The sequence below is a fragment of the Trachurus japonicus genome, chromosome 20, assembly GCF_045865225.1.
Source record: "Trachurus japonicus isolate A0001 chromosome 20, Traja_1.0".
In the NCBI taxonomy this organism is placed as follows: domain Eukaryota; kingdom Metazoa; phylum Chordata; class Actinopteri; order Carangiformes; family Carangidae; genus Trachurus; species Trachurus japonicus.
In genome coordinates this window covers 5,709,238-5,781,326 of record NC_140926.1, presented here as the reverse complement: position 1 = coordinate 5,781,326, position 72,089 = coordinate 5,709,238, and the positions used below count along the sequence as shown (strand labels likewise).

At 39.9% G+C, this 72,089-nt stretch overlaps 3 protein-coding genes and 3 long non-coding RNA genes across 6 annotated transcripts in view; 5 read left to right on the top strand and 1 right to left on the bottom strand.

The window, feature by feature from the left end:
- The window catches only part of LOC146966272 (WW domain-containing adapter protein with coiled-coil-like), a 33,932-nt gene extending 33,546 nt beyond the window's left edge, over positions 1-386 (top strand). The window contains exons 13-14 of the mRNA XM_085762654.1: positions 59-186; positions 273-386. Of these exons, the coding sequence (XP_085618780.1) occupies positions 59-186; positions 273-342 (198 nt within the window). The 3' untranslated portion in view covers positions 343-386. The remainder of the gene's footprint in view (positions 1-58; positions 187-272) is intronic.
- Positions 387-5,267: 4,881 nt separating this feature from the next.
- LOC146966271 (uncharacterized) lies at positions 5,268-6,797 on the bottom strand. Its single transcript, XR_015034519.1, has 3 exons — positions 6,705-6,797; positions 6,079-6,147; positions 5,268-5,485 (listed from the first exon to the last, which is right to left on the bottom strand). It is a non-coding gene; the product is annotated as an uncharacterized LOC146966271 (long non-coding RNA).
- An 18,792-nt stretch (positions 6,798-25,589) lies between these two features.
- On the top strand, positions 25,590-34,403 carry LOC146966270 (WW domain-containing adapter protein with coiled-coil-like). Its single transcript, XM_085763993.1, has 9 exons — positions 25,590-25,614; positions 27,682-27,951; positions 30,641-30,763; positions 31,101-31,249; positions 32,505-32,629; positions 33,460-33,655; positions 33,979-34,106; positions 34,212-34,325; positions 34,379-34,403. The coding sequence occupies exons 1-8, from the start codon at positions 25,590-25,592 to the stop codon at positions 34,279-34,281; spliced, it is 1,086 nt and encodes a 361-aa protein (XP_085620119.1). The 3' UTR covers positions 34,282-34,325; positions 34,379-34,403.
- A 13,017-nt stretch (positions 34,404-47,420) lies between these two features.
- LOC146966269 (uncharacterized) lies at positions 47,421-48,525 on the top strand. The gene is made up of 3 exons (XR_015034522.1): positions 47,421-47,556; positions 47,660-47,773; positions 47,829-48,525. It is a non-coding gene; the product is annotated as an uncharacterized LOC146966269 (long non-coding RNA).
- Positions 48,526-58,424: 9,899 nt separating this feature from the next.
- LOC146966268 (WW domain-containing adapter protein with coiled-coil-like) lies at positions 58,425-67,744 on the top strand. Its single transcript, XM_085763992.1, has 6 exons — positions 58,425-58,497; positions 61,120-61,389; positions 64,676-64,798; positions 65,138-65,286; positions 66,544-66,668; positions 67,504-67,744. The coding sequence occupies exons 1-6, from the start codon at positions 58,425-58,427 to the stop codon at positions 67,727-67,729; spliced, it is 966 nt and encodes a 321-aa protein (XP_085620118.1). The 3' UTR covers positions 67,730-67,744.
- Positions 67,745-69,415: 1,671 nt separating this feature from the next.
- Positions 69,416-69,905, top strand: LOC146966267 (uncharacterized). The gene is made up of 3 exons (XR_015034505.1): positions 69,416-69,598; positions 69,703-69,816; positions 69,873-69,905. It is a non-coding gene; the product is annotated as an uncharacterized LOC146966267 (long non-coding RNA).
- The last annotated feature ends 2,184 nt before the right edge of the window (positions 69,906-72,089 follow it).

Genomic DNA, 72,089 nt, shown 5'->3' with positions numbered 1-72,089 from the left:
CTGGTCCTGGTTGTGCACATTAAAGCTCATTGTTGTTTCTTCTGAATTGACCTTGAAGGCGTCGAGGCTACGTGAAGAGGCTCACACCATGGGCAGCATCTGTATGTCGGAGAACTGCACCGAGCTCAAAAACCTCCGGTCTTTGGTCAGAGTCTGTGAAATACAAGCCACGTTGCGTGAGCAGAGGTAACAACACTGCTGCTGTTTGTTCATGTATCGTTGACTTGTTTGTATGGATGTGAACTAACGCCTGTCCTCTCTCCCGTCCACAGGATACTGTTTCTGAGACAGCAAATCAAAGAACTTGAAAAGTTGAAGAATCAGAATTCCTTCATGGTCTGAGAACTTCTGGTTTGTGCGAGTTGAGAGCGTTTTTCTGGTTGGGGGTGGGAGGGGGAGGGAGGGAGGGAGAGAGAAAGAAGGGGTGAGGGGGTTGAGAAGAAAAGACCCATTGCACATAGTTGGAAGCTGCAGTTGTTCAGTTCCTCTTGAGCCCAGTCTTAACACACACACAAACACAGACAGACACACAAACACACACACACACACAGGAGCGGCAGTCGGGGTTTTGCCTTTGGACCGTTGGGCTGGGTTAAAAACCAAGAGGTGGGGAAACACGGAAGAGCTGTCGTTGTTGTGGGAGTGGGAGAAAGAAAGAGAGACAGAGAATAAAAAAACACGGGGAGGGAGGGATGGAGGGGGAGGGGGCGGGGCGATTTACAGGTTTTGTAAAAAACCCTCAACGGAGAAAAAAAATGTAGATTTCTTGTAGATGTTATTATCTATGTTGTAAATATGTTTTGTAGATTGAAGCCATGGAAAGCCATGCCTATCAAAAGCTTTTGACATCCAAACTAATCAACGCCTAGGCGGCTACGTTCATTAGCCTAGCCTCTCCTTCATGTTAACTCGTCTGCAGACTTAAAGCTTCATTTTGTCCGTTCGTGGATCTGAGAACCAGAGAGTGAGCGAGCGAACGGCGTGCGATGGCGGCTGCAGCGAAGCCATTTTATTCACATTAAAACATAAACACACTGGTGTCAAAGTGGTTCCTCCTCCTCCTCTTCCTCCTTCTCTTCTTCATAATAATCTTGGTTAAAGCAACGACCGTATGGATCCCGAGCTGTTCATGCCATCGCCTCACCCCCTGGTTCACTGATCTATTTCTTTCTTTTTCTGTTTTTTTTTTTCCTTTTTCCTTTTCTTTTTTGTTTTTTTGCAGCTTCTGGTGGCCCTGCGTTTCCCAGTCTGAAAAAGCGAAAACATAACAAAAACAAAAAACAGTGCCTGGTGGTGTGGTGGAGTGAGTGATTTAAAGAAAAAGACGAGAAAAAGAAACAAAAAAATATATATAAATGAATAAATAAATTAGAGATGTGATGATGACGTGCTGCTTTGGACCATTCCCACTTTTATTATTACTACTACTACTTCTTCTTCCCCCTCCCCCTCTTCCTCCTCCTCCTCTTCCTCCTTGAGTCTTGAGTCACTTCACACACACACACCCTCCACATCGGTTCTTCTTATTAGGGCCGCGGGCAATCGCACCGGGCACTGGTCCCAACAGCTATGAAATAGCTGCAGGGACCAGTGCCCGGGCGAAGCCCGGGCACTACTGTTATTGTGTGGATTTTTTCTTCTTATTATTAGGGTGAATGCTGAAAGCATTCACACTATTGTTATTCAAATCTTTATTATTAGTGTGACTGCTGAAGCAGTCACACTATTGTTCTTCTGTTTGGCCATTTTCTTCCGCCTTTTTACGGTCTTCTTCTAGTCCTTCATACTTTGTGCTATTTCAACAATTCATATATCAAAATGTGCAGCTTTTTTTGAACTTTATCGGCATTACTTTTCTCTTTTTAACTATTTATACTTTTTAAAATATTTAACTTTTTCACAAAAAATCTCACATTCATCAAAGTCTCAACCTCTCTTCTTTACAACTTCACTGTAGTGTAGGGGTTAGGGTAACTGCTTGCCAACCCTAAGGTCACTGGTTCGAATCCAAGGGAAGACTTCTTATTATGTTATGTTGAATTCTGCTCTCCTCCCCCGCCTTCAATTGGTTACAGGTGTTTGTTATCTCCTTGATTACTCGTACCAGTTTGCAGCACATCATCACATTACAATGAATGACAACAGTCTTGAAAGCAGTGTGCTCTCTGTAGCCGAGTGGCAGAGTAAAGGTTTAGTGATCATATGGTCATGGGTTCGATTCCTGCCTCAGTCATTTCACATCATTGCTTGACTTTTGATTCCAATTATTCAGCTGTCATTGGACAGTCTTTGATTCCTCATAGTATAAAGCTCATTGTAACTCAGGTTCTCTGTGGCCATATGGTTAGTGTGTTAGGTGTTGTGCTATTTCAACAATTCATATATCAAAACGTGCAGCTTTTTTTCAACTTTATCGGCATTTACTTTTCTCTTTTTAACTATTTATACTTTTTAAAATATTTAACTTTTTCTGCAAATTAAACTCTAGACAAATTATTTTCTCCAGTTTTGTAGCCACACTTGTCTTCTGGCTAAAATTCTGGTCAAAAATGCAAAGAGACTTAGATAATAATTTAAAATATTTTTTAAATGCAGCCAGGGAGCTCTCTGCTCTCATTCAGCCCATGCTGAGAGTTCTCCACAACTCTGTCTGTAGTCCAGTTGGTTACAGGTGTTTGTTAAGAGACGCATTAATTGCTTCTGCCACCGTTTGCAGCACATCATCACATTACAATGGCAACATGCTTATGTCTGTGCTCTCTGTGGCGAAATGGCAGAGTAAAGGTTTATTGATCATGAGGTCATGGGTTCGATTTCTTACTTTTTTTTTTTAAGCAGAAGCCAGTGATCCTCTTATCAAAGGTTTTCTTTACCCCTCACATACTGTCTCTGTCTGTAGCCTAGTGGTTAGCTTGCTGGTCTGGAGACCTGAAGGTTGCTGGTTCAAATCTTGCCTCAACAACAATTATAGTGAATTATTTTCCCAGTCGTCCTCTGTTGACTTCTGATAACTTGCTTCATGTTGAAACTGCTGCTCTCAGCCTGAAATTCACAGAAATTTTCATTCTAAGTCATTCAAGCTTGACTCTCAAGCTTTCTTGATGTTGACAGTGTGCAGATCATTAACAGACAACAGTCTCTGCAACTGTGTGTGCACCGTGGCCTAGAGGCAGAGTGGAAGTCTAATGACCATGAGGTTGTGGGTTCGATTCCGACCTTGGTCAAACATTTGTATGGTGATCACTGCTTGCACTATTTGCTAATTCTGCAACAGCGTTCAGTTGCTATCAGCAGTCACACCATTTCCATTCTTGGAAATGCTTTTTCTAGTTATTAATATTATTATTATTCTTACTTCTTCCCTTTTTTGGCCCTTAACTACTTCTTCATACTTTCTACTATTCAAACAATTCATATATCAAAACGTGCGGCTTCTTCAGGAGATCATGGGATGTATTCAACTTTTTCATATCATTCATACTTTTCAAAATATTCAAACTTTATTGAAAAATTTTTCCCCATAGGAATACATTGAATCGGTCTTCAAACTGTTCAAATCCTCTCCTTCTTTGAACTTCAACTGCTTCAACATACTTTCACCTACAGACTTCATTCCACTTTTAAAACGTTCACAAAACTTTCAAGTATTCACGGTATATTCAACTTTTTCATATCTTCTACCATTATTGATCAGTACCCTTCAACTGTTCATGATCATTTTTTGACAAAATTCAAATTTAACATGCAAGTCAATGGCACGGAATTTTCAGAGCTAGAGTGGTGATGACATCAGCTAGAGTGACAGAGAGTCTAAAAATCCTCTGACACTTTGCTCTCTATCCTGTCACCACGGCCACAAATTTCTTTCTAGACACATAATTTTCCCCCACTTTGGTAGACAAACTTGTGCTGTGTCTCACAGTGTGCTCGAAAACGCAGAGAGGCTAACAGAATTTAAACTGGGAGCCTCTAAGTGCAGCCAGTTCCCTCTCTTCCTCTCATTGACTCACATTGTAAAGTAGGAGCAGATTTTCTGAGAAAAGCAGAAATGACCTCCTTATATTTCTTGCGACGGTGAGAAAAGTTTTTGCCCTACAAACATTTAATGCACATTGGCTCGCTCAGGAAGGTCTCCTTGCCCCGATAGTCATGACCACATTCTGGTAAGAGGTACGGTTCTCTTTTCAGAGGCTGTTGTTCGGAGCTGCACAGAGCTCAAATCTCACTGCTCTGCTCTGTGTGGTGCAGACAGAGAGAGAGAGACACACACACACACACACAGACAGATAGACACACAGACACAGAGACACACTGGCTTACAGCTCATAATCAGCCTCTAAATGAGTTCATATCTTTGAGGGGAATTTTTAAACATCTCTAATAATTTATTTCTCTTACATACATTTCAGTTTATTCTTGTAATGGAGATTTCAGGATTTGGAGCTTCTTCATGTCCTGACTTTCCTCTTTAACCCTTTACTTTGAAGGACTTGAACGTTTTCTCATTAATTCCAACAATTCAGACCATTTCTCAACCATTTAAGGACTTTCACATTTTTCATTTATGAATGTATATCTTCACACTCTTTTTTTTACACGTATCTTAAACAATTCTGGCATTTGCATCCATTCCACATCATTCAGTCTCTTTCTTTCTTTCTACTCCCTTTCTCTTTCTTTTTACTTCATTCCTTGTTTCCTTGTTTCTACCCCATTTCTATATATACCCCAGTTCTCATAATGGATATTTCAGGATTTGGAGCTTCTTCATGTCCTGACTTTAGACTTTTCCACCTTCAATCCTTACATTTTACTTTGAAGGACTTTGACTTTTTCCTCATTAATTCCAACAATTCAGGCCATTTCTCAACCATGTACACACTAAAAACTGTTGGGTTGAAAAATAACCCAACCTTAACCCAACTGCTGATCAACATAGGGACAGAACACGCGCTGGGTTGTTTCGACCCAAGTGCTGGGTTCCCCCGTTTAACCCAGAAAGTTGGGTTGTTCATTTGACCCAACTAGTGAGTTAAATTAACTCTATTGCTGGGTTAAAATGACCCATGTGCTGGGTTATATCCTGCCCCATTGCCCTGCTACTTTTACTTTTTTAATTGATAATATTAATAATAAATATTATAAATAATTGATAATCAGATTCTATTATATGACTATCTAATATTAATACAAAATATATTATAATCATTATTGTTGCTGTTGTAATTTCCCATAATCATACAAACACACACCATACACACATAGGCCACTGTTAACTTAAATTTATTGGCAGTTTAACAAATTTTACACCAGCACAGGTGCACAGGCTGAATGAACACAAATAGGTAACAATGCTCAGTTTGCAGGTTCTCTCTCACACACACAGATCTTGCAGTAGTGGGTCTGAAGACTTGTCCTCCTCTCCTGTAGATGGATGGAGGAAGCAGAGCTGGCAGGACCTTCAGCACCCTCTCACCTTTAACAACTAAACAAAAGACAAAAGAAAATGCACAAGTTCAATTAACATGAAATAGTTTCTATAACAATTGATATTTCTCAAACAGTAGTTGTTTGACTGGAATACCTGGTAAAAGGAAAATACACACTCCACTCGCTTTTTACACAGCTTGTGCAGCAACACAGCTACGCTGCACGCATTGTCGCTCCCGAGTCAAATTGTTAAGACTAAAAAATTCAGTGATTGTTTCTCTAACGTAATTTGATATCAGGGCGTTCAGGATGTTTTACTCCGTGAGCCGAATTATCTGTAGCCGTATCCCCCTCTCCCACACCCGATGCTTAAAAGCAGTAAAAGCACGACTAAAGCAGTTTCGTGTTAAAAACCAGTGTTTACTTGACGCTGTTTGGCGGACACAGACAGGCCGTCTGCAGGGCTGGAGCCGAGCTGCTGCTAACCACTGCTCAGCTTGTTTCTCTGATAGCCTCAGAGCCACACGCTCGAGGGGTTTCAACGTGAGCCGAATTATCCGCAGAGGTCTCCTCTTCTCCACAACACACAGACCCGGTGATTAACACCCGATAAAACGGGAAATAACGCAGTTTGAAGTGAAAACTCACCGTTTCTCCAACGCCGTTCGGCAGACAGCTGGGCTTCACGGAGGGGCTGCGAGTCTCCTGTTTGTCCCTCTGGTAAAAAAAAAAAAAAAGAAGAAGAAGAAGAAGAAAAAACACTGATTAAAATATAAATAATAATGATAACAATACAGTAATGTTGATAAAGTACAGTCGGTTTAAAACGTTGTGTCCTCCCTCTTAAAGTAATGTTAACGTTACCTTGATTGATCACCCTCAGTTAACCGTTACTCCTGGGTTTAACGGCTCTGCTGGAGCTCGTCAGCTCGTTAACTGTGGCTAGCCTTAGCTACTGCTAACGACAGCTAGCTGCCAGCTACTGTTACACAAATATGAAGATATAAAATGTCCAATGGCACATTACAGCCAGATGAACAATAAACCCGGAGACTACTGCATATTAAATTGCAAAATTCAAAAAGGCTAATGTTATAGAATTGTAAGTTGGCTAACGTTGGCTAGCATCTAGGAAAATCTAGCCTAACTTCCCAGAAAACAACAACAACATTAACCCCCCTTTTGATCCAAGAGTGTGAAATGATATTGAGATCATCATGCTATTACCACAACCGATCAAGACTATAGGAAAATTATTATTTATATTAACCTACCAGAAAATCCTGATGTGTCTGGTCCAACTGCTCACAGAAAGATCCAGAAAGTTCGACAAAGGATGAGCGGGAAAATGAAGAATGACCCAGCAGTTGGGTTAAAGTAACCCAACCGGGTGTTCAGATAGAAATTAACCCTCACAACCCATTTACCCAGCATAAAACAACCCAACTGTGTGTTTACAGTACCCAAAACAACCCAGAATTTTGACCCAGCATGAATAACCCAGCAATGTGTTTACAGAAACAACCCAGCATTTTTTTGTGTGTAAGGAGTTTCATATTTTTCATTTATAAATTTATATTTTCACACTATTTTTTACACTTAAACAATTCTGGGATTTGCATCCATTCCCTATCATTCAGTCTCTTGCTTACAAGTTATACACTTCAGGTACTGCTTCATTTTTATACATATTTGTTCAACAAATACTTTCAAGCTCTTAATATATTTATTCATTTGAGTAGACCTATTTTTTCCACACCAATCTTCAAAAATTCAAGCAATTTTCCAACATCCTTCTTATAAGTTCTTCTTTTTAATTTTTTTCTCACCTATTTCAGATTTCAACCATTCAACTGTTAAACTATAAAGATGCAGGATTTCTACATTTTCCTCAAACTTTTTATTAACATGTTTAACTTTTACCCTTCAGATATGTTGTAGTTATTCTGCCCTTTAACGGATTGTAACTACTTCTATATTATTCTACTTTTACACTTCAGATATTGTTTCATCTATATTAGTAATGGTTCAAAAAAAAATTCTAACTGTTTTAAATAACAACAAATGCATCCATTCCATATCATTCAGCCTCCTGCTTACAAGTTATACTCTTCAGGTATTGCTTCATCTTTATTTATATTTGTTCAACAAATGCTTTCAAGCTGTTAATATATTTATTCATTTGAGTAGACTGAAATGTTAATTTTTTCACACCAATCTTCAAAAATTCAAGCAATTTTCCAAACATTTCATACAAATTCAACGTCCTTCTTATAAGTTTTACTTTTTAATCTTTTCTCACGTATTTCAGATTTCAACCCTTCTACTCTTACATGCTCGACTTTTAGCCTTCAGATATGATGTAGTTATTCTAACTTATCCTTACCTTTAAAGGATTGTAACAACTTCTATATTATTTTACTTTTATTCCTCAGATATTCTTTCATATATTAGTGATGGTTCAACAATGTTTTCAAGCCGCCAGTTTTAAACTTGTTTGAGTAGACTCAAGCTTTTCTATTCATTCATACTATTCTTCATTAATTCAAGTAATTAGCACCCATTTCATACATCCTCCATCTTTCATCTTCTACTTTTACTATTCAGATATTGTTTAATCTACATTAGTAATGGTTCAAAAATGTTTTCAAACTGTCAGTTTTAAGTAAATCCGAGTAGACTTCAGACTTTCAATTTCTTCATACTGATCTTCAACAATTCAAGTAATTTCAAACCATTTCATACTCTTCATATATTGTTTCATCTCTTCAAGATTTCTTCAGCAGTTTCTTAACTTAATTCAGCATAGTTTCAACAATTTATTCAGCTCATTCAGCTTCCAGCTTCCAGCATTCACCCGTATTTCCTTCAGGAAATGCATTTTCTAGTTATTATTAGTGTGAATGCTGGAAGCATTCACAGTATTGTTATTCTGTTCGGCCATTTTGTTTCTTTAAACTTATTATTATTATTATTCTGAGTCTTCTTCCCTTTTTCTGCGTTTAACTCCTTCTTCATACTTTGTGCTATTTCAACAATTCATATATCAAAACGTGCAGCTTTTTCAGGACATTTATGCTATTATTTTTCTCTTTCATACTATTTATACTTTTAAAAATATTTAACTTTTTGTGCAATTTTTTTCCCATAGGAATACATTGAAACAGTCTTCAAACTCTTCAAATCTTCTGCTTCATTCAGCCTCTAATAGCTTCAGCATACTTTCAGCTACAGACTTCATTCAACTTTTAAACTGTTCACAAACCTTTCAACTATTCAGCTATATCTCAGCTTATTGATATCTTCAACAGTTTCAGATATATGTATAGTTTTAAAATCATTAAAATTTCTGACAAAATTCAGATTTGAACATGAAAGTCAATGGGACGGAATGTTCGGACGTTGGCAGTTGGTAGAGTGACAGAGGGTCTAAAAATCCTCTCAACATTTTTCTCTCTATCCTGCCAGCACGGCCACAGATTACACTCTACACACATAATTTCGGGCATGCTTGTAGACAAGCTCATCCTTGATCTCTTCATGTGCTCAGAAAACCAGAGAGACGAACACAATTTAAACTAAGAGCCTCCGAGTGCAGCCAGTTCCCTCTCTCCTCCCATTGACTCCCATTCAAAAGTAGGCGCTGATTTTCTAAACGTCCCAAAGTTTCCAACCTGCGACACAATCAACAATTTTTACTCTAGAAACACCAAAGTGACACGGACGCGTTCAGCAAGGTCTTATGGTTCGGAAAATGTAAACCTTTTGCTCGTACTAAGTACAGATTTGTCGTACATTAGATCTGTTTGAGGGTGTCACAGAGCAGTTAAAGCCTATGGTTAAAGCTGCCACCATACCTTAAAGCCACCAGCCAACAGTTACATGGTAACCTCAACATGGTAACCTCACCATGGCAACCTCACCATGGTAACCTCACCATGGCAACGTCACCATGGCAACGCACACATTCTCTCTGTCTGACTGTCTGTCGGTCATACACACACACACACACAAATGGACACACACTAACTACCACACACACACACACACACACACACACAAATGGACACACACACACACACAAATGGACACACACTCACCATACACACACATCCAACACACACACACACACACACACACACACAAATGGACACACACTCACCATGCATACACATCCAACACACACACACAAATGGACACACACTAACTACTACACACACACACACACACACACACCATACACACACATCCAACACACACGCACACAAATGGACACACACTCACCATACACACACATCCAACACACACACACACACACACACACAAATGGACACACACTAACTACCACACACACACACACACAAACACACACACACACACTCACCATACACACACATCCAACACACACACACACACACACAAATGGACACACACTAACTACCACACACACACACACATACACACACACACGCACACACCCAACAAACATACAACCACTTACCAAACACATACACAATTTACACAATTACACACAAACAGACACACATGCACACACAACAAACACACACACAAATGGACACACACTAACCATACACAAACAGACACACACGTCCAACACACACACATTTCATACAGTTTCATACAGGCCAGAACTTTTTGTATATCTTCCTCACTCACACACACACACACACACACACACACACACACTTTTGTATATCTTCCTCACTCTCTCTCACACACACACACACACACACACACACACACACACACACACACACACACACACACACTTTTCCTACAGTTGTCTGACTGTTTTGTATGTACCTCTCTATCTTCCTGTTGTAGTTAATGGACTCGTTGCTGTTAATTTTGTTCTTTAGCTATTTAAACTGAAAATACACATTTCCCCATTTTGGTCATGTTGAACACATTGTTTTACACGTATCCTAAACTACTGAGGCTCTTCTCAACCATTTCACACCATTAAACCCGCTGTTTACATGTTCTACTCCTCAGCTAATGCTCCATCTATATTCTTCAACAATGTTCTTCTGCTGTCAGTTTACAATGTATTTCAGTAGGCATTAACTTTTTTCCTAATTCAGGAATTTTTCAAACTCTTCTTTGACAATTCAAGTAATTTCCAGCCATTTCATACAAAGTCTCACATCTTCTACTTTTAAATATATTCTCAGCCATTGCTTCAGCTATGTTAGTGCTGGTTCATCAGTTGTCCTTCCTGTCAGGTTAGCTACAGATTTCAACTATTTAACCATTACATTTAAACATGCAGAATTTCAATGTTTTCTTCTCCCTTTAGCATTTCTACTGCTTTTTACCTTTAAAAAGGCATTCATCTCACACTACAAGTTATATGTTTCAGCTTTTTCCCTCCTAGGGATGAATAAAGTATTCCTCTACTCTCTACTCTACTCTACTCTACTCTACTCTACTCTAGCATTAGTCTTTTCAACATTGCTTTAGCAGTTTCGTCAACTAATTTAGCATTGATTCAACAATTTCTTCAGCTCATTCAGCATTGCTTCAGCAACAGCGTTCAGCTGCTTTCAGCATTCACACGCATTTTCTGCAGGAAATGCTATCTTTTTCTAGTTATTATTATTAGTGTGAATGCTGGAAGCATTCACAGTATTGTTATTCTGTTCGGCCATTTTGTTTCTTTAAACTTATTATTATTATTATTCTGAGTCTTCTTCCCTTTTTCTGCGTTTAACTCGTTCTTCATACTTTGTGCTATTTCAACAATTCATATATCAAAACGTGCAGCTTTTTCAGGACATTTATGCTATTATTTTTCTCTTTCATACTATTTATACTTTTTAAAATATTTAACTTTTTGTGCAATTTTTTTCCCATAGGAATACATTGAAACAGTCTTCAAACTCTTCAAATTTTCTGCTTCATTCAGCCTCTAATAGCTTCAGCATACTTTCAGCTACAGACTTCATTCAACTTTTAAACTGTTCACAAACCTTTCAACTATTCAGCTATATCTCAGCTTATTGATATCTTCAACAGTTTCAGATATATGTATAGTTTTAAAATCATTAAAAATTTCTGACAAAATTCAGATTTAACATGAAAGTCAATGGGACGGAATGTTCGGACGTTGGCAGTTGGTAGAGTGACAGAGGGTCTAAAAATCCTCTCACATTTTTCTCTCTATCCTGTCAGTACGGCCACAGATTACACTCTACACACATAATTTCGGCCATGTTTGTAGACAAGCTCATCCTTGATCTCTTCATGTGCTCAAAAAACCAGAGAGACGAACACAATTTAAACTGGGAGCCTCTGAGTGCAGCCATTTCCCTCTCTCCTCTCATTGACTCCCATTCAAAAGTTGGCGCTGATTTTCTAAACGTCCCAAAGTTTCCAACCTGCGACCCAATCAACAATTTTTACTCTAGAAACACTAAAGTGACACGGACGCGTTCAGCAGGGTCTTATGGTTCGGAAAATGTAAACCTTTTGCTCGTACTAAGTACAGATTTGTCGTACATTAGATCTGTTTGAGGGTGTCACAGAGCAGTTAAAGCCTATGGTTAAAGCTGCCACCATGCTGTGGCATGGTCTGTCTGTCTGTCTGTCTGTCTGTCTGTCTGTCTGTCTGTCTGTCTGTCTGTCTGTCTGTCTGTCTGTCTGTCTGTCTGTCTGTCTGTCTGTCTGTCTCTCTCTCTATCTATCTATCTATCTATCTATCTATCTATCTATCTATCTATCTATCTATCTATCTATCTATCTATCTATCTATCTATCTATCTATCTATCTATCTATCTATCTATCTATCTATCTATCTATCTATCTATCTATCTGTGGGTGTGTGTCACCCTCTCTATCTGTCTCTCTCTCTCTTTGTCTGTCTGTCTGTCTGTCTGTCTGTCTGTCTGTCTGTCTGTCTGTCTGTCTGTCTGTCTGTCTGTCTGTCTGTCTGTCTGTCTGTCTGTCTGTCTGTCTGTCTGTCTGTCTATCTATCTATCTATCTATCTATCTCTCTCTCTCTCTTTCTCTCTCTCTCTGTGTCACCCTCTCTATTTGTCTCTCTCTCTTCTCTCTGGGTCTGTCTGTCTGTCTGAAATGATATTATTCATACTATATACTATATACTTCTAAATGATAATAATTATAACCCCTCCCTTCCTCCCTCTCTCTATTCTTCCCTCTCTCCCTCCCTTCCTCCCTCTCTCTATCCTTCCCTCTCTCTCTTCTGTCTCCCTCCCTTCTTCCCTCTCTCCTTCCCTTCCTCCCTCTCTCTATCCTTCCCTCTCCTTATCTCTCTCTCTTCTCCCTCCCTCCCTCCCTCTCTCTCCCTCTCTCCTTCTCTCTATATCTATCTATCTATCTATCTGTCTGTTTGTCTATTTATCTATCTGTCTGTCTGTCTATTTATCTATCTGTCTATCTATCTACCTGTGTGTGTGTGTGTGTTTCACTCTCTGTCTCTCTTTCTCCCTCTGTCACCCTCTCTATCTGTCTCTCTCTCTCTGTCCATCTATCTATCTATCTATCTATCTATCTATCTATCTATCTATCTATCTATCTATCTATCTATCTATCTATCTATCTATCTATCTATCTATCTATCTATCTATCTATCTATCTTATTATTCTTACTTCTTCCGCTCTTTTTCAGGATCTAACTCCTCCTTCATACTTTGTGCTATTTCAACAATTCATATCTATCACACACATTCTCTCTCAGTCTGTCAGTGTCACACACACACACACACACAAATGGACACACACTGACCATACACACATAGCCAACACACACACAAATGGACACAAACACACACACACACGCACGCGCGCACACACACACACACACACACACACACACACACACACACACACACACACACTTCCTACAGTTGTCTGACTGTTTTGTACCTCTCTATCTTCCTGTTGTAGTTAATGGACTCGTTGCTGTTAATTTTGTTCTTTAGCTATTTAAACTGAAAATACACATTTCCCCATTTTGGTCATGTTGAACACATTGTTTTACACGTATCCTAAACTACTGAGGCTCTTCTCAACCATTTCACACCATTAAACCCGCTGTTTACATGTTCTACTCCTCAGCTAATGCTCGATCTATATTCTTCAACAATGTTCTTCTGCTGTCAGTTTACAATGTATTTCAGTAGGCATTAACTTTTTTCCTAATTCAGGAATTTTTCAAACTCTTCTTTGACAATTCAAGTAATTTCCAGCCATTTCATACAAAGTCTCACATCTTCTACTTTTAAATATATTCTCAGCCATTGCTTCGGCTATGTTAGTGCTGGTTCATCAGTTGTCCTTCCTGTCAGGTTAGCTACAGATTTCAACAATTTAACCATTACATTTAAACATGCAGAATTTCAATGTTTTCTTCTCCCTTTAGCATTTCTACTGCTTTTTTACCTTTCTACAAGTTATATGTTTAAGCTTTTTCCCTCCTAGGGATGAATAAAGTATTCCTCTACTCTCTATTCTACTCTAGCATTAGTCTTTTCAACATTGCTTTAGCAGTTTCGTCAACTAATTTAGCATTAATTCAACAATTTCTTCAGCTCATTCAGCATTGCTTCAGCAACAGCGTTCAGCTGCTTTCAGCATTCACACGCATTTTCTGCAGGAAATGCTATCTTTTTCTAGTTATTATTATTCTGAGTCTTCTTCCCTTTTTCTGTGTTTAACTACTTCTTCATACTTTGTGCTATTTCAACAATTCATATATCAAAACGTGCAGCTTTTTCAGGACATTTATGCTATTATTTTTCTCTTTCATACTATTTATACTTTTTAAAATATTTAACTTTTTCTGCAATTTTTTTTCCCATAGGAATACATTGAAACAGTCGTCAAACTCTTCAAATCTTCTGCTTCATTCAGCCTCTAATAGCTTCAGCATACTTTCAGCTACAGACTTCATTCAACTTTTAAAACTGTTCACAAACCTTTCAACTATTCAGCTATATCTCAGCTTATTGATATCTTCAACAGTTTCAGATATATGTATAGTTTTAAAATCATTAAAATTTCTGACAAAATTCAGATTTAACATGAAAGTCAATGGAAGCGGAATGTTCGGACGTTGGCAGTTGGTAGAGTGACAGAGGGTCTAAAAATCCTCTCACATTTTTCTCTCTATCCTGCCAGCACGGCCACAGATTACACTCTACACACATAATTTCGGGCATGCTTGTAGACAAGCTCATCCTTGATCTCTTCATGTGCTCAAAAAACCAGAGAGACAAACACAATTTAAACTGGGAGCCTCCGAGTGCAGCCATTTCCCTCTCTCCTCTCATTGACTCCCATTCAAAAGTAGTCGCTGATTTTCTAAACGTCCCAAAGTTTCCAACCTGCGACACAATCAACAATTTTTACTCTAGAAACACCAAAGTGACACGGACGCGTTCAGCAAGGTCTTATGGTTCGGAAAATGTAAACCTTTTGCTCGTACTAAGTACAGATTTGTCGTACATTAGATCTGTTTGAGGGTGTCACAGAGCAGTTAAAGCCTATGGTTAAAGCTGCCACCATACCTTAAAGCCACCAGCCAACAGTTACATGGTAACCTCAACATGGTAACCTCACCATGGCAACCTCACCATGGTAACCTCACCATGGCAACGTCACCATGGCAACGCACACATTCTCTCTGTCTGACTGTCTGTCGGTCATACACACACACACACACAAATGGACACACACTAACTACCACACACACACACACACACACACACACACACACACAAATGGACACACACACACACACAAATGGACACACACTCACCATACACACACATCCAACACACACACACACACAAATGGACACACACTCACCATGCATACACATCCAACACACACACACAAATGGACACACACTAACTACTACACACACACACACACACACACACACCATACACACACATCCAACACACACGCACACAAATGGACACACACTCACCATACACACACATCCAACACACACACACACACACAAATGGACACACACTAACTACCACACACACACACACACACAAACACACACACACACACACACACACACACTCACCATACACACACATCCAACACACACACACACACACACACACACACACACACAAATGGACACACACTAACTACCACACACACACACACACACACACACACACACACGCACACACCCAACAAACATACAACCACTTACCAAACACATACACAATTTACACAATTACACACAAACAGACACACATGCACACACAACAAACACACACACAAATGGACACACACTAACCATACACAAACAGACACACACGTCCAACACACACACATTTCATACAGTTGTCAGGCAAGAACTTTTTGTATATCTTCCTCACTCACACACACACACACACACACACACACACACACACACACACACACACACACACACACACACACACACACACACACACACACACACACACACACACACACACACACACACACACACACACTTTTCCTACAGTTGTCTGACTGTTTTGTATGTACCTCTCTATCTTCCTGTTGTAGTTAATGGACTCGTTGCTGTTAATTTTGTTCTTTAGCTATTTAAACTGAAAATACACATTTCCCCATTTTGGTCATGTTGAACACATTGTTTTACACGTATCCTAAACTACTGAGGCTCTTCTCAACCATTTCACACCATTAAACCCGCTGTTTACATGTTCTACTCCTCAGCTAAGGCTCCATCTATATTCTTCAACAATGTTCTTCTGCTGTCAGTTTACAATGTATTTCAGTAGGCATTAACTTTTTTCCTAATTCAGGAATTTTTCAAACTCTTCTTTGACAATTCAAGTAATTTCCAGCCATTTCATACAAAGTCTCACATCTTCTACTTTTAAATATATTCTCAGCCATTGCTTCAGCTATGTTAGTGCTGGTTCATCAGTTGTCCTTCCTGTCAGGTTAGCTACAGATTTCAACTATTTAACCATTACATTTAAACATGCAGAATTTCAATGTTTTCTTCTCCCTTTAGCATTTCTACTGCTTTTTACCTTTAAAAAGGCATTCATCTCACACTACAAGTTATATGTTTCAGCTTTTTCCCTCCTAGGGATGAATAAAGTATTCCTCTACTCTCTACTCTACTCTACTCTACTCTACTCTACTCTAGCATTAGTCTTTTCAACATTGCTTTAGCAGTTTCGTCAACTAATTTAGCATTGATTCAACAATTTCTTCAGCTCATTCAGCATTGCTTCAGCAACAGCGTTCAGCTGCTTTCAGCATTCACACGCATTTTCTGCAGGAAATGCTATCTTTTTCTAGTTATTTTTCCACTTCCGGCCGACTTTCGGTCCGCTACTAGTCCTGCAACTCGAAGAGTTGCAGGACATATTATATATCAAAACGTGCGGCTTGATCGGGATCGCTGTGCTATTACTTTTCTCAACAGTGTACGAATATTTCGCGACGTAAGTCGCGATTTACTGCGCAAAATTTTTGCATGTAAGTCAATGGGACGGGCGGGAAAAAAAGACCAATCATTGGAGTTTAACAAACGTCTACTGCTCAGGCATACTTTCACCTAGAGACTCCATTTAAACTTTAAACAGTAGACACAAGTCTTGTGTATTGTCGTATTACTCCACGTTTTGATAGGTCATATAGTTTTTGATCAATCCCTGATCAATGACCATGATCATTTTTGGAGAAATTATGAGATTATAATGGGTGTGTATTGGACAGAATGTTCGTGTCAGAGTGCGTGACATCATCGGTTAGAGTGGGAGAGAGTGAAGAAACATTCTGTATTTTTTCTGGATAAACTGTGACCACGGCCACAATTTACACTCTACAGACATAATTTTTTCAGAATTTGTAAGACAAACTTGTTATCTCTCATGTCATGTGCTCAAAATATCAGAGAGACTTACAGAATTGACAGAATCAGCCTCTGAGTGCGGCCACGTCTGTCCCTGCTCCTCATTGAGTCCAATACAAATATTTTCTGAGAGGAGCAGAACGGCCTGATGTTTTAAAACTGCCAGCGTCGCCAAAATATTTACTGTAGAAACACCAAATCGTACCGAAATTTTCAGTAAGTCCTTAGAGCAACGTTGATCTGTGTTTTGTTCTGATAGGAGTTACCGTTTTCTCATGCTAGGCCTAATTGTGAGACCGGTTTAGAGGCAGAAAATGGCTGTTTTTTCTCCACGTTTCTGTCTGTCTCAGCCTGCGGGGGCCCCTATCGCCGTGGTAACCTCTTTGATCCTCAGGCCAGAGCTCGTTAACTTCATAAACAATCCACCTGGCGCTCGTTTAAATGTTTATAAACACAGACACAGCTAAATCAGACTGACACAGGATGCAGCTACTAACTAACTATGTGTCAAGTCAGTCACACACACACAGACTCTAGAGCCAGCTTCATGTGATTACAGTTACACACACACACACACACACACACAAACACACACACACCTTCATGTGATTAAAACACAGTTAACGTGCAACAGAATTTAAACTTAAACCATGATTTCATCTGGTTTTAAAGTTAAACCTTGTTGGTGTCACACACACACACACACACACACACACACACACACACACACACACACACACACACACACACACACACACACACACACACACACACACACACACACACACACACACACACACACGCACGCACGCACACACACACACACACACACACACACACAGGTAACCTAATGTGGTTACAGCTCCTCCATATCAGTGCTTATAGAAAGATGATCATGTGTCTGTCTGATCAGCTCTGTCTTGCGCTTAAGATCGTGGGTTTGATTCCCATGTTGACAGAGATGGCAAAATCGGCAGTAGCCCCGCGGCCCATTCAAAATTTCCCGAGAGGAAATTTTCTAGTTCTTATTTTTATTCTTATTTTTTTTGTTTTTGTTCCACTGGTTCATTCCTTTGTACAGTCGCCAACAACACAACAACAATGAAGTTTTAAGACGCAGAGAAAATGAAAAACAAAACAGAAAAACAGAAAAAAAAGGTTTTATTTATAACTTTAGTCACTCATCTGCACCCGGTTCAGCAGCAGCAGCAGCAGCAGCGGCGTCTTCACCCAGCTGTGGCGGCGGTGGGCGTTGAGGTTAGAGGCAGATGTGCTGGGCAAACGAGCGGTCACAAGGTCAAATGTGAACTGTATGTATTGTAATAAACATATTAAACATATAAAAAAGCGAGCACTGGTTATTTTATTGGAGCGGTATAGGTTGGTTTTGGTTTTGGTTCAGATGCTAGTGCCTTGTTGAAAGTCTTAGAGGAATAGTTCAACATTGTGGCAAATTGCCATTGCCATAATCCCTATAGTCATAGCAGTAGGTTCGTTACCTTTAATTGTCGGTGCAAGGTGTTTTTAGAACGGCAGAGCTGAGAGCTGCTCAGAGCTACGCTACGGAGGCTGATGGGATTTCTTGGTTTCCCTCATCAAACTCATCAAACACACAATCCAACAACTCCAAAACGCTCTAGTGGACAAGTTGTGACCTGCGCATTCACCACGCTATGAGATAATAACACAACGTTACCAGACAGAGTTGTTTTAGAGGTAAATGCAGAGACTGCTTGATGAAAAACAGTCCCTGAAGGCAACGCGCATCAGTGGTTTTGCATGAATTTCCCTCTACAACAACTCTGTCTGGTAACGACGTGTTATTATCTCATAGCGTGGTGAATGTGCAGGTCACAACTTGTCCACCAGAGCGTTGTGGAGTTGTTGGATTGTGTATTTGATGAGGGAAACCAAGAAATCCCATGAGCCTCCGTAGCGTAGCTCTGAGCAGCTCACGGCTCTGCTCCGCCGTTCTAAAAACACCTTGCACCGACAATTAAAGGTAACGAACCTACTGCTCTGACTATAGGGATTATGGCAATGGGCCAATTTGCCAAAATGTTGAACTATCCCTTTAACTCCTCCTTCACTTCTTTTTCTTTTAAAAACAAACCAACAGTGAGATCTTCAACAGGCATGATGTCGTCGTGCACAGGGGTTTTTGTTTTCTCCAGCACATCCCATCATCCCCCTCTTTATCTCTCTATTATTTGCCCCCCTTGCCCTCCCTTTGCCCCTTTGCCCCCCTCCACTCATGAAGAGCAGGGTCCGACGCTGCAAAGGCCTGTTTTCTGCCACCATTACTTATCTATTGAGTCTATAACTGAGCTGCACCACACATTCAGTAACGGTGACCACATCATTGCTTTGTATATTGTTTCCTGAAGTATATTGACGACAAATGAAATAAAATATGCCTCTCCAGGGCCACGTGCTTCTTCTCTGGCTCTTTTGGTCCCTTCAACTTTTTATTTAAAAAAAAAAAGTGTTTGATATTTTGGTTTAGATGCTTTAAAAAAAAAAAAAAATCAATAAAACAAAGATGAGACTGTGCTGCCCCCTGCTGGTGGTGTAGTGACTATGGGAACTCCAGGAGATTAATGTTATCAGATGGTCGTAAGCAGCTTCTTACATAAGAGTAGATGATGAGCTGTCAAAAGAATAAAAGAAAAGAGGTTTTTAATCCCCAGAAAAGTGAATTGAATGCGCTGAATTACATCCACTTTTACAACATCCGAACAATTCAGTTTACAAGTGGTCTTAGTAGACAAACAATCAGCATTAGTTTGATTATGTGTGTGTAAAAAGTAATGCAGAAAATCAAAATTTAGAATATTTTAAGAAGGAAAGACAAGGAACATCAAAAAAAACAAACAGACAAAGAGAAGAAAAACAATATATCAAAAATAAAACTAATCATAGCGTTATAAATTCCCTTTGCGTAAATACCCTTAATCAATTCATCAGCACGTAGGCTATATATCTTTTATCTTTCACCTCTGGGTATCACTTATAATCCAGCTCAAGTCTTGAAAACAAACAAACGAAGAAAAACTCTTTTGAGTTATCAACCACCTCCATCTTTCTATAAACACTTTCTTCTTTAATCTCAACATAAATGTGATTTTTCTTCCCCCCATTGTGTTAATATTTCTTAGGATTGTTACCTATTCAGCACCTGTTTAAGCCATCTTAATGTAATGGCTTTCTTTGCTGCTATTTGTATTTGTAGGATCAGTGTTGGGAACATTACTTTTAAAAAGTAATTAGTTATAGTTACTAATTACTTCTTCCAAAATAAAAGTGTAAAGTAACTATTGCGTTACTTTTTCTTTCCAAGGGCATTTTTAAATTGTATTTTATTGTTTTCATATATTTCAGTGATCGCAATTATGGAATGCGAGTGTGTGTTTTATTGAAAGCGAGGCTGGTGTGCCTATGAAAATAGGTTACAGTGGGTTTTTTAAGTGCTGTGGCTGCCTACAAGCAAATCTCATATTGTCTCTGTACAAAGACAACAAAGACCTTTTTAAATGTGAAAACAGTGGAGACCTATTCAAGATTTGCGTTTGGGCAACAATAACAGGAAACATCGAAATTAATTTATTCATGGGCACATAAAGTGAAATTATTAACTTTACCGATTATCCATCTGATTATCTGTCCTGCTGCGAGCGCACAACTTCTCAGGGTATCCGCGGATCCTTAAAAAGTCTTAAATTCATGTATCTAAAATTAAGGCCTTAAAAAGTATTACATTTATTAGAAAATTCAAAGATGGTCTTAAATATATAATATATAATACACAGCATCATTAAATATGTTTGCACTTAAACTTTTATATGAAATAACAGGGTATCCGCGGGGTCTTAAAAAGTCTAAAATTTGAAAATCAAAATTTTAGGTCTTAAAATGTCTTAAATTTGTTGAATTATTGTGTTCAAGTCTTCAATAATTTTAGTCTCGCATTTGCCCCTAAAAAAAAATACATGTGTGAACCGGGAAAATCACAAAAAAGAAAGAGCACAACCTGCGATTGGTCAAAAACTACAAGTCCCACAATTCTCTGGCCTCAACAATAACAGTAGTTAGTGTAAGTAAGGGAGAGTGGAGCTGTCGGTGAAAAGAGGAAACAGCGCCACGTCTGGTCCTGTCCTATGTTGTTCGTTCACACCGTCACCGTTTATTCGTTACGTCCGCGGTGTAAAAGGCCGTGACGCAAAGACGCGATTAGGCGCGAGACGCGGTAGACGCGACTTTTTTTTTTTGCGACGCAATACACCCGATTCTTTTATGGCGACGGGACCTTCGCGTCTTCGTCTATTTCATCGTGTTTGGTGGGAAGACCCACAAGGGGCTTCCCACCAAACACGAGGAACGCTTTTTTTTCGCTCGAGTTGTGACGCGCGACCAAACGCGAGATACGCGGTTTATCGCTCGTTTTGACTTTGTGTAAATTAGCGTGTTCACGAGCTCGCCCATTTTCACTACAACAACAACATTTCTGCTCTCATCAACCATGGTTGAGGTCACAACGCTGCGCTGTAGCTGCTCTGGAAGAGTTCCGGGCTGATGAGCTACAGAGACTTTAGAGTCTAAAGGAGCAGTGCGTCACTGTGTCGGACTGTTTGGATTTAATGCAGAAGCTGCACAGAGTCAGGTGAGCAGAAGCTCAGGACAAACACTTCGCTCCGGGACATAATGTAGCTACACCTCACATGTAGCCTATGTTCTTGTCTTTTACCTCAAGGAGATTAAAGTAGTGTCTGTACTTTCCCTCCGATCTCGGCAGCTTCCCTCTGCTAGTTTGTGTGTGTGAGGCTAAACTGCGTGCGTGTGTGGTTTGTGTACAAACTGAACACTGCCTCTGATTGGCTTAGCATGAAACCTTACTCTGCCTCAACCAATCATCATCACTTATGCGGTTGTCTCGTCCCTCCCTACTCCTCCCTCCCCTCACCAAAGGAGAGAAGGAAAAAAAAAAACAGTTTAGCAGCTTCGTGGCTGAGATGAGCCAAGTCGGAGGAGAACGGCTTCACTGAGTAGTTTGTAACGCGCCTCATTTACAGTTTTTCTCAGTTGCTAAAACACTAAACCCTGTTGTCTGAACCAAATTCTCAGTTGCCTGAACCCACTGATTGAATCAGTCACTTCTTTTGGCAAAACCATCAGCACTTTTCACCTGTTTAGACTCATCTTACCAACACATTTTCATTGTGATGCACCTGTGTTGCATAATGCTGAGCACAGGTGGCAAAAGTCAAACACAAGTAAAGCACAAGTTTCACCGGTTGAACAAAACAACTCAAAATTGATAAATTGATCACACTTGTGTCAAATGATGTGAGGGCACATATACTGTAAGCCAGTTCAGGATGAAGTCCTGTGGCCTGATCCAGTACAGAGAAATGATGTGGCTGAGTTATGCTCTTTTATTTCTATATTTTTGTACTTTATTTTTTACGTAGGCTTACGGTATACAAATGCTAAATGCAGAAGATTTCTGTTTGTCTTTGTACTGTACAACTGCTACGTGTAAATGCACAGGATTTCTGGTTTTTGTACTTCTTTTTTTTACTATGTACAAGTGCTAAATGCACAGGTTTTTTGTTTTGCAAGAGGAGAAGATGAGAGACGACAGGGTGAAGGAAGAAAGGATGAGGGAGGGAGGGAGGGATGAACTGGGAAGAAAAAAGAAGAAGGAAGGAAAAGGGGATAAAGTGGACGTGGGGAGGGAAGGAAGAGGGTGAAAGAAAGGGAAGGAGAGAAGTGCTACAGTGTAAATGCACAGGTTTTTTGTTTTGCAACATGCATTTAGCTACAGTGAACGATAAACATTTATTTCTACAGCTTCATGTGCTGAGCATTGTGTTTTCTATTTTTCTATGTAGTGTTTAGTGGCTGCTCAGTAGTGTTTTTAATTTTGATTGACTCGGGGCACGATTTGACAACATAGTTCAGTTTTGGGCACAGATTGAACTGTTTTGAGGTGAAAGTTTGGTTTTGCAAGAAGAGTCTGAGGTTTTGTGAATGTAGCTTGAAAATTGGGGTTTGTGTTCACAGTTTAGAGAAAATGAGAGAAGCTATTCCCATCACCGTGTAGGATACACTGTAGCTACATCCTTTTCCTGTTGAGAATGACATCTGGTTTCGTCTCTTACCAGTTCAACTTCTAGTGCTTTGTTCACAGTAGTAAAAATTGATTCCCAAAAATTGTCTAACAATGGGCATTGCCGAAATATATGTAAGTGAGTTGCTATGTTCTCACCACATCCCCTCCAACATAAACTTGTCTGATTTGAATTTATCTTTGCCATAGTTTCAGGTGTTCTAAAACAAATTTTTACTATCTTTTACTATCTTCCATTGAAACTCTCTCCATGAATTGGCATTTGTATCTGAGCACAAATCTTTATCCAGCCTTCCTCACTGATTCCCTGTTGTAGCTCTCTCTGAATTACCTATTTACAGAGTCTGCATGTAAAACACAAACTATAATACTTTATTTTGCAGATGTTAGGATCAGTTTGGAGTTTAAACGATCAATATTCTTCATGCAGTTTCAAACAGGTTGATTATTTAAAGCACAAAGTTACAGGTTTAGTCTTCAGGCAAAAGTCTCAGATAAGCATTCAAACAGCACAGCAGCACAATGACAGAAGAAATGTTGCAGTGTTTGAGAGATGGATCTACGGTGTATGTACTCAAATGAGTAAAAGTACAAAAATACAAAGCAACTAAATCTAAACAAACACAAAAATAAATAAGAAACTATAGTTTAAAAAGTATAAATGTACTTATATTCATATTCTTTATTTATCTTCCAGACTTCAGCCTATACTATTTAATATTTATAGTAGAAAAAACATATTAATTACATCAAAATGAAGCACTTCTAAATGTTCAGTGCAGAACAGCAGCTGTTCAGTCTGTTGTGATGTTATTAACAACTCATCAGTGATTAAAGTGTCTCATTATCTAAGTTGTAAATGATCTCATAGGACGCAGCTGTTTTTATGTTGTTTCCCTGCAGCTCCTCTCTCTGACCGACAGGTGGCGCCAGCTGCTCAGTGTTTCCTCCCTGTGACTTGTGGAAGCTGAGAACAGACTAAATAAGTTTCTGACAATATCTCAGAGTTGAAACAAATCTAAAAAGAAACTGGTAAGTGCACTTTGTATTAATATTATTTATAATATTTCACATTTTTAAGGGTCATACACACAGAACATTGCTGCTGCTGCTGCTGCTCTGTTATGACCTAAAGTAGTTTGATTTATTTCATTTGTAGTGATTATAGAAAACTTTATTTGTTGTGAATACATCTTAGATTTAATAATCTTTGATAAAGTGTAAATTATTCATAATTTCTGTGCCACACATAGATTTGTAATGAAAAAAGGCATCGAAACAAGTCAGAGTAGAATAATTTCACATGTGATTTTAAAAGAGCAAAACAATAATTTTCTTTTTTTAACCTTGAACTGTTACATAAACACTTGTACATGTATATTTTATCTTGTAAGTTTAGTTTCTGGGTGTGTTAGAGTTTAGTAACCTCTCTGGGTACAAGATTAATTGGACTAAGTCTCAACTAATGTCCTTAAATCCATCTGTTAGTCTATCTACACTTCCATCTCTTATCCCGGTGGTTAATTCTTTCAAATACCTAGGTGTTGATATTTATCCCACCTTATCAGTTATCTCTACCAAAAATTTCCAACACATATTTAAACGTGTTGAGGAAGATATGGAAAGATGGACAAAATTACCTATTTCAATGTCAGCAAGAATATATAAGAATATAATATATAAGAATAAAGAATAAGAAGAATAAATTGTACTCTTGGTCCTATATAATTCGTCCAATATCTGTTTGGTTTGATCCATCTATGGTGGTCTCCTGGAGACCAATTGAAGAAAACTTGGCTTACCCACATAGGTTACAGGACCTTGTTTTCTCTGCTTTCCCTTCCAAGAGTACTCAACGCCAACTTGGTCCTATTATGTCTTTTTTATTGTCAACATGGCGAGCAATAGAGAAACAATGTCAGATTTCTTTAAAATGGCACACACATAGCCCTCTTTTCAACAATTTTGACCTCACCACGGGAGGAGCTCCTTTTAAGCTCCCTCAATGGTCTACTAAGGGAATCAACATTTTAATGGATGTTTGGGAAGAAAATGGGATGAGATCTTTTGATGATATATGTTCCCTGTACAATGTCGCAAAGAGTTCTTTTTTCTTTTATCTTAGACTCAGACTAGCTATGCGCACTTACGGCGTTCCATGGGGTGAAAAGTTGGCAACTCATCCACTTTACTCTTTATTAAATGTCAGAGGTAAAACTAAAGGTCTAACATCCAAAATTTATGCTCTTTTAAATTCTGGTTGTAAATCTTTAAATATTGGTTATATTTGGAGTAGAGATCTTGATATTACGGAGAAGGATATATGTTGGACAACTGTTTGGAGTAATCTAGATCATGTTTCCAAAAATCCCAATCACAAATTGATACACTTCAAATTTTTACATAGGATGTATCTTACACCTAGAAGACTCCATCTAATGAAACTTGTATCCTCTCCTAATTGTGATCTCTGCCCAAATCGTGATGTTGGATCTTTCATGCATATGTACTGGTACTGTCCAGAAGTCACAACCTTTTGGGAAATGATATCCTTAACGTTGACTAAACTTTTTGATGTATTAATTCCGTACTGTCCCAAATTGTTTTTATTGAATGATACCTCTGCTTTGAATTTACCTAGTTACCACTACCCTGCTTTGTTTGCTAGCCTGACAGCTGCCAAAAAGATGCTAGCACTTCGCTGGCAACCTCCTCATTCTCTTTCTCGGACTCACTGGTTACTTTCTTTGTTAGATATCCTGTACATGGAGCTGTCAGTAGCCAGAATGCACAACGCAAAGCAAGCCACTATTACCTCCTGGACTTCGTCAATAGAAAAAATTAAGAACCTTTTGTGCCCTCAAATTGATGTTTAGAGCCTCGTATGTTGTGTGTTTCCTCTATTTTGTTTTTTTTGTTTTTTCTCTTTTTTTTTTTTTTGTCCAAGTATAATCTGATGTTCTGAGCCTGTCCTTGAACTGATGTGTCCTTGCTGCCTGGGGTGGGGTGGGGTGGGGCGGGAAGGGGGGGATTTTTCTCTTGTCTGGTGTTTGTCTTTGTATTTATTTATTTTTATTTATGTACATATATAATTTCCCTTTTTTTTGCTTTGTTGTTATTGAGCCCTTTCTGCTCTTGTCCTATTTTTATGTTTTCCGATGGAAACCAATAAAAAGTTAAAAAAAAAAAAAAAAAAAAAAAAAAGAAGGAACTACACTTATTTCTTTTAACATGTTCGAAATAAACTGAAACTAACCAACTAAAAATAATACAGTAATGGACCGACATAACAAATAAATACTTTACAAAGACAACACATGAAAGATAAAAGTAATTGAAAATGAAAATAATTAGATTTTTCAGTGGGAAGAAGTGAAACTTATTTACTCTCACCCCCTATTCATAAATTAACTATCAAGCTTCCTTGTCATTATAATCTATATGAATGAATGAATTTGAAAAAGACTAAACAGTCCTTCCTGTTGGTGTTACCTGCCATACAAGTGTGACATAAATAAACAATTTTAGAGTACTCAACTACATATCGCTCTTCGTCTCATTGCCCAAGCCTTTTCAAGAAAATAAACTATATTCAACTGAAAAAGATGTTTTAGCTTCTCAGCATCGTCTAACCACACAAATTCATTATTTGGATCTACCTTACTAAACAGTTTTTGTCTTACAGAGTCATAAAAAAATCTAAGTAAATTTATAAGTCAATTTAGCTGGATTTATTCCAATATAACTGCTCAAAAAAATAAAGGGAACACTTAAACAACACATTGTAACTCCAAGTATATCACACCCGTGTGAAATCAACCTGGGATGATAATTTTGATTATGTTATTTTGTTCTCAACACACTCTACTATATATTGAATAACGGTTTTAAACTGCAATATTTCATTAATTGAGATCTAAGATGTGTTGAGATCTAAGATGTGTTGTTTAAGTGTTCCCTTTATTTTTTTGAGCAGTGTATAAAGACATAAACACATATACAAAGAAAAATAAGTAAGTAAATGCCAATAATAAGCACCTTGTAATTGTCAAACCTCATTCCTGTACATATAGAAAATCATTTCTTTGTACTTCTTTTTGAACTGGATTATGTTTGGACTTTCAAACTATTGCATAGTTTATTTCCACAGACAGGAACACAAAAGCTCCTTCTTGTTGTGCGTGTTTTCTGGATTTCACTCACGTGTCGCCCCCTGTCGCCCCCTCACAGAGTCGTCCCAGGCGGAGAAGCCCTCGGCGACGCTCTCCTCCCAGTCCCAGTCCCAGTCGTCGTCATCATCCTCAGGCTCAGGGAGCTTGAACCCGTCATCGGGGCCGCCCGGCTCGTCGTCGGCGTCCACGGTGCCGGTGTCTCCGGTCCTGCAGTCGCCCGCCCCTCCGCTGCTCCAAGACCCCACCCTGCTCCGCCAGCTCCTCCCAGCACTTCAGACCGCGCTGCAGCTCAACAACGCCAGCGTGGACATGGCGAAAATCAACGAAGGTAAGAAACGACGCAGATCTATAGGCGCGTTCCCACTGAAGCAGTTCCTGGTATAGAGAGACGATTTTTACGGGAACCATTCGGACTCTTGAGGCGACGTGCAACGGTTTCGATCATTGTGCTGCATTTTTTTGTTTCCTGCTCTGGTTGTTGTTGGTTTTTCTGGCAGTATAGACGCTTTCTAATAATACCGGGTTGTAAAAATGTTGTTTTGATCTTTGCTGTCCACTTATCATATGTCTTTCATTAAAGGGATGGTTCAACATCTTGGCAAACTGGCCCATTGCCATAATCCCTATAGTCATAGCAGTAGGTTTGTTACCTTTAATTGTCGGTGCAAGCTATTTTTAGAACGGCGGAGCAGAGCTGTGAGCTGCTCAGAGCTACGCTACGGAGGCTAATGGGATTTCTTTGGTTTCCCTCCCATCAAACTCATCAAATACACAATCCAACAACTCCACAACGCTCTGGTGGACAAGTTGTGAGCTGCACATTCACCACGTTATGAGATAATAACACAACGTTACCAGACAGAGTTGTTTTAGAGGTAAATGCAGAGACTGCTTGCTGAAAAACTGTCCCGACGAGAGCGGTTTTGCATGAATTTCCCTCTAAAACAACTCTGTCTGGTAAAGTTCTGTTATTATCTCATAGCGTGGTGAATGTGCAGGTCACAACTTGTCCACCAGAGCGTTGTGGAGTTGTTGGATTGTGTATTTGATCAGGGTCAAATTGACCAAGACAGTAATATTTATGACATAATGATTCCTTATTTCCAGTCTGCAGTACACTATGTAATCATGAGTCATCAGCAGCCTGTTATACTCTGTGTCTGAGGGATGCAAGGGGAGGTTTTATTCCATTCAGAAACATGTCTACATCCCCACTTTGATCAGCACCGAGTAAAACCTCAAGCCTGACCCGGAGTTTTTCGGGGCAGGGACTCGTTTAGGCCCCATAAAATTACCCAGACGGTCCTGCAGTGGAAACGGCACCTTAATATGCAGATTATTCACGTTCAGGCTGCTGCTGCGGCTGCTGCATCTGCTGTCGGCTGTTTGTCTAGACGACGACATGATGATCTGGTTCTGTCCCGCTGGTCTGAGCTCAGTTTGAGTCCTGCGTCTGATTCACTGTACGATTTTTAGTCAATCATCTGCAGTGTGAAGCCAAAGCTCACGATCTCTGTGCTCACACTGTACGAGTAAAAACAAAAAGGCCTGTTGCCCCCCATGTGCACCATCGTCACTATTGACAAGTGTCAATAAAGATTTGTTTGAAAGCTCAGTGGCAGGTTTGTTTACGAGGCAGAAGAAGCTGCTTTGTGCATCAGTGCTTTTTACTCTGGTTCGTATCGGCTGTGATGATGATGGGAGGAGGAGGAGGAAGAGGAGGAGGCAGCAGCAGCTCGACCAACCTGGCCTCCATATTTTTGTCTCTCTCCAGCGTCGTGTTGCCATGGCGTTTTCAGACGTTGTGTTAGTCACTTCATGCAGGCGTAGTGAGAGAAAAAAGACACTGTTGTTGGGGAATTGACTCCTTGCTCTGCTTCATCTGTGTGTGTGTGAGAGGCTGAGGTCGACCGACCAACATTTATTATGACACGTCAGACATTTGGGCCAATGGCTGTTCAGAAGTAATCTGATTAGATTTTGGTTGTTTAAGACTAAAAATGGATTCTGGGATCGGATTGGATCACGTAATCCAGTTTTGGTTTTTAATCTGGATCAAACCCTCAGTTTGTGTTGTTCAAAACTTTTTAGTAGGATCTGGAAAACTTGGATCCAGGATTATTCTGATCGCAGCAGTTTGGTGGATTCAGGAACAAAATGTGAATGTGATTCAATTCAGAGTGGTCAAATAAACAACATTTATCATGTAGTGTATATACATTTATATTTTGCACCTGATTTTTAAACCAGTATTGTGATAAAGTAAAGAAAGTTAACTTTTGATTATTCCACCAGTGAATAACTTTTCCCCAACTACTTGATAATTGAATGAAAATTTAAATTTAGGTTTGAATTTTGAATGGAAAAATATTCACAATGTATTCGACTAATGTACTGAATATTCGTTTTTTCGGCCCAGACGATCAGTCCCTAGTTTAGAAAGAAGCTAAAATCATAGTTTATGGCCAATTTAAGCTGTTTGTGCTGCTGTCTGGGTGTGCGGATGACGTTTTCCTGCTGTCCACACTTCTCCAGAGTTGTTCGAGCCCTGAAAATTGAGTTTTTTGAGAACGGTGTTGGTCCTTTTGTAGTTTTAAAACCCTGAGGTTGTGCTGGTGACGGGCTGATGTAGACGCTTCATGGTCGCTCCCTGATAGGGCCTCAACAGCCTCGGATTAATAGTGAAAGTAACATGAAGAACAAATTACAGTCATTAATGACCATGTTAGCTGGAAATATAATAAGATAATAATAGAAACACCTGGATGACATGACGAGCATGTATTTTTGTGTTGGCGAATCAGGTATTGAGTGTTTTCCAGTTTCAAAATAAAAGCCCTCTGCAGAGTTGTTTCACTGCGACTGCATCCTCAGTGGAAACACGTTCATTTTGATTAAAGCCGAGTTCGTTCAAGCTAAATGATTCATACAGATTAACTTTGACACACTGCAGCAACAGATCTGTATCACCGCTCTGAGTAACTTTCATTTATTTTTCTTTCCACATCTCTCTCTAGTTCTCACAGCTGCTGTCACACAAGCTTCATTACAGTCGATGCTTCATAAGATCCTCACTGCTGGACCATCGGCTTTTAATATCACTACTATCCTCTCTCAAGCTGCTCAACTCTCCAACCAAGGTAAGTGAACGCCTCACAGAAGCAGGAGGGTTTAAGTGTTTTAATGTTTCCTCTGAGGTTAACACCTTTTGTTTAATATTGATATCATAAAGTCTGTTTCCTCACCTTTGTTGCAGCCTTTCACATAAACTATATTTGTATTTGTGTCAAGGGCAACATCTCACATATTTCTCTTTGTACTGACACTTTAATGTAGTTTCAAACTGAAGGTGCTTGAAAACTCAAGAGTCTGAAAAACAAGAAAACGTCTGTGGTGTTTCCTGCTGCTGGATATTGAATTTCTTGACTCTATTGATTCCTTATTGTCCCTCTTTATTCTTTTTTTCTCTATAAACAGCTCAGCAATCGAACCAGTCGCCGATGTCGTTAACGTCGGACGCCTCGTCGCCCAGGTCCTATGTTTCTCCGAGGATCAGCACACCACAGACCAACGCCGGTCCTCATAAGCCCCATCTCAGCACGCAGCCCGTCATATCACAGCCAAAGGTAAAGAGAGAGACCGCACTGATTTAAATCCAGTAGAGGAACTAACTCCCTGTTTCAGCACAAGTAGATTTCCTCTTGAGTCACACTGGAGGAAAAAAAGCGACAGAGATTTCACTTTTTAAAGCTTTTTAGTGAGGAAGCCTTGTGTGGATTACTTGAGTCTAAAGTAGTATAGTAGTAGTTTATTCGTCCATTCAACAGAACATAATATATACATAGATACATTTTGGATTACTATGTCAAGCTGAAGCCGCAGCTTATTTTGCCTACCCTATTTAAAAATTGCATAACAGAGCTAGGTAACGAGATAACACAATTTAACAATGATTTTTTTTTTAACTCAACTGAGAAGAATAAATAAGATTATCTAAGATAGAGTCTTACAATTTATTAAGTTTATGTTAGGGATGCACAGTAATTATCGGTCAAATTATTTAAAATCCTGATTCAAAATATTTGCATCAGTTCTATAGGCCTTTATTTTTATATCAATAAGTAATGCACCTTATTTAAATCGATGTTCATTTGAGATATCAAAACGTTTTGTTTCATATCTTTTAGCGAATGTTTGAAGGGCTTGCTAATAGAATATCTTCATTTAAAGAGTCAAAACTCCTCACTAGTCTTTCTTATCTCCAGGTATGTTATCGGTTATTGGTATCGGTTTCAAAAAAAAGTTATTGTGCATCCCTAGTTTATATTATATTATATATACACACATACAGTACATAGCAATGGACTGGACTGTCCATCGCAGTACCAATCTTATTACACAGGTCAATACATTCATTGCTAATTAGTAATCAATGCATTTGTCCTTGTGTATCGTATTTTGGTTTTTACTTGTCATTATACGTTATTATCTTAAATTTTTTTACTAATACTTGGCTTACTGTATCATAATCTTTTATATTCATTGCATTGAATACCTTAGTTTTAAACATCTTTTTAAATTTAGTGACTGATGTGCACGTTTTTAATTCTTTATCAAGGTTATTCGATAAATTTACTCATATTGCAGATTACTGAACAGCTCCTGTTTGCAGGGTGGAAGTAGGTTGTTGTGTGAAAAAAAACATTTAATCATTGCAAATGGAGTTGGATGCATCTTTAGTTTAAAAACAACAAAAACAGTGTCGTTTTGTGGAGCTTTTTTGAATAATGTGGCCATGAAACGATGGATTTCGGAAGCGTTTGGTGCTTTGTTGCCGATGAAAATGTGTTTTTAATGTCTGTGTCTTGGTGATGCGTTCAGGTGAGCACGCCAGCGGTGAAGCAGGCGTCTCATCCCCAGCCCACGTCCCAGCAGTCCCTCTCCAGCGATAAGCAGCACAGTCACGACGTCACCACGGCCTCGCCACGCACCCTGCAGCGCCAAGGGTAGGTCGCACACAACTCACAACTCAGCATGCAACAACATGACAAAAAACAGGCAAATTGATGATTATTTATAGATAATTGGATCATAATGATGGTTTGAGAGGCAAAAAAACCCCATCTAAACAGGACGGGTCGTTCACTCCAGCAGCACGTCGGCACCATCTGCTGGTCGTTAAAGGAACAACAGTTGTTTCATTCATTCATTCATTCATTCATTCATTCATTGATTTCATGCAGTTGTTTGTGCAATAATTTACTAAAAGGAGCAAATAAGTAGTGAGATTGATGACAGATATTTATTACTACAGGTTAGAGTGTTTACATTGAACATTTTAAGGGAAAAACATTCATTAAAATGTTAATTCACATGAGGCAGAGTGTTGATTTAGTGAAGATTCACAACTGTAAGTCTATCTAATTAACATTTTCATTATTGACTCATCTGACAATTGATTTTTTTTGATGAGTTGTTTGGTCGATAAAACACCAGAAAGCAAAGTCGGTCATTCTCCAAATCCAAAGTGGATCTGGGAATATTATAAACATGTTAATATTTGTGTGAACATAACTTTATTTGTACAGTCACGTAGAGACAAACTGGCTGAAAATGCTGACGTGGTGCTTTTAAAATATGTCACAATACACATCTGTAGTGACGATAACATGGATAACAAGACAACTTTTACAAACAATTACACACCCATAAACCATAAGATATGCAAAGATTTTATTTCAAATGCAGAGCTTATTAATTATTAACATTTTCTGCAAGATACAGAATTCATATCTATGGATGTTCTTCACATTTCTCCTCCCTGTGTTGTTTGCAGCAGTCAGAGGAGTCCCTCCCCGGGTCCCAACCACGTCGCCTCCAGTAGCAGCAATGCCCCCAACTCTGCCTCCGCCCCCCCCTCCGCCTCCGCAGCCCGGCCCTCCTGCACCTTCACCCCCACCCTCGCCGCCCACTTCAATGAGAATCTTATCAAACACGTGCAGGGTTGGCCGGCCGAACACGCAGAGAAGCAGGTCTGTGCTTCATTTATTTACAACCTGTGATAACTACACACTAGCTGGGTTTCAATTGTATATCAGACCTTACAAGTTTATTATAACAGTGATTATTAAAAACAGCAATAATTAAAAGGGCAGATAATCAAACTAGTTAGATGAAGTATCATAAAGATCAAGCTGATGATGTTATGTTAGATAACAATCAACAGGAAGAATGCTTCATAAATGATGAATTGAGAAGTGTACGGTTATTATAAAGTGTAACCCATAATAGTTTATAATGGTTCTGGTTGTGCACATTAAAGCTCATTCTTGTTTCTTATGAATTGACCTTGAAGGCGTCGAGGCTACGTGAAGAGGCTCACACCATGGGCAGCATCTGTATGTCGGAGAACTGCACCGAGCTCAAAAACCTCCGGTCTTTGGTCAGAGTCTGTGAAATACAAGCCACGTTGCGTGAGCAGAGGTAACAACAACTGCTGCGATTTGTTTCTATATTTATATGTTCATATATCGTTGACGTGTGTGTATGGATGTGAAGTCTAACGCCTGTCCTCTCTCCCGTCCACAGGATACTGTTTCTGAGACAGCAAATCAAAGAACTTGAAAAGTTGAAGAATCAGAATTCCTTCATGGTCTGAGAACTTCTGGTTTGTGCGAGTTGAGAGCGTTTTTCTGGTTGGGGGTGGGGCAGGGAGGGAGGGAGAGAGAGAAAGAAGGGGGGAGGGGGTTGAGAAGAAAAGACCCATTGCACATAGTTGGAAGCTGCAGTTGTTCAGTTCCTCTTGAGCCCAGTCTTAACACACACACAAACACATACAGACACAAACACACACAGGAGCGGCAGTCGGGGTTTTGCCTTTGGACCGTTGGGCTGGGTTAAAAACCAAGAGGTGGGGAAACACGGAAGAGCTGTCGTTGTTGTGGGAGTGGGAGAAAGAAAGAGAGACAGAGAATAAAAAAACACGGGGAGGGAGGGATGGAGGGGGAGGGGGCGGGGCGATTTACAGGTTTTGTAAAAAACCCTCAACGGAGAAAAAAAATGTAGATTTCTTGTAGATGTTATTATCTATGTTGTAAATATGTTTTGTAGATTGAAGCCATGGAAAGCCATGCCTATCAAAAGCTTTTGACATCCAAACTAATCAACGCCTAGGCGGCTACGTTCATTAGCCTAGCCTCTCCTTCATGTTAACTCGTCTGCAGACTTAAAGCTTCATTTTGTCCGTTCGTGGATCTGAGAACCAGAGAGTGAGCGAGCGAACGGCGTGCGATGGCGGCTGCAGCGAAGCCATTTTATTCACATTAAAACATAAACACACTGGTGTCAAAGTGGTTCCTCCTCCTCCTCTTCCTCCTTCTCTTCTTCATAATAATCTTGGTTAAAGCAACGACCGTATGGATCCCGAGCTGTTCACCGCTGCCACCGCCGCTGCTTCACCCCCTGGTTCACTGATCTATTTCTTTCTTTTTCTGTTTTTTTTTTTCCTTTTTCCTTTTCTTTTTTGTTTTTTTGCAGCTTCTGGTGGCCCTGCGTTTCCCAGTCTGAAAAAGCGAAAACATAACAAAAACAAAAAACAGTGCCTGGTGGTGTGGTGGAGTGAGTGATTTAAAGAAAAAGACGAGAAAAAGAAACAAAAAAATATATATAAATGAATAAATAAATTAGAGATGTGATGATGACGTGCTGCTTTGGACCATTCCCACTTTTATTATTACTACTACTACTTCTTCTCCCCCCTCCCCCTCTTCCTCCTCTTCCTCTTCCTCCCTCCTTGAGTCTTGAGTCACTTCACACACACACACATACACACCCTCCACATCGGTTCTTCTACTTCTTATTTTTATTCTTTATTTTTTTGTTTTTGTTCCACTGGTTCATTCCTTTGTACAGTCGCCAACAACACAACAACAATGAAGTTTTAAGACGCAGAGAAAATGAAAAACAAAACAGAAAAACAGAAAAAAAAAAGGTTTTATTTATAACTTTAGTCACTCATCTGCACCCGGTTCAGCAGCAGCAGCAGCAGCGGCGTCTTCACCCAGCTGTGGCGGCGGTGGGCGTTGAGGTTAGAGGCAGATGTGCTGGGCAAACGAGCGGTCACAAGGTCAAATGTGAACTGTATGTATTGTAATAAACATATTAAACATATAAAAAAGCGAGCACTGGTTATTTTATTGGAGCGGTATAGGTTGGTTTTGGTTTTGGTTCAGATGCTAGTGCCTTGTTGAAAGTCTTAGAGGAATAGTTCAACATTGTGGCAAATTGCCATTGCCATAATCCCTATAGTCATAGCAGTAGGTTCGTTACCTTTAATTGTCGGTGCAAGGTGTTTTTAGAACGGCGGAGCAGAGCCGTGAGCTGCTCAGAGCTACGCTACGGAGGCTGATGGGATTTCTTGGTTTCCCTCATCAAACTCATCAAATACACAATCCAAGAACTCCACAACGCTCTGGTGGACAAGTTGTGACCTGCGCATTCACCACGCTATGAGATAATAACACAACGTTACCAGACAGAGTTGTTTTAGAGGGAAATGCAGAGACTGCTTGATGAAAAACTGTCCCTGAAGGCAACGCACATCAGCAGTTTTGCATGAATTTCCCTCTAAAACAACTCTGTCTGGTAACGTTCTGTTATTATCTCATAGCGTGGTGAATGTGCAGGTCACAACTTGTCCACCAGAGCGTTGTGGAGTTGTTGGATTGTGTATTTGATGAGTTTGATGAGGGGAAACCAAGAAATCCCATGAGCCTCCGTAGTGTAGCTCTGAGCAGCTCACGGCTCTGCCCCGCCATTCTAAAAATAGCTTGCACCGACAATTAAAGGTAACGAACCTACTGCTCTGACTATAGGGATTATGGCAATGGGCCAATTTGCCAAAATGCTGAACTATCCCTTTATCCTCCTTCACTTCTTTTTCTTTTAAAATACAAACCAACAGTGAGATCTTCAACAGGCATGATGTCGTCGTGCACAGGGGTTTTTGTTTTCTCCAGCACATCCCATCATCCCCCTCTTTATCTCTCTATTATTTGCCCCCCTTGCCCTCCCTTTGCCCCTTTGCCCCCCCTCCCCCACTCATGAAGAGCAGGGTCCGACGCTGCAAAGGCCTGTTTTCTGCCACCATTACTATCTATTGAGTCTATAATAACTGAGCTGCACCACACATTCAGTAACGGTGACCACATCATTGCTTTGTATATTGTTTCCTGAAGTATATTGACAACAAATGAAATAAAATATGCCTCTCCAGGGCCACGTGCTTCTTCTCTGGCTCTTTTGGTCCCTTCAACTTTTTATTTAAAAAAAAAAAGTGTTTGATATTTTGGTTTAGATGCTTTAAAAAAAAAAAAAAAAATCAATAAAACAAAGATGAGACTGTGCTGCCCCCTGCTGGTGGTGCAGTGACTGTGGGAACTCCAGGAGATTAATGTTATCAGATGGGAGGATGTAAGCAGCTTCTTACATAAGAGTAGATGATGAGCTGTCAAAAGAATAAAAGAAAAGAGGTTTTTAATCCCCAGAAAAGTGAATTGAATGCGCTGAATTACATCCACTTTTACAACATCCGAACAATTCAGTTTACAAGTGGTCTTAGTAGACAAACATTCAGCATTAGTTTCATTATGTGTGTGTAAAAAGTAATGCAGAAAATCAAAATTTTGAATATTTTAAGAAGGAAAGACAAGGAACATCAAAAACACCAAACAGACAAAGAGAAGAAAAACAATATATCAAAAATAAAACTATATAGGGTTATAAATTCCCTTTGCGTAAATACCCTTAATCAATTCATCAGCACGTAGGCTATATATCTTTTATCTTTCACCTCTGGGTATCACTTATAATCCAGCTCAAGTCTTGAAAACAAACAAACGAAGAAAAACTCTTTTGAGTTATCAACCACGTCCATCTTTCTATAAACACTTTCTTCTTTAATCTCAACATAAATGTGATTTTTCTTCCCCCCATTGTGTTAATATTTCTTAGGATTGTTACCTATTCAGCACCTGTTTAAGCCATCTTAATGTAATGGCTTTCTTTGCTGCTATTTGTATTTGTAGGATCAGTGTTGGGAACATTACTTTTAAAAAGTAATTAGTTATAGTTACTAATTACTTCTTCCAAAATAAAAGTGTAAAGTAACTATTGCGTTACTTTTTCTTTCCAAGGGCATTTTTAAATTGTATTTTATTGTTTTCATATATTTCAGTGATCGCAATTATGGAATGCGAGTGTGTGTTTTTATTGAAAGCGAGGCTGGTGTGCCTATGAAAATAGGTTACAGTGGGTTTTTTAAGTGCTGTGGCTGCCTACAAGCAAATCTCATATTGTCTGTACAAAGACAACAAAGACCTTTTTAAATGTGAAAACAGTGGAGACCTATTCAAGATTTGCGTTTGGGCAACAATAACAGGAAACATCGAAATTAATTTATTCATGGGCACATAAAGTGAAATTATTAACTTTACCGATTATCCATCTGATTATCTGTCCTGCTGCGAGCACACAACTTCTCAGGGTATCCGCGGATCCTTAAAAAGTCTTAAATTCATGTATCTAAAATTAAGGCCTTAAAAAGTATTACATTTATTAGAAAATTCAAAGATGGTCTTAAATATATAATATATAATACACAGCATCATTAAATATGTATGCACTTAAACTTTTATATGAAATAACAGGGTATCCGCGGGGTCTTAAAAAGTCTAAAATTTGAAAATCAAAATTTTAGGTCTTAAAATGTCTTAAATTTGTTGAATTATTGTGTTCAAGTCTTCAATAATTTTAGTCTCGCATTTGCCCCTAAAAAAAAATACATGTGTGAACCGGGAAAATCACAAAAAAGAAAGAGCACAACCTGCGATTGGTCAAAAACTACAAATCCCACAATTCTCTGGCCTCAACAATAACAGTAGTTAGTGTAAGTAAGGGAGAGTGGAGCTGTCGGTGAAAAGAGGAAACAACGCCACGTCTGGTCCTGTTCTATGTTGTTCGTTCACACCGTCACCGTTTATTCGTTACGTCCGCGGTGTAAAAGGCCGTGACGCAAAGACGCGATTAGGCGCGAGACGCGGTAGACGCGACTTTTTTTTTTTGCGACGCAATACACCCGATTCTTTTATGGCGACGGGACCCTCGCGTCTTCGTCTATTTCATCGTGTTTGGTGGGAAGACCCACAAGGGGCTTCCCACCAAACACGAGGAACGCTTTTTTTTCGCTCGAGTTGTGACGCGCGACCAAACGCGAGATACGCGGTTTATCGCTCGTTTTGACTTTGTGTAAATTCGCGTGTTCACGAGCTCGCCCATTTTCACTACAACAACAACATTTCTGCTCTCATCAACCATGGTTGAGGTCACAACGCTGCGCTGTACCTGCTCTGGAAGAGTTCCGGGCTGATGAGCTACAGAGACTTTAGAGTCTAAAGGAGCAGTGCGTCACTGTGTCGGACTGTTTGGATTCGCCACGCACCCTGCAGCGCCAAGGGTAGGTCGCACACAACACACAACTCAACATGCAACAACATGACAAAAAACAGGCAAATTGATGATTATTTATAGATAATTAGATCATAATGATGGTTTGAGAGGCAAAAAAACCATCTAAACAGGACGGGTCATTCACTTCGGCAGCACGTCGGCACCATCTGCTGGTCGTTAAAGGAACAACAGTTGTTTCATTCATTCATTCATTCATTCATTGATTTCATGCAGTTGATGTTTGTGCAATAATTTACTAAAAGGAGCAAATAAGTAGTGTGATTGATAACAGGTGTTTATTACTATAGGTGAGAGTGTTTACATTGAACATTTTAAGGGAAAAATATTCATTAAAATGTAAATTCACACGCAGCAGAGTTAGGCCGGGAGCCAGGTCCACCCCTCAGGATGTTTTTTGCTACCTTTTTTTCACTATTATTTCTTGTTATCCCATACATTGGGCCATCACAAGTTGATAACCTCCACCCCCAGCAAGGATCCGTTTGGCCCCAGGGGCCAAAAAACCCCCTTTTTGGGAAAAGCTTCTGGCGAAATGATGTAATGGCATATATTAGGGTACTGCAACTGCATACATGGTCAGATAACTCTGAAATTGTGCATGGTGTATCCTGACACATAGGGGAAACTATCAGAATAATATTCTGGGGCTTACTGCCTTCCTATTTTCAAATATCATCCTCAGTTTATCCCAAAAGACAAAAAAATGTGTTTCCGCCTGACAAATTGTCATCAAATGTGATCACTTTTAAGCATTTATTATACATATCACTGCCTAAGATGGATATGAAAAACTTCCCATATTTGTAAGCTTCAATTTAAGCCCAAGATGACCTTTCTATCTAGAAGATTACACCTGCTATGACCAAAGTCTTCCAGTGTCCTACCTCAAAATCAGAGAAAACGGAACTTTCAGCATTAGCATTCCAAATGGGATTAAGCATGATTTCTTGTACATAAACTGTATCTTAAACAAGATTGGAGGCTTTAGTTATAGGCTACTACTATACTATCTGAAGTTAATTACATGAAAAGTGAATAATGTTACACCCCAGGTGGACCAGGGTATCAGGGTACAATATAAAAATAAATGCTAACCGATTTACACACACCAACACACTTACCAACCGACACACTTTAACCAACCAACTAGTCAATGGGCCGGACCAGATTTTGGTTCCACTCAAGGTGGCAAAATCTAGTAACATGTTTTGAAAAGGTAGGCTACATGTCCATAGATGATATATTGGTATGATAACCCATCCTAAGTGGTAGCTTTATGACATAAAGTTATCCACCTGCAATAAATAGTAGGCCTCTAAACGCAGGGGGCATATCCTGTTTTGTGCTCATTTTCAGACCTTTACTCAAATGTCACGAGTGCATGTTTGGTAGCATTTTAAAGTGTACAATCCTAGCTTTCATTTAGACCTAGTTTTGGGCCTATCTATAAAAAATATAAAGGTCACACATGGTCAAAGGTCAATCTATCTCAACAACTATTTTTCCACTATTTTCGCCTAAACTGTAGTCTTTTTTATAGCACTGTGAAATGTAAGAACAGCACTGACACAAATAACAAAAACTGAAATACTCACAGGACTGTAACAATTCAGGAAATGTATAATCTTCCCATAATTTCCTACTATGAGGGATGATTATGGGTCTTAAAGTGGAACACGGGCCCAGGCGAGAATTGTCAATAAATGCTTATTCCTCTGTATTTCTCAAAGAGTTTTAAAGTTTTCTATATATCTTTGCCCTAATTATCACCATCATCATGATTATAGTCCAGAGTTAAGGCAATTTATTCATCCTCCTCCATCCTCTGATTTGTGCATGTTTGCGTATTTCTGCATCTACTCCTCCCAATATTTTGCACGTTCTGGCAGGAACGCCATATTCATTAAGGCAAACACGGTAAATGGATTGCACGTGCAATTTTGACCGTTTGAGAGATGCAATCCTCGGTGCGCCCGGTTAGTAGATCAGCTTCAGCATGTGTTTGCATGTACAATCAAGTTTGCATGCACAAACATGTTTTTATACACACAAACCTTTAGTAGATCCGGCCCATAATCAGAAGTTAGTGCTTATATAGTAGTTCTGTACACTGAACATAGGAGTGGTTAAGAGCTTTTCACAGTGATTGACCACAAGTCATTGACCATTGGGGGGGCACACAGGGTGGCCAATCAGGTTTTAGGGGGGGGGCAGGTGCCCCTCCATGCCACCATGGCAGACCCGCCCCTGGGTGAGGCAGGAGAAGTCTGGAAGCCTACAGGTCTTTGTATGTGGTTGAAGGGTCTGATGTTGCTGAGTCAAGGCCAAATTTACCCCCAGGGGACAGTAAAGTATATATCTACAGTATATAATAATAATTTTATTTGTAGAGCACCTTTCAAAACAAAGTTACAAGGTGCTTATATGCAGTATCTATCTAACTATCTATCTATCAACCAGGAGTTGTTGAAAGTCAACCAGTGTGGTTGTGTTGGTCACTGTAGCATGTACAGCAACTCCCAAGCTGATCCCACAAGAGTTCAATTGGGTTGAGGTCTAGACCAGTCATACCTGTGACTGACACACACATGGCAACACTTTGAGCTCAGTACAAGAGTGAATACCCACAGGAGGATATTGCAGGGGATTTTGGCATTTTTGGGGGGCGCTACCCACTCATCCTGACATCCCAACTCTTCTTAAAGAAATGAAAACCTCAACCTGCGTGCTTGATCCCATTCCATCTAGCTTCTGTCTCCCATCATTGCTCCTCTCATCACTTCAATTATCAACACCTCCCTCACCTCGGGCTTTGTCCCTCCTTCAATGAAGCTGTTGTCACCCCCATCTTGAAGAAACCTGGCCTCAGTCCCAACATCAACGTCAATTTCAAACCTTCCATTTTTCTCTAAAATACTTGAACATGTCATTTATGCACAACTGAAAGCCCATCTCAGCTAACAACCTATTTGAACCATTTCAATTCCATAGACTAACCCTAACCCTAACATACAGGCAGCTCTTAAATCACCAATGACATCCTCCTCGCCTCAGACTCCGACCACCTCACCATCCTCATCCTTCTCGACCTCACCGCAGCATTCGACACCATCAGTCACTCCATCCTCCTCTCCTGTCTTTCCTCCACCCTAAACATCACTGGAACCGCACTCTCTTGAATTCAGTCATATCTGCTCCTCCACTGTCCCCCTGTCCCAAGGTGTCCCCCAGAGTTCAGGGCTTGGTCCCCTCCTCTTCATCCTGTACTAACATCATCCATTGTCATCGTCCATTTGCCATTTACATCCAGCTTTACAAAATCCATCACTACCAGCCACACCACTCTCATCTCCTGCCTCAACAATATTAAATCATGGATGCAACACAACTTTCTGAAACTTAACTATGACAAATCAGATATTCTTCATTGATCCCAAATCTCTCACAAAATCCACGGACAACTTCACCCTTTCCATTGACAACATCTCCCTAACTCCCTTCCTCTCACATCCCGTTGGAATTTCCTTTGACAGCACCCTCTCCAATGATCGTTACATCACCCAGATAGTCCAGACTGCCTTCTTTCACTTAAAAAACATTGCCTGATTTCGTCCCTCCCTTCGTCCTAACCCTCTCTGCTGCTGAAACCTTTATACGCCTTCGTCACCACCAGACTTGATTACTGCAACAGCATCTTTTATGGCCTCTCATCCAGAACCCTCAATAAACTCCAGTATATCCAGAATTCTGCTGCCTACCTGCTCACTCATACTTGTCCCCATGACCACATCACCCCCGTCCTCCAAAACCTTCACTGGCATCCTGTTTCTTACCGTATACAGTTTAAAATCCTTCTTCTCACATTTAAAGCACTCCATAACCTGACTTCCTCCTACCTCACTGACCTCCTCGACCCCCACCCTCCTAACCGCTGCCTCCACTCCTTCGATGCCAACATCCTGTACTACCCCCCATGACCAAGCAACAGGGCCGCTGCCCCTCCCTCTGGAACTCTCTCCCCAAATCCATCTGCAACTGCACCGACCTGTCCACCTCTAAGACCCTTATCAAAGTCTTTGAAGCGCTCAAAGCACTTTTACACAGTAACGGTGGTGGTAAGCTACAATTGTAGCCACAGCTGTCCTGGGGCAGACTGACAGATGTGTGGCTGCCAATGTGCACCAAACAGCCCCCCTGACCACCACCAAACATTCATACACATCACACGAGGCAAGGTGGATAAGATATCTACGTTACGACAGCGGGTGGGATGGGGCGGGATTCGAACCTCTGGTTATTGGACGACCCACTCTACCTCCTTAGCCACTGTCATCCCAATATTAAATATAATTTAAAATATTAATATAAAATACAACACCAGCTGTATGTGAAATGATTGACTGAAATAACATTTAAAAAATTTTTTTGAGTTGTTTATATTTAGACATGCTTGTGTCAGAAACTTTGGTCTTGTTTTTGTACTGTGCGTACTGCATAGCTATATGTTATTAATTGAAAACCCCAATAAAAAGAGGAGGCCACAGACTATGAAGGAGAATGTGAGAGCCAAGAAAGAGTTATAGAGAGTTTATATTCTATTCTGTTACATTGTAATAAGGCTTTTCTCAAGTTAACATGTCTTATATTTGTGGTGCTGAAAAGATGAAACAGCAGCTGTAGGGTGGGCAGAGCATTCCATGCCAGTAACCACTGGCGGTAATTCTTAAAAATGGCTGCCACAGTCATCAGAATTAAAATTTGCAGTGGCCCAATATCCACATTCATCAAACATATATTCAGCAATCATATCACCAAATTTGATGCTTTTATCACAAAATGAACAATTGTCAAGCTATGTCGTCCCACTATAAGGTTAATTGAGCCACCTAGAAAGTATGAACAAAGTTAGCTAAGCAAATAAATTACATCATACTGTATCTGATCAAGGCAATCCCAATATGTATTGAAAACAGATATATGTCTAGAAAGGCTATTTATAACTAATTTATCAATTATTATTTAAAGAGCTAGGATGCTCAAACCTACAAAGCCACATATTTTGGACTGATGATGATGATGATTAGGGTAAAGATGTAAAAAGAGTGCATAAAAATGTGCAAACTGCAAACATGCACAAATCAGAGGATGGAGGAGGATGAATAAACTGCCTTAACTCTGGACTATAATCATGATGATGGTGATAATTAGGGCAAAGATATATAGAAAACTTTAAAACTCTTTGAGAAATACAGAGGAATAAGCATTTATTGACAATTCTCGCCTGGGCCCGTGTTCCACTTTAAGACCCATAATCATCCCTCATAGTAGGAAATTATGGGAAGATTATACATTTCCTGAATTGTTACAGTCCTGTGAGTATTTCAGTTTTTGTTATTTGTGTCAGTGCTGTTCTTACATTTCACAGTGCTATAAAAAAGACTACAGTTTAGGCGAAAATAGTGGAAAAATAGTTGTTGAGATAGATTGACCTTTGACCATGTGACCTTTATATTTTTTATAGATAGGCCCAAAACTAGGTCTTAATGAAAGCTGGGATTGTACACTTTAAAATTCTACCAAACATGCCCTCATAACATATGAGTAAAGGTCTGAAAATGAGCACAAAACAAGATATTCCCCCTGCGTTTAGAGGCCTATTTATTGCAGGGGGTTGATAACTTTATGAGCTGATAACTGTCATAAAGCTACCACTTAGGATGGGTTATCATACCAAAATATCATCTATATGGACATGTACCTTTTCAAAAAATGTTACTAGATTTTGCCACTCTGAGTGGTACCAAAATCTGGTCTGGCCCAGACTAGTTGGTTGGTTAAAGTGTGTCGGTTGGTAAGTGTGTTGGTGTGTGTAAATCGGTTAGCATTTATTTTTATATTGTACCCTGATACCCTGGTCCACCTGGGGGTGTAACATTATTCACTTTTCATGTAATTAACTTCAGATAGTATAGTAGTAGCCTATAACTAAAGCCTCCAATCTTGTTTAAGATACAGTTTATGTACAAGAAATCATGCTTAATCCCATTTGGAATGCTAATGCTGAAAGTTCCGTTTTCTCTGATTTTGAGGTAGGACACTGGAAGACTTTGGTCATAGCAGGTGTAATCTTCTAGATAGAAAGGTCATCTTGGGCTTAAATTGAAGCTTACAAATATGGGAAGTTTTTCATATCCATCTTAGGCAGTGATATGTATAATAAATGCTTAAAAGTGATCACATTTGATGACAATTTGTCAGGCGGAAACACATTTTTTTGTCTTTTGGGATAAACTGAGGATGATATTTGAAAATAGGAAGGCAGTAAGCCCCAGAATATTATTCTGATAGTTTCCCCTATGTGTCAGGATACACCATGCACAATTTCAGAGTTATCTGACCATGTATGCAGTTGCAGTACCCTAATATATGCCATTACATCATTTCGCCAGAAGCTTTTCCCAAAAAGGGGGTTTTTTGGCCCCTGGGGCCAAACGGATCCTTGCTGGGGGTGGAGGTTATCAACTTGTGATGGCCCAATGTATGGGATAACAAGAAATAATAGTGAAAAAAAGGTAGCAAAAAACATCCTGAGGGGTGGACCTGGCTCCCGGCCTAAGTGTTGATTTAGTGAAGATTCACTGTCATTCAGCTGTAAATGTATCTAATTAACATTTTCATTATTGACTCATCTGACAATGGATTTATTTTGATGAGTTGTTTGGTCGATATAACACCAGAAAGCAAAGTCGGTCATTCTCCAAATCCAAAGTGGATCTGGGGATATTATAAACATGTTAATATTTGTGTGAACATAACTTTATTTGTACAGTCACGTAGAGACAAACGGCTGAAAATGCTGACGTGGTGCTTTTAAAATATGTCACAATACACATCTGTAGTGACGATAACATGGATAATAAGACAAAAACAAACGATTACGCACCCATAAACCATAAGATATGCAAAGATTTTATTTCAAATGCAGAGCTTATTAATTATTAACATTTTCTGCAAGATACAGAATTCATATCTATGGAAGTTCTTCACATTTCTCCTTCTTCTTCTCCTCCCTGTGTTGTTTGCAGCAGTCAGAGGAGTCCCTCCCCGGGTCCCAACCACGTCGCCTCCAGTAGCAGCAATGCCCCCAACTCTGCCTCCGCCCCCCCCTCCGCCTCCGCAGCCCGGCCCTCCTGCACCTTCACCCCCACCCTCGCCGCCCACTTCAATGAGAATCTTATCAAACACGTGCAGGGTTGGCCGGCCGAACACGCAGAGAAGCAGGTCTGTGCTTCATTTATTTACAACCTGTGATAACTACACACTGTTATTCATTATTCATGAAGCATTCTTGCTGATTATTTGGAGAAAAGTTTATTTTATGAAAATCAAACCCACGTTGTACTGTACAAGAAGTCTTTATTGGTTGATATTAATGGTTTGCATATTCTCAATATGTGCAGCACTTGATAACTCTTAAAGGGACAACGAGGAGTTTTGGAAAAGCGAAGCATTTTCACACTACATTTATGAGCCTCCGCGCACCGTGAAATTCTTTGACCGGCGCAAGACAGACTCATGTTTTCATTCATCAATAATTAAAGTCAGAGGTTTTGAAGACGATCACATACCGTCGTAGTTCCAACCATAAACGGCGATTCGGCTGCGTTATTCTCATGACTCGCCACGAAACCGAAAGTAAAAAAGTTCCGCCACCACTAATAATAACAAAATAACGATAGAGACAAAACGATATATTTATCGAAAATGGGCCCATTAACAAGTGTGGGTAACGTAGATTCATCCACATTAACGTGATACTTTTTTAGAACCAAATAGAAACTCCTCGTTGTCCCTTTAAATATAAGTAAATTAGGAAAAATACTAAGTTAGAAAAAACTGTGTTAGAAAAAACGTTTGTTCTCAGATGGAAAATGCAAAAATTAGTATCAAAGGAGGAAGAATCTTTTTCTTTTTAAACAGTATTTCTTAGGAAATTTCAAGTGTATGTCAGAACTTACACTGAATAAGTTTATATTCCTTCGTACAGTCACACAGACAAAGAAAATAGAATGAACAGCAATAATTATAAGGGCAGATAATCAAACTAGTTAGATGAAGTATCATAACAAAGATCAAGGTGATGGAAGAATGCTTCATAAATGATGAATTATAAAGTGTACCGTTATTATAAAGTGTAACCCATAATAGTTTATAATGGTCCTGGTTCTTGGTTGTGAACATTAAAGCTCATTCTTGTTTCTTCTGAATTGACCTTGAAGGCGTCGAGGCTACGTGAAGAGGCTCACACCATGGGCAGCATCTGTATGTCGGAGAACTGCACCGAGCTCAAAAACCTCCGGTCTTTGGTCAGAGTCTGTGAAATACAAGCCACGTTGCGTGAGCAGAGGTAACAACACTGCTGCTGTTTGTTTCTATATTTATGTGTTATATGTATCGTTGACGTGTTTGTATGGATGTGAACTAACGCCTGTCCTCTCTCCCGTCCACAGGATACTGTTTCTGAGACAGCAAATCAAAGAACTTGAAAAGTTGAAGAATCAGAATTCCTTCATGGTCTGAGAACTTCTGGTTTGTGCGAGTTGAGAGCGTTTTTCTGGTTGGGGGTGGGAGGGGGAGGGAGGGAGGGAGAGAGAAAGAAGGGGTGAGGGGGTTGAGAAGAAAAGACCCATTGCACATAGTTGGAAGCTGCAGTTGTTCAGTTCCTCTTGAGCCCAGTCTTAACACACACACAAACACAGACACACACACACACACAGGAGCGGCAGTCGGGGTTTTGCCTTTGGACCGTTGGGCTGGGTTAAAAACCAAGAGGTGGGGAAACACGGAAGAGCTGTCGTTGTTGTGGGAGTGGGAGAAAGAAAGAGAGACAGAGAATAAAAAAAACACGGGGAGGGAGGGATGGAGGGGGAGGGGGCGGGGCGATTTACAGGTTTTGTAAAAAACCCTCAACGGAGAAAAAAAATGTAGATTTCTTGTAGATGTTATTATCTATGTTGTAAATATGTTTTGTAGATTGAAGCCATGGAAAGCCATGCCTATCAAAAGCTTTTGACATCCAAACTAATCAACGCCTAGGCGGCTACGTTCATTAGCCTAGCCTCTCCTTCATGTTAACTCGTCTGCAGACTTAAAGCTTCATTTTGTCCGTTCGTGGATCTGAGAACCAGAGAGTGAGCGAGCGAACGGCGTGCGATGGCGGCTGCAGCGAAGCCATTTTATTCACATTAAAACATAAACACACTGGTGTCAAAGTGGTTCCTCCTCCTCTTCCTCCTTCTCTTCTTCATAATAATCTTGGTTAAAGCAACGACCGTATGGATCCCGAGCTGTTCATGCCATCGCCTCACCCCCTGGTTCACTGATCTATTTCTTTTTCTTTCTGTTTCTGTTTTTTTTTCCTTTTTTTTTTTGTTTTTTTGCAGCTTCTGGTGGCCCTGCGTTTCCCAGTCTGAAAAAGCGAAAACATAACAAAAACAAAAAACAGTGCCTGGTGGTGTGGTGGAGTGAGTGATTTAAAGAAAAAGACCTGAAAAAGAAACAAAAAAATATATATAAATGAATAAATAAATTAGAGATGTGATGATGACGTGCTGCTTTGGACCATTCCCACTTTTATTATTACTACTACTACTTCTTCTCCCCCCTCCCCCTCTTCCTCCTCTTCCTCTTCCTCCTTGAGTCTTGAGTCACTTCACACACACACACACACCCTCCACATCGGTTCTTCTACTTCTTATTTTTATTCTTTATTTTTTTGTTTTTGTTCCACTGGTTCATTCCTTTGTACAGTCGCCAACAACACAACAACAATGAAGTTTTAAGACGCAGAGAAAATGAAAAACAAAACAGAAAAACAGAAAAAAAAAAAGGTTTTATTTATAACTTTAGTCACTCATCTGCACCCGGTTCAGCAGCAGCAGCAGCAGCGGCGGCGTCTTCACCCAGCTGTGGCGGCGGTGGGCGTTGAGGTTAGAGGCAGATGTGCTGGGCAAACGAGCGGTCACAAGGTCAAATGTGAACTGTATGTATTGTAATAAACATATTAAACATATAAAAAAGCGAGCACTGGTTATTTTATTGGAGCGGTATAGGTTGGTTTTGGTTTGGTTCGGACGCTAGTGCCTTGTTGAAAGTCTTTAAAAAAGGGATAGTTCAACATTTTGGCAAATTGGCCCATTGCCATAATCACTATAGTCATAGCAGTAGGTTTGTTACCTTTAATTGTCGGTGCAAGCTATTTTTAGAACAGCGGAGCAGAGCTACGTGATGGAGGCTCATGGGATTTCTTGGTTTCCCTCATCAAACTCATCAAACACACAATCCAACAACTCCAAAACGCTCTGGTGGACAAGTTGTGACCTGCACATTCACCACACTATGAGATAATAACAGAACGTTACCAGACAGAGTTGTTTTAGAGGGAAATACAGAGACTGTTGATGGAAAAATGCCCCTGAAGGCAACGCGCATCAGTGGTTTTGCATGAATTTCCCTCTACAACAACTCTGTCTGGTAACGACGTGTTATTATCTCATAGCGTGGTAAATGTGCAGGTCACAACTTGTCCACCAGAGCGTTGTGGAGTTGTTGGATTGTGTATTTGATGAGGGAAACCAAGAAATCCCATGAGCCTCCGTAGTGTAGCTCTGAGCAGCTCACGGCTCTGCCCCGCCATTCTAAAAATAGCTTGCACCGACAATTAAAGGTAACGAACCTACTGCTCTGACTATAGGGATTATGGCAATGGGCCAATTTGCCAAAATGCTGAACTATCCCTTTATCCTCCTTCACTTCTTTTTCTTTTAAAATACAAACCAACAGTGAGATCTTCAACAGGCATGATGTCGTCGTGCACAGGGGTTTTTGTTTTCTCCAGCACATCCCATCATCCCCCTCTTTATCTCTCTATTATTTGCCCCCCTTGCCCTCCCTTTGCCCCTTTGCCCCCCTCCACTCATGAAGAGCAGGGTCCGACGCTGCAAAGGCCTGTTTTCTGCCACCATTACTATCTATTGAGTCTATAATAACTGAGCTGCACCACACATTCAGTAACGGTGACCACATCATTGCTTTGTATATTGTTTCCTGAAGTATATTGACAACAAATGAAATAAAATATGCCTCTCCAGGGCCACGTGCTTCTTCTCTGGCTCTTTTGGTCCCTTCAACTTTTTATTTAAAAAAAAAAAGTGTTTGATATTTTGGTTTAGATGCTTTAAAAAAAAAAAAAAAAAATCAATAAAACAAAGATGAGACTGTGCTGCCCCCTGCTGGTGGTGTAGTGACTATGGGAACTCCAAGAGATTAATGTTATCAGATGGTCGTAAGCAGCTTCTTACATAAGAGTAGATGATGAGCTGTCAAAAGAATAAAAGAAAAGAGGTTTTTAATCCCCAGAAAAGTGAATTGAATGCGCTGAATTACATCCACTTTTACAACATTCGAACAATTCAGTTTACAAGTGGTCTTAGTAGACAAACAATCAGCATTAGTTTGATTATGTGTGTGTAAAAAGTAATGCAGAAAATCAAAATTTAGAATATTTTAAGAAGGAAAGACAAGGAACATCAAAAACACCAAACAGACAAAGAGAAGAAAAACAATATATCAAAAATAAAACTATATAGGGTTATAAATTCCCTTTGCGTAAATACCCTTAATCAATTCATCAGCACGTAGGCTATATATCTTTTATCTTTCACCTCTGGGTATCACTTATAATCCAGCTCAAGTCTTGAAAACAAACAAACGAAGAAAAACTCTTTTGAGTTATCAACCACCTCCATCTTTCTATAAACACTTTCTTCTTTAATCTCAACATAAATGTGATTTTTCTTCCCCCCATTGTGTTAATATTTCTTAGGATTGTTACCTATTCAGCACCTGTTTAAGCCATCTTAATGTAATGGCTTTCTTTGCTGCTATTTGTATTTGTAGGATCAGTGTTGGGAACATTACTTTTAAAAAGTAATTAGTTATAGTTACTAATTACTTCTTCCAAAATAAAAGTGTAAAGTAACTATTGCGTTACTTTTTCTTTCCAAGGGCATTTTTAAATTGTATTTTATTGTTTTCATATATTTCAGTGATCGCAATTATGGAATGCGAGTGTGTGTTTTATTGAAAGCGAGGCTGGTGTGCCTATGAAAATAGGTTACAGTGGGTTTTTTAAGTGCTGTGGCTGCCTACAAGCAAATCTCATATTGTCTGTACAAAGACAACAAAGACCTTTTTAAATGTGAAAACAGTGGAGACCTATTCAAGATTTGCGTTTGGGCAACAATAACAGGAAACATCGAAATTAATTTATTCATGGGCACATAAAGTGAAATTATTAACTTTACCGATTATCCATCTGATTATCTGTCCTGCTGCGAGCGCACAACTTCTCAGGGTATCCGCGGATCCTTAAAAAGTCTTAAATTCATGTATCTAAAATTAAGGCCTTAAAAAGTATTACATTTATTAGAAAATTCAAAGATGGTCTTAAATATATAATATATAATACACAGCATCATTAAATATGTTTGCACTTAAACTTTTATATGAAATAACAGGGTATCCGCGGGGTCTTAAAAAGTCTAAAATTTGAAAATCAAAATTTTAGGTCTTAAAATGTCTTAAATTTGTTGAATTATTGTGTTCAAGTCTTCAATAATTTTAGTCTCGCATTTGCCCCTAAAAAAAAATACATGTGTGAAACGGGAAAATCACAAAAAAGAAAGAGCACAACCTGCGATTGGTCAAAAACTACAAGTCCCACAATTCTCTGGCCTCAACAATAACAGTAGTTAGTGTAAGTAAGGGAGAGTGGAGCTGTCGGTGAAAAGAGGAAACAACGCCACGTCTGGTCCTGTCCTATGTTGTTCGTTCACACCGTAACCGTTTATTCGTTACGTCCGCGGTGTAAAAGGCCGTGACGCAAAGACGCGATTAGGCGCGAGACGCGGTAGACGCGACTTTTTTTTTTGCGACGCAATACACCCGATTTTTTTATGGCGACGGGACCTTCGCGTCTTCGTCTATTTCATCGTGTTTGGTGGGAAGACCCACAAGGGGCTTCCCACCAAAAGACCCACAAGGGGCTTCCCACCAAACACGAGGAACGCTTTTTTTTCGCTCGAGTTGTGACGCGCGACCAAACGCGAGATACGCGGTTTCTCGCTCGTTTTGACTTTGTGTAAATTAGCGTGTTCACGAGCTCGCCCATTTTCACTACAACAACAACATTTCTGCTCTCATCAACCATGGTTGAGGTCACAACGCTGCGCTGTACCTGCTCTGGAAGAGTTCCGGGCTGATGAGCTACAGAGACTTTAGAGTCTAAAGGAGCAGTGCGTCGCTGTGTCGGACTGTTTGGATTTAATGAAGAAGCTGCACAGAGTCAGGTGAGCAGAAGCTCAGGACAAACCAGTGGCGTCATTAGGCCTATTTTAGGGGGGCTGAAGCCCCCCTAAAATATTCTTAAGCCCCCCCAAATAATTTGGTGTTCTTTTATTATGTGACCTTTTTTTATATATATATATATGTGACATATATTCTCCTTTTAAGAACCCCAGCGGTCACCGCATTTGTCTCTTGTTATTTCTGATTTGTTTAATTTAATTAGTTTGTTGAGTGTGTGACCACCCCCCTCCCAGCTGTCAGTTGGTAGCGCCCATGTAGCGGCGGCTTGTTTGAAGCTCCGCTCCGAGCCTGCAGTGACGGGCTACAGGAGCTCTGATGTCAACAGAGGGAGAGAGTCAGTCCACCTGTAGCTAAAAGAGGACTAGCAGGCATCAGACAGTAAGCTACTACATCTCTAAATAGTAGTGTTGTCAAAATGACCGCGATAAAATTTGAATTCATGTGAAATATTAATTGCGTTGTAAACGGATCAGTTTTAAAGCTAGAGCGAAGATACAGATATCATATGAAACCAGGAGACGCTGGGCTTCTGTTGGTACCAACCATGGCATGATAGCTTGTCAGAAAACGGGCTAAATAATGCTCCAAAGTTCGGCTAGATTCTGGTGGGGAAAACTTTTAAACGGGGATCCTGAACACTCCTGTCATCATGTGTGTGTTCCTCTCTCTCTCTCTCTCTCTCTCTCTCTCTCTCTGTCTGTCTGTCTGTCTGTCTCATGTGCCGTGTGTGTGTGTGTGTGTGTGTGTGTGTGTGTGTGTGTGTGTGTGTGTGTGTGTGTGTGTGTGTGTGTGTGTGTGTGTGTAGGCTATGTGCTGTGTATGTGTGTAATGTGTTAGTGTAACATTCATCTGGTACTTTATAGCTTGGCTGTGTTAAAGAAAATAACATTTAGCAGTAAAAACAGATTATTTAATGGATTAATTTAAAATACTAATGATATCTGGTGACACTGCAGGCAGCACAGACAGACAGGGAGAGAAATGCTGTAGGGAGAGGCCAGACAGAGACATGCCCTGAAGATGCAGAAGATCAGGTAAGACACAGGAATATATAAAAACAGCATGATAACAATATAGGCTAGGTATAAATATATATATATTTTTAAACCTAGTCCAAATAAAACTACTAATAAAAGCAGAATATTCAAATTAAAATGATTCTCAGGGTCAGTCATTTGCACAACCCCCCAATGTCTATTTCAGCTCAGAAAAAAAAAATCTGAAATTTCTTGTGAAGGTCCTGGTTGTGTAGAAGATGAAGGGGTTTCTAGGGTGAAATGTGCACTCTTTACCATAAATATCTGCTCCAGTTGGAGTCACACTTCATTTCTGTTGTCTGGTCTTATTTGAATTGGAAAATGTGAGGAGGTCTGGGTGAAATCAAAATGAGCCAAAAACAGCTGTATTTGGATGGAGTGTATAACCATTATGACACAGGCTACTAGTGAAATATAATTAGTTTTCCAGTCCACCTGGACATATCCATGATAGTCAAACACCTGAAAAATTACTCAGGTTCACTTTTTTTAGCATCTACTTTTACCCAGTTACTCATTAGATGTACTACTTTACTTATTCTTAGATTCAACTAGCCCATGATTCAATACTCTAAATTTACTCTAAATTCTAAATATTGTGTTTTTTCTGGGCCATTGTGAAAGTTCGTGCTTGCGCACTACATTCGCTCACATCCTGTGCATCTACTGGGGGCTAAGCCCCCCCTGTCCTTAAAACCTAGTGACGCCCCTGGGACAAACACTTCGCTCCGGGACATAATGTAGCTACACCTCACATGTAGCCTATGTTCTTGTCTTTTACCTCAAGGAGATTAAAGTAGTGTCTGTACTTTACCTCTGAACTCGGCAGCTTCCCTCTGCTAGTTTTTGTGTGTGAGGCTAAACTGCGTGCGTGTGTGGTTTGTGTACAAACTGAACACTGCCTCTGATTGGCTTAGCATGAAACCTTACTCTGCCTCAACCAATCATCATCACTTATGCGGTTGTCTCGTCCCTCCCTACTCCTCCCTCCCCTCACCAAAGGAGAGAAGGAAAAAAAAAACAGTTTCAGCTTCGTGGCTGAGATGAGCCAAGTCGGAGGAGAACGGCTTCACTGAGTAGTTTGTAACGCGCCTCATTTACAGTTTTTCTCAATTGCTAAAACACTAAACCCTGTTGTCTGAACCAAATTCTCAGTTGCCTGAACCCACTGATTGAATCAGTCACTCTTTTGGCAAAACCATCAGCACTTTTCACCTGTTTAGACACATCTTACCAACACATTTTCATTGTGATGCACCTGTGTTGCATAATGCTGAGCACAGGTGGCAAAAGTCAAACACAAGTAAAGCACAAGTTTCACCGGTTGAACACAACAACTCAAAATTGATAAATTGATAACACTTGTGTCAAATGATGTGAGGGCACATATACTGTAAGCCAGTTCAGGATGAAGTCCTGTGGCCTGATCCAGTACAGAGAAATGATGTGGCTGAGTTATGCTCTTTTATTTCTATATTTTTGTACTTTATTTTTTACGTAGGCTTACGGTATACAAATGCTAAATGCAGAAGATTTCTGTTTGTCTTTGTACTGTACAACTGCTACGTGTAAATGCACAGGATTTCTGGTTTTTGTACTTCTTTTTTTTTACTATGTACAAGTGCTAAATGCACAGGTTTTTTGTTTTGCAAGAGGAGAAGATGAGAGACGACAGGGTGAAGGAAGAAAGGATGAGGGAGGGAGGGATGAACTGGGCAGAAAAAAGAAGAAGGAAGGAAAAGGGGATAAAGTGGATGTGGGGAGGGAAGGAGGAGGGTGAAAGAAAGGGAAGGAGAGAAGTGCTAAATGCACAGGTTTTTTGTTTTGCAACATGCATTTAGCTACAGTGAACGATAAACATTTATTTCTACAGCTTCATGTGCTGAGCATTGTGTTTTCTATTTTTCTATGTAGTGTTTAGTGGCTGCTCAGTAGTGTTTTTAATTTTGATTGACTCGGGGCACAATTTGACAACATAGTTCAATTTTGGGCACAGATTGAACTGTTTTGAGGTGAAAGTTTGGTTTTGCAAGAAGAGTCTGAGTTTTGTGAATGTAGCTTAAAAATTGGGGTTTGTGTTCACAGTTTAGAGAAAATGAGAGAAGCTATTCCCATCACCGTGTAGGATACACTGTAGCTACATCCTTTTCCTGTTGAGAATGACATCTGGTTTCATCCTGACAGACAGTCTCCTACCAGTTCAACTTCTAGTGCTTTGTTCACAGTAGTAAAAATTGATTCCCAAAAATTGTCTAACAATGGGCATTGCCGAAATATATGTAAGTGAGTTGCTATGTTCTCACCACATCCCCTCCAACATAAACTTGTCTGATTTGAATTTATCTTTGCCATAGTTTCAGGTGTTCTAAAACAAATTTTTACTATCTTCCATTGAAACTCTCTCCATGAATTGGCATTTGTATCTGAGCACAAATCTTTATCCAGCCTTCCTCACTGATTTCCTGTTGTAGCTCTCTCTGAATTACCTATTTACAGAGTCTGCATGTAAAACACAAACTATAATACTTTATTTTATAGATGTTAGGATCGGTTTAGAGTTTAAACGATCAATATTCTTCATGCAGTTTCAAACAGGTTGATTATTTAAAGCACAAAGTTACAGGTTTAGTCTTCAGGCAAAAGTCTCAGATAAACATTCAAACAGCACAGCAGCACAATGACAGAAGAAATGTTGCAGTGTTTGAGAGATGGATCTACGGTGTATGTACTCAAATGAGTAAAAGCAGTAGTCGAGTTGAGGGGGGATGGGGGGGGATGGCATCCCCCCTGAAATAAAAATGATCAAAATCATCCCCCCTGTAAAAATGCCATCCCCCCTCTCCATCCCCTTTTTACATTAAATGTTGGACATAAGTATAATTATATTCAGGCTGTCGCCTGGCCTGGGCTTCCCGGCTCTAGCCCCGAACATTTCTTATACAGCCCAGGTCCAGGATGTTTTCTCAGACGGAGTTAAACAGAAGCGCACATTAACTGAGAAGGTAGTTTTGTAATTTCCCGGTCACAGTGAATGCAACACAGGCACGACGCCACGACCAATCAGAGAGAAGTGTTGTAGAAGCGAGAATCCTCCTCCGTGTTTTATAGAGCGATTCGGAGAACGTTTTGTGTATGCCGCCATCTTGCGGCGGCGCCATTGCTGCGGTGACATGTGTCAGTCATAGTAAACTGATTCTCTATGACAGCATCATAAATAGGCTGCATTTGTGATGTTTAGTGCCCCCCAGTAACTGATTAAGGTATCTTACATGAATACCAATATTCATTTAGGAACTAATCATTTGTTTGAGCGATTAGCAGGAAAGATTAGAGTAACAGGGAGATAAGAGACTGTATCATAAACGATATAACATACCGGTACGTTATGCGTGCTGACGTTAGCAAGCCAGCAGCGGGATATTTAATCATGTGGACAGGCTACATGAATAAGATTATAAAAACAACAACAACTTTTGCTTTGTTTTAGATATTCAAGAATATTTTATTGACCAGCTGGCCTCCGATGATCAGAAAAAACGTCAATTACAGGTCTCTGATTTATGGTCAAAATTACCTGAACTCCGGATGGGTCGGACATATTTTACACCGGCTTTTAGACGACCATGATCACATCATATTGAAGGGATCAGTGAGACATTCACAGACTGTCCACACGATGTGAAGGTAACGGTGAGAAGGGAGGGTAGCCAGGTTGTACAGGTCAGCTGTGACTGCTGCTGCTGCTGCTGCTGCTGACACGCTTTATATTAATATAAAGATTCTTCCAACTTCAGCCTATAATATTTAATATTTACAGTAGAAAAAACATATTAATTACATCAAAACATAGCAACTCTAAATGTTCAGTGCAGAACAGCAGCTGTTCAGTCTGTTGTGATGTTATTAACAACTCATCAGTGATTAAAGTGTCTCATTATCTAAGTTGTAAATGATCTCATAGGACGCAGCTGTTTTTATGTCGTTTCCCTGCAGCTCCTCTCTCTGACCGACAGGTGGCGCCAGCTGCTCAATGTTTCCTCCCTGTGACGATGGGAAGCTGAGAACAGACTAAATACGTTTCTGACAACATCTCATAGTTGAAACAAATCTAAAAAGAAACTGGTAAGTGCACTTTGTATTAATATTATTTATAATATTTCACATTTTTAAGGGTCATACACACAGAACATTGCTGCTGCTGCTGCTGCTGCTGCTGCTCTGTTATGACCTAAAGTAGTTTGATTTATTTCATTTGTAGTGATTATAGAAAACTTTATTTGTTGTGAACACATCTTAGATTTAATAATCTTTGATAAAGTGTAAATTATTCATAATTTCTGTGCCACACATAGATTTGTAATGAAAAAAGGCATCGAAACAAGTCAGAGTAGAATAATTTCACATGTGATTTTAAAAGAGCAAAACAATAATTTTCTTTTTTTAACCTTGAACTGTTACATAAACACTTGTACATGTATATTTTATCTTGTAAGTTTAGTTTCTGGGTGTGTTAGAGTTTAGTAACCTCTCTGGGTACAAGATTAATTGGACTAAGTCTCAACTAATGTCCTTAAATCCATCTGTTAGTCTATCTACACTTCCATCTCTTATCCCGGTGGTTAATTCTTTCAAATACCTAGGTGTTGATATTTATCCCACCTTATCAGTTATCTCTACCAAAAATTTCCAACACATATTTAAACGTGTTGAGGAAGATATGGAAAGATGGACAAAATTACCTATTTCAATGTCAGCAAGAATATCCATAATTAAAATGGATGTTCTACCAAGAATAAATTTTTATTCAAATATGATTCCTCTTGCACCTCCCAAAAACTACTGGGACAGTCTGAATAAGATCACTACAAACTTTATATGGGGTGGTAAAAGACCACGTCTCAAGTTGTCTACACTGCAAAGGAGCAAGAAGGATGGGGGTTTAAATGTTCCAAATTTTAAATTGTACTCTTGGTCCTATATAATTCGTCCAATATCTGTTTGGTTTGATCCATCTATGGTGGTCTCCTGGAGACCAATTGAAGAAAACTTGGCTTACCCACATAGGTTACAGGACCTTGTTTTCTCTGCTTTCCCTTCCAAGAGTACTCAACGCCAACTTGGTCCTATTATGTCTTTTTTATTGTCAACATGGCGAGCAATAGAGAAACAATGTCAGATTTCTTTAAAATGGCACACACATAGCCCTCTTTTCAACAATTTTGACCTCACCACGGGAGGAGCTCCTTTTAAGCTCCCTCAATGGTCTACTAAGGGAATCAACATTTTAATGGATGTTTGGGAAGAAAATGGGATGAGATCTTTTGATGATATATGTTCCCTGTACAATGTCGCAAAGAGTTCTTTTTTCTTTTATCTTAGACTCAGACTAGCTATGCGCACTTACGGCGTTCCATGGGGTGAAAAGTTGGCAACTCATCCACTTTACTCTTTATTAAATGTCAGAGGTAAAACTAAAGGTCTAACATCCAAAATTTATGCTCTTTTAAATTCTGGTTGTAAATCTTTAAATATTGGTTATATTTGGAGTAGAGATCTTGATATTACGGAGAAGGATATATGTTGGACAACTGTTTGGAGTAATCTAGATCATGTTTCCAAAAATCCCAATCACAAATTGATACACTTCAAATTTTTACATAGGATGTATCTTACACCTAGAAGACTCCATCTAATGAAACTTGTATCCTCTCCTAATTGTGATCTCTGCCCAAATCGTGATGTTGGATCTTTCATGCATATGTACTGGTACTGTCCAGAAGTCACAACCTTTTGGGAAATGATATCCTTAACGTTGACTAAACTTTTTGATGTATTAATTCCGTACTGTCCCAAATTGTTTTTATTGAATGATACCTCTGCTTTGAATTTACCTAGTTACCACTACCCTGCTTTGTTTGCTAGCCTGACAGCTGCCAAAAAGATGCTAGCACTTCGCTGGCAACCTCCTCATTCTCTTTCTCGGACTCACTGGTTACTTTCTTTGTTAGATATCCTGTACATGGAGCTGTCAGTAGCCAGAATGCACAACGCAAAGCAAGCCACTATTACCTCCTGGACTTCGTCAATAGAAAAAATTAAGAACCTTTTGTGCCCTCAAATTGATGTTTAGAGCCTCGTATGTTGTGTGTTTCCTCTATTTTATTTATTTTTTTTTTTCTCTTTTTTTTTTTTTTGTCCAAGTATAATCTGATGTTCTGAGCCTGTCCTTGAACTGATGTGTCCTTGCTGCCTGGGGTGGGGTGGGGTGGGGCGGGAAGGGGGGGATTTTTCTCTTGTCTGGTGTTTGTCTTTGTATTTATTTATTTTTATTTATGTACATATATAATTTCCCTTTTTTTTGCTTTGTTGTTATTGAGCCCTTTCTGCTCTTGTCCTATTTTTATGTTTTCCGATGGAAACCAATAAAAAGTTTAAAAAAAAAAAAAAAAAAAAAAAAAGAAGGAACTACACTTATTTCTTTTAACATGTTCGAAATAAACTGAAACTAACCAACTAAAAATAATACAGTAATGGACCGACATAACAAATAAATACTTTACAAAGACAACACATGAAAGATAAAAGTAATTGAAAATGAAAATAATTAGATTTTTCAGTGGGAAGAAGTGAAACTTATTTACTCTCACCCCCTATTCATAAATTAACTATCAAGCTTCCTTGTCATTATAATCTATATGAATGAATGAATTTGAAAAAGACTAAACAGTCCTTCCTGTTGGTGTTACCTGCCATACAAGTGTGACATAAATAAACAATTTTAGAGTACTCAACTACATATCGCTCTTCGTCTCATTGCCCAAGCCTTTTCAAGAAAATAAACTATATTCAACTGAAAAAGATGTTTTAGCTTCTCAGCATCGTCTAACCACACAAATTCATTATTTGGATCTACCTTACTAAACAGTTTTTGTCTTACAGAGTCATAAAAAAATCAATTTAAGCTAAAGTCCAGCTAAAGTCAATTTAGCTGGATTTATTCCAATATAACTGCTCAAAAAAATAAAGGGAACACTTAAACAACACATTGTAACTCCAAGTATATCACACCCGTGTGAAATCAACCTGGGATGATAATTTTGATTATGTTATTTTGTTCTCAACACACTCTACTATATATTGAATAACGGTTTTAAACTGCAATATTTCATTAATTGAGATCTAAGATGTGTTGAGATCTAAGATGTGTTGTTTAAGTGTTCCCTTTATTTTTTTGAGCAGTGTATAAAGACATAAACACATATACAAAGAAAAATAAGTAAGTAAATGCCAATAATAAGCACCTTGTAATTGTCAAACACCCTCATTCCTGTACATATAGAAAATCATTTCTTTGTACTTCTTTTTGAACTGGATTATGTTTGGACATTCAAACTGTTCCATAGTTTAATTAGTTTATTTCCACAGATAGGAACACAAAAGCTCCTTCTTGTTGTGCGTGTATTCTGCATTTCACTCACGTGTCGCCCCCTGTCGGTCCCTCACAGAGTCGTCCCAGGCGGAGAAGCCCTCGGCGACGCTCTCCTCCCAGTCCCAGTCCCAGTCGTCGTCATCATCCTCAGGCTCAGGGAGCTTGAACCCGTCATCGGGGCCGCCCGGCTCGTCGTCGGCGTCCACGGTGCCCGTGTCTCCGGTCCTGCAGTCGCCCGCCCCTCCGCTGCTCCAAGACCCCACCCTGCTCCGCCAGCTCCTCCCAGCACTTCAGACCGCGCTGCAGCTCAACAACGCCAGCGTGGACATGGCGAAAATCAACGAAGGTAAGAAAACGACTCAGACTCTTGAGGCGACGTGCAACGGTTTCGATCATTGCGCTGCATTTTTTTGTTCCCTGCTCTGGTTGTTGTTGTTTTTCCGGCAGTATAGACGCTTTCTAATAATACCGGGTTGTAAAAATGTTGTTTTGATCTTTGCACGATCACATAGTTTCATTAAAGGGATAGTTCAACATTTTGGCAAATTGGCCCATTGCAGTAATCCCTATAGTTTTAGGAGTAGGTTCGTTACCTTTAATTGTCGGTGCAAGCTATTTTTAGAACGGCGGAGCAGAGCCGTGAGCTGCTCAGAGCTACGCTACGGAGGCTAATGGGATTTCTTTGGTTTCCCTCATCAAACTCATCAAATACACAATCCAACAACTCCACAACGCTCTGGTGGACAAGTTGTGAGCTGCACATTCACCACGTTATGAGATAATAATAACACAACGTTACCAGACAGAGTTGTTTTAGAGGTAAATGCAGAGACTGCTTGATAGGCCTGCACGATATCAGGAAAATGTGTTTGGAGACTCGGCGTGAAAGCACGTGTTACTGCTGTCTTCGGGTTATTAGCGATTAGCGGATGAGCCCCGGTCCCATCCCAAAGAACTGTGTCACAGAGCAGATCCATGGTCGTCTCCGCTGCAGTCAGACACCCGCACCGCTCCAAGAAGCTGACCCCCCACCCCACCCGTCTCATACGGCCTGAGCTCAGTCACTTACCCCCCTCATCTACTGTGTTTATTGGTGATAAACGGGCGTACTGCCTGTAATAACTGTAAAACCAGACCAGCGTGTTGAATCTCGGACCCAACACAGCCGGACTCGCGAGCATTTCTCAACCCGACCGCGGGCAAAAAAGGAAAAAGAAAGACAGTAGCAACACTGGTTTTAGACAGGTAACTGTTAACATTAATCAACGTTTAAACTGTGTGATGTGACGATGGCGGAACATGTCGACGGGGAGTCCAACCGCGGGGGGATGAATACAACGTACTAATCGCATTTCAGGCAACTTTACGCAATGTGTTTATCGTGTATGTCGACATCGCGATGACGATGGAAATACGATTTATCGGGCAGCCCTACTGCTTGATGAAAAACTGTCCCTGAAGGCAACGCGCATCAGCGGTTTTGGATGAATTTACCTCTAAAACAACTCTGTCTGGTAACGTCCCGTTATTATCTCATAGCGTGGTGAATGTGCAGGTCACAACTTGTCCACCAGAGCGTTGTGGAGTTGTTGGATTGTGTATTTGATCAGGGTCAAATTGACCAAGACAGTAATATTTATGACATAATGATTCCTTATTTCCAGTCTGCAGTACACTATGTAATCATGAGTCATCAGCAGCCTGTTATACTCTGTGTCTGAGGGATGCAAGGGGAGGCCTTATTCCATTCAGAAACATGTCTACATATCCCCGCTGTGATCAGCACCGAGTAAAACCTCAAGCCTGACCCGGAGTTTTTCGGGGCAGGGACTCGTTTAGGCCCCGTAAAATTACCTCGACGTTCCTGCAGTGGAAACGGCGCCTTAAGATGCAGATTATTCACGTTCAGGCTGCTGCTGCGGCTGCTGCATCTGCTGTCGGCTGTTTGTCTAGACGACGACATGATGATCTGGTTCTGTCCTGCTGGTCTGAGCTCAGTTTGAGTCCTGCGTCTGATTCACTGTACGATTTTTAGTAAATCATCTGCAGTGTGAAGCCAAAGCTCATGATCGTTGTGCTCACACTGTACGAGTAAAAACAAAAAGGCCTGTTGCCCCCCATGTGCACCATCGTCACTATTGACAAGTGTCAATAAAGATTTGTTTGAAAGCTCAGTGGCAGGTTTGTTTACGAGGCAGAAGAAGCTGCTTTGTGCATCAGTGCTTTTTACTCTGGTTCGTATCGGCTGTGATGATGATGGGAGGAGGAGGAGGAAGAGGAGGAGGCAGCAGCAGCTCGACCAACCTGGCCTCCATATTTTTGTCTCTCTCCAGCGTCGTGTTGCCATGGCGTTTTCAGACGTTGTGTTAGTCACTTCATGCAGGCGTAGTGAGAGAAAAAAGACACTGTTGTTGGGGAATTGACTCCTTGCTCTGCTTCATCTGTGTGTGTGTGTGTGAGAGGCTGAGGTCGACCGACCAACATTTATTATGACACGTCAGACATTTGGTCCAATGGTTGTTCAGGAGCAGAGCCCAGTTGTTCAGAAGTAATCTGATTAGATTTTGGTTGTTTAAGACTAAAAATGGATTCTGGGATCGGATTGGATCACGTAATCCAGTCTTGGTTTTAATCTGGATCAAACCCTCAGTTTGTGTTGTTCAAAACTTTTTAGTAGGATCTGGAAAACTTGGATCCAGGATTATTCTGATCGCAGCAGTTTGGTGGATTCAGGAACAAAATGTGAATGTGATTCAATTCAGAGTGGTCAAATAAACAACATTTATCATGTAGTGTATATACATTTATATTTTGCACCTGATTTTTAAACCAGTATTGTGATAAAGTAAATAAAGTTAACTTTTGATTATTCCACAAATGAATAACTTTTCCCCAACTACTTGATAATTGAATGCAAATTGAAATTTGAAGTTTGAATTTGAAACAAATGGAAAAATATTCACAATGTATTTGGCTAATGTACTGAATATTAGTTTTTTGGGCCCAGACGATCAGTCCCTAGTTTAGAAGAAGAAGCTAAAATCATAGTTTATGGCCAAATTAAGATGTTTGTGCTGCTGTCTGGATGTGTGGATGAAGTAATCCCTTGTGCGGATGGTTTTCCTGCTGTCCACACTTCTCCAGAGTTGTTCAAGCCCTGAAAATGGAGAGAGAACGATGTTGGTCCTTTTGTAGTTTTAAAACCCTGAGGTTGTGCTGGTGACGGGCTGATGTAGACGCTTCATGGTCGCTTCCCGATTGGGTCTCAACAGCTTTGGTTAAGCTGTAGTGAAAGTAACAAGAGCAAATTACAGTCATTATTGACCTTGTTAGCTGAAAATATAATAAGATAATAATAGAAACTCCTGGATGACATGACGAGCATCTTTATGTTGCCGTATTTCTGTGTTGGTGAATCAGTTATTTGTCTCTTCCATTTTCAAAATAAAAGCCCTCTACAGAGTTGTTTCACTGTGACTGCATCCTCAGTGGAAACATGTTCATTTTGATTAAAGCCGAGTTCGTTCAAGCTAAATGATTCGTACAGATTAACTTTGACACACTGCAGCAACAGATCTGTATCACTGCTCTGACAAACTTTCATTTATTTTTCTTTCCACATCTCTCTCTAGTTCTCACAGCTGCTGTCACACAAGCTTCATTACAGTCGATGCTTCATAAGATCCTCACTGCTGGACCGTCGGCTTTTAATATCACTACTATCCTCTCTCAAGCTGCTCAACTCTCCAACCAAGGTAAGTGAACGCCTCACAGAAGCAGGAGGGTTTAAGTGTTTTAATGTTTCCTCTGAGGTTAACACCTTTTGTTTAATATTGATATCATAAAGTCTGTTTCCTCACCTTTGTTGCAGCCTTTCACATAAACTATATTTGTATTTGTGTCAAGGGCAACATCTCACATATTTCTCTTTGTACTGACACTTTAATGTAGTTTCAAACTGAAGGTGCTTGAAAACTCAAGAATCTGAAGAACAAGAAAACGTCTGTGGTGTTTCCTGCTGCTGGATATTGAATTTTCTCGACTCTTATTGATCACTTATTGTCCCTCTTTATTCTTTTTTTCTCTATAAACAGCTCAGCAATCGAACCAGTCGCCGATGTCGTTAACGTCGGACGCCTCGTCGCCCAGGTCCTATGTTTCTCCGAGGATCAGCACACCACAGACCAACGCCGGTCCTCATAAGCCCCATCTCAGCACGCAGCCCGTCATATCACAGCCAAAGGTAAAGAGAGAGACCACACTGATTTAAATCCAGTAGAGGAACTAACTCCCTGTTTCAGCACAAGCAGATTTCCTCTTGAGTCACACTGGAGGAAAAAAAGCGACAGAGATTTCACTTTTTAAAGCTTTTTAGTGAGGAAGCCTTGTGTGGATTACTTGAGTCTAAAGTAGTATAGTAGTAGTTTATTCGTCCATTCAACAGAACATAATATATACATAGATACATTTTGGATTACTATGTCAAGCTGAAGCCGCAGCTTATTTTGCCTACCCTATTTAAAAATTGCATAACAGAGCTAGGTAACGAGATAACACAATTTAATAATGATTTTTTTTTTTAACTCAACTGAGAAGAATAAATAAGATTATCTAAGAAAGAGTCTTACAATTTATTAAGTTTATGTTAGGGATGCGCAGTAATTATCGGTCAAATTATTTAAAATCCTGATTCAAAATATTTGCATCAGTTCTATAGGCCTTTATTTTTATATCAATAAGTAATGCACCTTATTTAAATCGATGTTCATTTGAGATATCAAAACGTTTTGTTTCATATCTTTTAGCGAATGTTTGAAGGGCTTGCTAATAGAATATCTTCATTTAGAGAGTCAAAACTCCTCACTAGTCTTTCTTATCTCCAGGTATGTTATCGGTTATGGGTATCGGTTTCCAAAAAAAGTTATTGTGCATCCCTAGTTTATATTATATTATATATACACACATACAGTACATAGCAATGGACTGGACTGTCCATCGCAGTACCAATCTTATTACACAGGTCAATACATTCATTGCTAATTAGTAATCAATGCATTTGTCCTTGTGTATCGTATTTTGGTTTTTACTTGTCATTATACGTTATTATCTTAAATTTTTTTACTAATACTTGGCTTACTGTATCATAATCTTTTATATTCATTGCATTGAATACCTTAGTTTTAAACATCTTTTTAAATTTAGTGACTGATGGGGCACGTTTTTAATTCTTTATCAAGGTTATTCGATAAATTTACTCATATTGCAGATTACTGAACAGCTCCTGTTTGCAGGGTGGAAGTAGGTTGTTGTGTGAAAAAAAACATTAAATCATTGCAAATGGAGTTGGATGCATCTTAAGTTTAAAAACAACAAAAACAGTGTCGTTTTGTGGAGCTTTTTTGAATAATGTGGCCATGAAACGATGGATTTCGGAAGCGTTTGGTGCTTTGTTGCCGATGAAAATGTGTTTTTAATGTCTGTGTCTCGGTGATGCGTTCAGGTGAGCACGCCAGCGGTGAAGCAGGCGTCTCATCCCCAGCCCACGTCCCAGCAGTCCCTCTCCAGCGATAAGCAGCACAGTCACGACGTCACCACGGCCTCGCCACGCACCCTGCAGCGCCAAGGGTAGGTCGCACACAACTCACAACTCAACATGCAACAACATGACAAAAAACAGGCAAATTGATGATTATTTATAGATAATTAGATCATAATGATGGTTTGAGAGGCAAAAAAACCCATCTAAACAGGACGGGTCGTTCACTTCAGCAGCACGTCGGCACCATCTGCTGGTCGTTAAAGGAACAACAGTTGTTTCATTCATTCATTCATTCATTCATTGATTTCATGCAGTTGTTTGTGCAATAATTTACTAAAAGGAGCAAATAAGTAGTGTGATTGATGACAGATATTTATTACTACAGGTTAGAGTGTTTACATTGAACATTTTAAGGGAAAAATATTCATTAAAATGTAAATTCACACGCAGCAGAGTGTTGATTTAGTGAAGATTCACTGTCATTCAGCTGTAAATGTATCTAATTAACATTTTCATTATTGACTCATCTGACAATTGATTTTTTTTTGATGAGTTGTTTGGTCGATAAAACACCAGAAAGCAAAGTCGGTCATTCTCCAAATCCAAAGTGGATCTGGGAATATTACAAACATGTTAATATTTGTAACTTTATTTGTACAGTCACGTAGAGACAAACTGGCTGAAAATGCTGATGTGGTGCTTTTTAAAATATGACATAATACACATCTGTAGTGACGATAACATGGATAACAAGACAACTTTTACAAACAATTACACACCCATAAACCATAAGATATGCAAAGATTTTATTTCAAATGCAGAGCTTATTAATTATTAACATTTTCTGCAAGATACAGAATTCATATCTATGGAAGTTCTTCACATTTCTCCTTCTTCTTCTCCTCCCTGTGTTGTTTGCAGCAGTCAGAGGAGTCCCTCCCCGGGTCCCAACCACGTCGCCTCCAGTAGCAGCAATGCCCCCAACTCTGCCTCCGCCCCCCCCTCCGCCTCCGCAGCCCGGCCCTCCTGCACCTTCACCCCCACCCTCGCCGCCCACTTCAATGAGAATCTTATCAAACACGTGCAGGGTTGGCCGGCCGAACACGCAGAGAAGCAGGTCTGTGCTTCATTTATTTACAACCTGTGATAACTACACACTGTTACTCATTATTCATGAAGCATTCTTGCTGATTATTTGGAGAACAGTTTATTTTATGAAAATACAAACCCATGTTATACCGTACAAGAAGTCTTTACTGGTTGATATTAATGGTTTGCATATTCTAGATATGTGCAGCACTTGATATAACTCTTAAATATAAGTAAATTAGGAAAAATACTAAGTTAGAAAAAACTGTTTGAAAAAATGTTTGTTCTCAGATGGAAAATGCAAAAATTAGTATCAAAGAAGGAAGAATCTTTTTCTTTTTAAGCAATATTTCTGAGGAAATTTCAAGTGTATATCAGAACTTACATTGAATAAGTTTATATTCCTTCGTACAGTCACACAGATAAAGAAAATAAAATGAACAGCAATAATTATAAGGGCAGATAATCAAACTAGTTAGATGAAGTATCATAACAAAAATCAAGGTGATGGAAGAATGCTTCATAAATGATGGATTGAGAAGTGTACAGCTATTTTAAAGTGTAGCCTAACCCATAGGGTTGCACATCTCTCTGTGATAAATGATTCGATATGAATCTAGATACACAGATTACGATTCGATTCAAAAACGATATCCTTTTAATACAGACCGATTCGATACAGTGTAGGACGATTCGATTCTACGGTTAATATTTGTTGTAGGCTAGATATTTTATAAAATAAAGAATTGACTATCTTACAGTAGTACTACAATATTTTTTCAAATATATCCCCAAGCATTGTTGCTTTAAAGCACTGGCAAAAAAAAGAAAGAAGAAAAAGAGAATAACAACAAAATCACATGTCAATGTATTTATTCTTTGACATGGACCAATATCTGTGAGAACGTTTTTGTAATTAGCCCTTTTCCACCGAGCTGGTTCCGGTGCTGGTTCGGAGCCAGTGCCTGCTCAGCACCAGTTCTTGGTTCAGCACCAACTCCTTGCTGGGTCAGACTCAGAGCTAAGAACCGGTTCTTCCAGGGGCTGGCAGCGGAGTTGCCTTAGCAACAAGACTGCTACGTATTACGTTTGTTTATCGATGAAGCTAACTAGCTGAGCTACAGGCGGTGGCTAACAGCAGCTAACGCTCATATCAAAATATACGTCGAAACGTAGTTGCCGGTCGCGGCGATTACAGCGAAGACGGCTGCTTTTTTTCAGCCGGGTTTAGAGTTATCGCTCATTAATAGCCTAGTCTATGCTTCCGCGTCGGGTCCAGTGTTCAACACCCGCAGGTCGGACCAGGTTGTCTACCTGTAGCAGGCAGCAGAGACAGGAGCAGCTCCTGGATGGGGAGTGTGCTAATAGCAGCAGCAAAGCTAACATCAGGACGTCATCTGTTAAACCCCCCGTCCCCTCCGTTATTGGACACAACATGAAACTACTCCAGTTAGCGAATCGTGTTGTAACAAAGATATTCGCAGGAAAAAAATTGTTTATACGTGGCCCGTTGATTGATTTATGAGCTATTAAAGACACCGCTAACGGCTAAGCACTCTAGCCCATAGCGATAACCGGTTCATGACTCTACAACCGATTCATCTAGGAATTCATGGCTAATTTGTATCGATTCAGGAGGCTGCTACCGATACAGCCGAATCTCTCACTTGTTAAACCGAATATCCGGTCGCATCGGTTTATCGTTCACAACCCTAGTAACCCATAATAGTTTGTAATGATTCTGGTTCTGGTTGTGCACATTAAAGCTCATTCTTGTTTCTTCTGAATTGACCTTGAAGGCGTCGAGGCTACGTGAAGAGGCTCACACCATGGGCAGCATCTGTATGTCGGAGAACTGCACCGAGCTCAAAAACCTCCGGTCTTTGGTCAGAGTCTGTGAAATACAAGCCACGTTGCGTGAGCAGAGGTAACGACAACTGCTGCTTTTTGTTTCTATATTTATGTGTTATATGTATCGTTGACGTGTTTGTATGAATGTGAACTAACGCCTGTCCTCTCTCCCGTCCACAGGATACTGTTTCTGAGACAGCAAATCAAAGAACTTGAAAAGTTGAAGAATCAGAATTCCTTCATGGTCTGAGAACTTCTGGTTTGTGCGAGTTGAGAGCGTTTTTCTGGTTGGGGGTGGCAGGGGCAGGGAGGGGGGAGAGAGAGAAAGAAGGGGGGAGGGGGTTGAGAAGAAAAGACCCATTGCACATAGTTGGAAGCTGCAGTTGTTCAGTTCCTCTTGAGCCCAGTCTTAACACACACACAAACACAGACACACACAAACACACACAGGAGCGGCAGTCGGGGTTTTGCCTTTGGACCGTTGGGCTGGGTTAAAAACCAAGAGGTGGGGAAACACGGAAGAGCTGTCGTTGTTGTGGGAGTGGGAGAAAGAAAGAGAGACAGAGAATTAAAAAACACGGGGAGGGGAGGGATGGAGGGGGAGGGGGCGGGGCGATTTACAGGTTTTGTAAAAAACCCTCAACGGAGAAAAAAAATGTAGATTTCTTGTAGATGTTATTATCTATGTTGTAAATATGTTTTGTAGATTGAAGCCATGGAAAGCCATGCCTATCAAAAGCTTTTGACATCCAAACTAATCAACGCCTAGGCGGCTACGTTCATTAGCCTAGCCTCTCCTTCATGTTAACTCGTCTGCAGACTTAAAGCTTCATTTTGTCCGTTCGTGGATCTGAGAACCAGAGAGTGAGCGAGCGAACGGCGTGCGATGGCGGCTGCAGCGAAGCCATTTTATTCACATTAAAACATAAACACACTGGTGTCAAAGTGGTTCCTCCTCCTCTTCCTCCTTCTCTTCTTCATAATAATCTTGGTTAAAGCAACGACCGTCTGAATCCCGAGCTGTTCATGCCATCGCCTCACCCCCTGGTTCACTGATCTATTTCTTTTTCTTTCTGTTTCTGTTTTTTTTTTCCTTTTTTTTTTCTTTTTTGCAGCTTCTGGTGGCCCTGCGTTTCCCAGTCTGAAAAAGCGAAAACATAACAAAAACAAAAAACAGTGCCTGGTGGTGTGGTGGAGTGAGTGATTTAAAGAAAAAGACGAGAAAAAGAAACAAAAAAATATATATAAATGAATAAATAAATTAGAGATGTGATGATGACGTGCTGCTTTGGACCATTCCCACTTTTATTATTACTACTACTACTTCTTCTTCCCCCTCTCCCCCTCTTCCTCTTCTTCCTCCCTCCTTGAGTCTTGAGTCACTTCACACACACACACCCTCCACATCGGTTCTTCTACTTCTTATTTTTATTCTTATTTTTTTTGTTTTTGTTCCACTGGTTCATTCCTTTGTACAGTCGCCAACAACACAACAACAATGAAGTTTTAAGACGCAGAGAAAATGAAAAACAAAACAGAAAAACAGAAAAAAAAAGGTTTTATTTATAACTTTAGTCACTCATCTGCACCCGGTTCAGCAGCAGCAGCAGCAGCGGCGTCTTCACCCAGCTGTGGCGGCGGTGGGCGTTGAGGTTAGAGGCAGATGTGCTGGGCAAACGAGCGGTCACAAGGTCAAATGTGAACTGTATGTATTGTAATAAACATATTAAACATATAAAAAAGCGAGCACTGGTTATTTTATTGGAGCGGTATAGGGTTTTGGTTTTTGGTTTGGTTCGGACGCTAGTGCCTTGTTGAAAGTCTTAAAGCGATAGTTAAACATTGTGGCAAATTGGACCCATTGCCATAATCGCTATAGTCATAGCAGTAGGTTCGTTACCTTTAATTGTCGGTGCAAGCTGTTTTTAGAACAGCAGAGCAGAGCTACGTGATGGAGGCTCATGGGATTTCTTGGTTTCCCTCATCAAACTCATCAAACACACAATCCAACAACTCCAAAACGCTCTGGTGGACAAGTTGTGACCTGCACATTCACCACGCTATGAGATAATAACACAACGTTACCAGACAGAGTTGTTTTAGAGGGAAATACAGAGACTGTTGATGGAAAAATGCCCCTGAAGGCAATGTGCATCGGCAGTTTTGCATGAATTTCCCTCTACAACAACTCTGTCTGGTAACGTTGTGTTATTATCTCATAGCGTGGTGAATGTGCAGGTCACAACTTGTCCACCAGAGCGTTGTGGAGTTGTTGGATTGTGTATTTGATGAGTTTGATGAGGGGAAACTAAGAAATCCCATGAGCCTCCGTAGCGTAGCTCTGAGCAGCTCGCGGCTCTGCTCCGCCGTTCTAAAAACACCTTGCACCGACAATTAAAGGTAACGAACCTACTGCTCTGACTATAGGGATTATGGCAATGGGCCAATTTGCCAAAATGTTGAACTATCCCTTTAACTCCTCCTTCACTTCTTTTTCTTTTAAAAACAAACCAACAGTGAGATCTTCAACAGGCATGATGTCGTCGTGCACAGGGGTTGCTTTTGTT

Bases quoted from the DNA above. Each gene is read 5' to 3' on its own strand.
- LOC146966270 (XM_085763993.1), top strand. From the start codon at position 25,590: ATGCGCACTTACGGCGTTCCATGGG. The intron at 30,764-31,100 runs GTAAGTGAACGC...CTCTATAAACAG, and splicing joins TGCTCAACTCTCCAACCAAG to CTCAGCAATCGAACCAGTCG. The intron at 34,107-34,211 runs GTAACAACAACT...TCCCGTCCACAG, and splicing joins GCCACGTTGCGTGAGCAGAG to GATACTGTTTCTGAGACAGC.
- LOC146966268 (XM_085763992.1), top strand. From the start codon at position 58,425: ATGATTCCTCTTGCACCTCCCAAAAACTACTGGGACAGTCTGAATAAG. The intron at 58,498-61,119 runs GTAAAAGACCAC...GGTCCCTCACAG, and splicing joins TACAAACTTTATATGGGGTG to AGTCGTCCCAGGCGGAGAAG. The intron at 66,669-67,503 runs GTAGGTCGCACA...TGTTGTTTGCAG, and splicing joins CGCACCCTGCAGCGCCAAGG to CAGTCAGAGGAGTCCCTCCC.